Source organism: Apus apus, chromosome 2 (genome assembly GCF_020740795.1).
Source record: "Apus apus isolate bApuApu2 chromosome 2, bApuApu2.pri.cur, whole genome shotgun sequence".
Lineage (NCBI taxonomy): Eukaryota > Metazoa > Chordata > Aves > Apodiformes > Apodidae > Apus > Apus apus.
Window position 1 is genome coordinate 86,918,762 of NC_067283.1, and position 72,089 is coordinate 86,990,850.

The window sequence follows — 72,089 nt, forward strand, 5'->3', positions numbered from 1 at the left end:
CAAAGCACAGTAGAGAATCAGGCCCTTTCTTGTTCCTCGCATTTCTGCAGTTGGGTAAGTGGGGGAACTCCTGTGTTGCAGACTGGAGAAAGTAGTTTGATGTGTGGGCTTTAGCACATGGTGAGTAGTTTTGCAAGGAAGTATTTTACTGTAATTAAACTTTTATTGTAAGGCATGACACATCCTTTTGAACTAATTGCTCTATTTCAGCTTTTAAAATGAACAGATCTTTGTCTTGTGTTTCAGCTCATATACAGTAATGATATTATTGTTACTGTAAAAGGTGACTTGAAATTTATTTTAAATTATTTGCTTCTTGCTTCCCCATTCATTTACAATGAATAAAATATGCCTAAGAGATTCTAGACTATTTGTAAAGCATATTTCCCCCTTTTCCACTCCCCTTTCTATTTTTACTTTATACATGTTATCTCTTACACTCTGGCTTTACCACAGTTTGGACTGCACATGGTATAGTCTTAACAGCCATTTTTAGTTGAAGAAGTAATAACAATTTTTGGAAGAAGTGTCAGCTCTATTCCAGGATCGGCTAGATAAAATCTCACGAGTGTTGTGCTACTCTGGGGAGCTATCTGGCCTCCATCTCATCTGTGTTAGGTCTAAACCCCTACAGACATTCTACTCACTTATTAGACTTTTTCATTTGGTGATGAATGATGTTTGGTGTGGATTTGCCTTAGGGGAAAAACAAGAGGCAAAAGATATTGTCAGAAGACCACTAAGCCTCTGCTGAAGATGCAAGTGGAGGACTCATTTACAAATATATCAACATGTAAAGTGAAAAAAACCCCTAAACCCCCAAACCCAATTTACACCACAAGATAATGCCTGTAAGCCTTATTGAGATTGTTTCTTTTTCTTTTAAAAATATTTTGTATGCATTTTAAAAAATAAGCGGTAGATTGTAATGTTGCAGGTAAAAACAAAACAACACAAAAAACATCCAGAATACACAGTTTAAAAAACACTCCTACATAAAGATGTTCTCTTGCCCAAAGCCAGGTCAGAGAAGCAGCTGCTTCACCAGGGAATGGTGAATACTCCTTAATCTTTAGTTTTATGTGCAGAACAAAACAATCAAACCAACTTCTAAAACACCTGAGCAACAGTGTTGTTCTGCAAAGAACAGAGTTCTCTTTTCCATATCTGTTAAACTGAAGCATTTACAAGATGTAAAGTCCCTACTGGGAGTGTAATGTGAAAATCCACTCAGTGGTGCATGCTTCCTTAGGAAGTAAAAGTGCTAGCAACTTGATTAATTCAACTTCACTTTTCCCATCAACACTAAAAGATGAGAACATTCAGAAACGTACAGTGAAAAATCTTTATACAAAAAGGTTGTGCAAAATCAAATTAGAAGACTTGTTTTGGGGTAGAGACCTATGTATGCTTTATGCGTGGTATATCACAAGAGCCTTAGTCTGCAGCACTCAGAAGCTATTTGAATATTCACAAGTGGGCAAACATCAAAATGTACCTTCAGTTGCACAAAGGTGTTGCAGAGGTGAGTGGACAAATGGGTTAAAACAGCAGAGTCCTGAGGCAATTGTTTTATTCAATGTGGCCACCAGAATAAAACCATGTAACGGTAGCAAAAACCAGAAAGAAAGGCTTGTCTTAGAAAAATTGCCATGTCCTAGTCCCAAGAGTTGGACTTGTAGCATTTTAAAAAGCTGTATCTTCCTTTCAAAATAACTATTCAGAGTGGCACAGCACTCAAACAAGCAAAATCTTGAGCAGCTATATTCCTTATGTGAGTCAAGATGGAAAAAATGTAGGTGCTTGGCTCAAGAACAGCATCATTTCTAACAGGTTTATACTGCCATGACAGTTTAAATTGTACACCCTCTGCAACATGCCTCCTGGCATTTTCTGGAGGGAAAGTAAGCCTTTAGTAAGGTTTTCAACACCACATCCTATAACAACATCATGGACTGACTGATGAAGCACGGCGTATATAAGTGAGATGGATTGAAACCAGCTGAACAGCCAGGATCAAAGCACTGTGATCAGCTACACCACATTCAGTTGGAGGCCAGTCACCAGCTGTGTGTCTCAGAGTTCAATGAGTCCATTCCTGTTTAAGATTTCATTAATGACATTGATGATGGGAGAGAGCATACCCCTAGCACGTTTGTACCACAAATGATACAAAACTAGGAAGAGTGGTTGGTACACCACACGGGTGTGCTGCCACCCAGAGGGACCTCAACATACTGGAGAAATGGACTGAAAGGAGCCTCATGCAACTGTTGAACCTGGAAAGGAACAACCTGTATGCACTAGAACAGGCTGGGAGCCAACTGGTTGTAAAACAGCTTTGAAGAAAAGGACCTAAAGATCCTGTTGGACAAGATGAACATGAGCCAGCAATGGACCCTCATGGCATGGAATCAGTCCCTGCCCAAGCAGCACTACAGCAGGGCTGGTCTACAGCTTCCAACAGCCATGCCTGCCATGAGTCCCACAGAGCTAGGCCCCTGCTCCGCCATCCCAGGGCTGTCAGTGACCCAATTTCTCTTCACTGGGCCTGATCCTGATATCCACTAAAGGCTGATGTCCCAGCCCAGTCTCATCTGTCCCCACAGAGGTGTCAGCCTCCCTGTGCCCTGACAAAGTACCAGAAAAACAGAGGTTTCTGTTTTAGCCCAGCTTCATGTACCCATATACAGAGTTACCACCTAGGACATGACCGCCTAGACAAAATGTGACTTTCCTTTATCCTTAGTAGGATTTTGTGAAGGTCAACTTAAGAATATTTTCCTACAATTTACATCAGGCAAGATAGCAAAAAGCAGAAACCCCTTTACCTACTGATTCTAATAAAGAGGTTCTAAATGTATTTGCAGGATGCAAATTATCCTGCAGTTTTTACCCTGGAAATTAATATACTGGGAGAAGTCAATAAAACAGTGGGTATGGATGCAGAACAAATTAGACTTTGATTTAGAACACATAGAATGGAAGATGGAGGAGAAGAGTGACATCCTTTCAAGGCATGCGAGTTCTTTTTCTCCAAAATCAGCTCCTGCACTTACGTTTCACCATATTTTTTTCTTTTAAGGGTAAGGTAGGACATACATTTTAATAGTAACTTAAGGTGCATTTAGAACTGTGTTACACTACTGGAGATCTCACATAAGCTTGATGAATTTTGTCCCCAAACTATTACAGAAAAGGAAAAAAATTACTGAAGTGTCTTAAGTCATGCCATACTCAACACTTAGAAAGAAGATGTGCACTCAATCTAAAGCACAATGCTGTTTTTTGAGGAAATTCAGTCGCCGAGTACTCTCTGAGTACACTCTCACTGTTTGACAATCCACTAACATGCAGAAGCCAAGTATCTCAGACCTCTAATGCAAGGAGCTGCTACAGATCTTCAAGTCCCTGAACAACCCCAAAAAAGTCTGCTTTGAGGACATTCTTTAAATTCGAAAGAAAAAAGGCACCCATGATTTTTTACGAGACTCTTAAAAACCATGCACCTGATTTAAATGAAGCTGAGGTTTAGTTCAAGGAGAGAAAACTGAAAGTGTACAAGGGAAAACAATAAAGTTTGATGTTTATTATGTATTTGAATGTTTAATACAACTAAATTTCTAATTGAAAAAATCTGATAAGCTTTATTTCTGTAGTTTAGTATTTTAAATGTGATGCCTTGTATCTGTACAAAACATTTCCCAATCAAATCAGGTGTCTTCTAAAGTAGTTGTAAATTAGAAATAATGGTGATTCAGTACTTCTTAACTGGTTAAATAATTAGAAGCAGAACACACACTCGTGCTTATCCGTAACTGCTACACCCATTAACTGCCACTAAGCAAATTTCCTCTTATCCTTACAAAAATTAATAATTTTTTCTATTTCTTTTTACATAACTACTAATAAATATGATTTCTTGTAAAAACAGTAAATAGCAGGAAAATCCTCCTATGATACATACTGATAGGATTTATTAGAGATGATGAATTTTGTTAATGATAATTTCTAACCCAATATGGACCATTTTACTTCAGAGACCCAGGAAAGAAGGATGGATTAATGATAAAGACAAAAAAAACCTGAGCAAGCATTTATTACACCCTTTGAGATAAGTGTTGCCAGTTTCTTGTTTATGTTTAATTAGTTTTCAAAATGCCATATTCAAAATCTCATACAGCCTACCATCACTGTTAAAAATCTATGGTTTCTTTAAAGTATTCATGGGATTATACTGATGGCAGAGATAATTTGTCATAAAAGGGATAAGATTAGATATGAAAATACAATGCTGGCAAAACATATTTCAACAGCAATACACAGGAGCTGCATAACAGAACTTTTAATATGTTTAACTTTTTTTTTTATCTTCCTCTAGTTAGAATGTGCTTTCTTACGGACACTGGTAATATTACTTTTAGACAGATCATCAGTGCATTATACAAGTAGTCATTGGAATGATGGCAAGCATTTGTTTGTTGGAGTGTTTCCACCTGTTTATTTTGACAAGGTCAAAAACTCCTTTAGTTGAACTTTACACTTCGCTAATGATGAAAGCTGCATGCTTTGACATAAAATAACCTACAGACATCAGCATCAAGTAATAAACACATTCCTACTAATAACTGAATTCAGGACAGCAAGTGAGGAGAAACATGTATCTCTGTCAAACACTGCCTCTGAACTATTATGTTAATCATTTGCAAGCACTGAGCAACTCACAGAAGTCTAATTCTGTTGTTTGCATTCCAGATGACCAGTAATTCAAACAAACTAAAAGATAATTTAGAGGGTGTTGCAGAACAAATCTTTAAAACTCTCCCTTCTAAAAAGAAAAAAACAATCAACCCACCCAACCAGAAACCAATCATGAAAATAAAACCACAAAAATTAGTTCCTTTTCTTCCTTCCCTACTGTCTGTTAAGAAAAGTTGCAAAAGCACTATAAGACAAGAGTTAAAACGTTCAGATCCTTCCAAATCAGTAATTGCAGATGAGAAATTTCTCTAATACAACTAAACTTAGCCTTCAGTTTTTACCCTTGTCAACAGAAATTCTCTCCTCATTGCATAAGTGCAGAATTTTTTAAGATGTGCCCTTCTGATTTCTTTAGACCCTTACCTGGGCACATCCACTGATGGAAAACATTTCTAAGAGCATGCAATGCATAAAGTCCCTGACAAGGTGATGATAGATAGTCAGCTAACATGCTCATCACTAAATACTAGTACTATTTTTTTTTTTCATTCAGCAACTCTGAGAGCAACCAATGTTATTCTACAAATGCACAGCAAGAATAATTTGTCATAGCTCTTAAAGAGAATACGCCCTTGAATATTGTTCTGTTTCTTTCCTATTATTCTGATTTAGCAAAGACTTCGGCAAGAGTGCTTTTTTAAAAATTAGAATTCAATAATAAATTATGCAACTGACATCTGAAAACCCAGCAACAGTCATTTACATGACAGAACACTTAGACTGGCAGCACTTATTTTTCCACAAGGTCAAAAAATCTCTATCAGTTTTACACCAAATCTAGCTGTTGATGAATGGGGACTCTATATTTTCATGGTAGAAATCCTTCATTAACAAAAAATAAGCATTACATTGAACCTGCAGAAAATATGCAAAATAAGCACTGAGTATGACATCTGAGGAAAAACAACAGCAGCAAACTCTTTTTCCTCCACTGCTTCCAAAAGACTGAATTGTTCTATGTCCTCTAAAGCACTGTAATTTGCTTTATATTACAGTTCAACTGGAAAAAAATCCATTAAATATTATCTTTATTCTACCTTTTATTATTACTTTCATGACCTTTAAAACAACAGATTATTCTTAATAAATCTAGATCCAGGTCTTGCAATCTCAATTTACTTTTCAGTACCCAGAGTCTTCTCATCTGAGTGTATACCATTTGCTAAGCATGTTCTTTGATGTGTATTATACTTTAGCTGTATTATGATCTAGATCATTAGTTTATTTTTATTTTTCCTGTTAATTTTTACAAAAATTGATAATACCAAAGATTTCAATCTTAGCCCATAAACCAATACCAGATGGAGAAAGCACCTAGTTAGTTGTTTTCTTTACCTAAGTAACAGGGCGAGAATAGTCTTTCAGAATTATAATGTGTGGAAAAGCATTCATGAGTTATAAAGAAATGCAGTTTTCCAGTACCTTGTTTGTTAGCTCCTACACTTTGATAAGTAGAGAACTTTTCAAATAATGAAAGTAATGCACGGCTCAAAATAAGTTCAACAACTGCAATTAAAGTAGTCCTTAGTTTGGTATCAAAAACTTAAACTTTATTAAGAGAGTATACACTTTTTACAGATCTACATTCTTCACATCAAAGGAAATCCAAAAGCCTATTCTGTCTGCAGATAAACTTTCACTAAATGGGAAATCAATAGCCAGATCCATGCATCACCTGATAAGAGCAATAGACTTGCTCACCAGAGAGAGGCATCTGAGAAGCAAAGCAGCATGTTTCAGTCTGAGCATATGGAAGGGTTCAGATACATACACAGCTCTCACATCCAACAACTGGACTTGTAGAGCTACCAGTGCCAAAAAACATTTTCAATATTGGGTCTACCAACTCCTGGGAATCTTCATCATTCCTCTGTTGGAAACGACCATGAACAGTAATTTCATAAATGCTACAGAAACCTATGTCACATTCCTTCAATGGGTGCACACTGTCTTAGGAGGAAAAAAAGTGCGTATCATAAAAGCACAAAAAAGAGTTAAAAGCCAAACCAGCTGACACTCATTAGAGCTGATTAAAAAATGAGAAGGATTTGAAATAGTTTCACACATTTTCAGACTGTTTTTCTGAAAGACCTCTTCCACTTTTATAACATTTTGCTCCACTAACCCTTCTTTCCCTTCCACTTCAATTTTGCTACTAAGAGATCAGTTTGACATGGGAAAGACACAGAAGGGAGAATAATAGGCCAAATTAATTTTTTAAAAATCCTATCAGTTACTTTAGAAACTATCTTTATCTAAATCTGAAGTAGTAAAACAAGAAGTGAAGTAGAATTTGACACTAGCCTGTATGCCATGCATTCCAGCTTTTGTATGAGGGTTCTTCCTTTCAACTGTATTACAAAGAAAAGTTTTCTGTTGTTGGTCCCTTCTCCTAAATAACAAGTAGTAGAACAAGAGAAAACGGCCTCAGTTTTTGCTAGGGGAGGTTTAGATTGGATATTAGGGAAATCTTTTTCACTGAATGGGTTTTCAGGCACTGGAACATGTTGCCCAGGGAAGCAGCTGAGTCACCACTCCTGAAGGTGTTTAAAATACATGTAGAAGGGGTGCTTAGGGACGTGGCATGGCAGTGCTAGGTCAACAGTTGGGCTTAGTGATCTTAAAAGATTTTTTCCAAACAAAACTATTTTATGCTTGATGCACTCTTCTCCATACAACAACTGCACAAGTTTTAGACTTGCTTTTCATTTCCAGTGTATAACAATCACACAAAAAGCAAATAACATAAAAGCAAAAATGCACAACTTCTTTAACTTCTCTCCTACAAGAGCATAGATAGATCACTCTTGCTTAGATTCACAAATTCATTGGTATTAACTGTTTACTAATGTTCTCCCTTTCCTAGGAAAATGATAATATAAACAATTATTTTCTCCACAGAGAATTTTTTTTTTTTTTCAACTCCTTAAAAGGGCACTCAGAAGTGGCACCTTAACTCTAGCACACAGTGAATCATGATGAAAGCTATGATTCCCTAAAATAGGAGACGTTCTCTATTTACATTCCACTCACTGTACAGCAACTCTACAGCACAGCCCACAGAAGCCTGCATCTAAGTTAGCCCACCAGGTATTTTCAAGTCCCAAGTATTACAGGTATTTAGGTGCATGTAGAGTGAGATCTTTAAAAGGTTCTACATTATTCATCACATTAGTAACTTTTAATCGAGGAACTCAACAAGGAAGTAGGGCAAGGCCAGTCTGGTCAACCTAATGTTGATTAGCCCGCGGATGTGTTATTATGCACTTCCTCAAGAGGTTTCATTTGGAATTGAGAGCAAAATTATTCCTATCATCAAGCCACATGTGTATTTTTTTTCCTGTTCAAAGCTCAAGCTAGCAGCTGTGATTAGAAAATGAAATGCAAATACTTTTGAAGAAACAACATGAGTGGAACAATTTTCATGATTTCTCACTGACATCAGCAGGCCTACACGGAGCAGTGCAATTACTGTAGATGAGGTGAACAAGGATAGGTACAAATGGGGGATCTTTGCCACACAAAATAGTATAGATAATTTCATTCCACATAAGCATAGACACCCTTCAGACAGAAATAATTTCTTTCACCTCAAGAAGGAAAAGGTTCTAATATGCTGTACAACTGCAGAAAAAAATAGATAAAATAAGATTGTGTTCTCAGATTTCCTTAGCTTTTAGGCACCTTGCATATATTGGCTACATAAAAATATATTTGAAATTTTAATATAATTTTATTTATTGGAATAACCTCTTCAAATAACATGATTATAGAAAAGAAAATTAACACAATAATATTATTAAATGATCTCATTACAGTTCTGCAAAAGAAATCCTTTCAGCAATATTTAGGAGAATACAAAAGGAAATCAGAAAAGTAATAATCCCTAGCTGAAGTAAGGCTACAGTGTTGTTTTGGCTGTAGTTTAGCAGGGTTCAGACAGTACCATTTCTACTTATCTACTTGCCTCTGTTTCCCTTTCAAGATAAAACTCTACACTAATAACCTAGCATAAATAAACCTACAGTTGCTCTCTGGCCTGTCCAGCAGCTGAGCTGACAAGACACAGTAAGATGGTCACTGGGCTGACAGGAGGGAAGTATGCACCCAGGTTATCTTGAGATACGGAGGTAGAGAGGGGGTAGTAACCTACCTGTACTCAGCTACAACCACTACAGGACACCTGATCCCAGTCTTGCAGAAAATACTGCAACTCTTTTCCCGATCACTCTGGTCTCTGTGATCCAACACCTAGTTTCAATGCAGCTGTGTAACTTGTGGATACACAGTGTAGGTAAGGTAAAGCTGTCACGGTTTGGGCCCAACATGACAACAAAGGAACAGCCCCATGGCTGCTCAATCAGCTCTGCTCCGTCTCCCCCCTCACACACACACACACACTGGGATGAGGGGGACAAAGCTCATGGGTTGAGACAAAACACAAGGAGGGTTCTTCACCAATTAATGTCCTGGGCAAAACAGACTCAATTTGGGGAAAAAAAGAATTCAATTTCACACTCATCAAACACCCCCAGGACACAGACAACACACAGAGCAGGGCTTGCATATGTTACCCCCACCCCTCCCTTCTTCCAGGGCCCAAATCACTTTGTTCCTGGTTTCTCTCCCTCCTTCCCCCCAGCGGCACAGGGGGACAGGGGATGGGGTTTAGAGTCACTTCACAGGCTGGTGGTTCCTGCTGCTCCTTCCTCCTCAGGAAGAAGGATTCCTTACAGTCCTTCCCTGCTTCCCCACGGGGTCCCTTCCTCCCATGGGAGAGAGTTCTCCATGAACCTCTCCTGCATGAGTCCTTCCCACGAGGTCCAGAGCTGCTCCAGCCTGGGCTTCCCACAGAGTCACAGGCTGCTTCGGGAACAGCCACCTCCCCTGGTGCCAGGGTCTCCCACAGCTGTGCAATCAGAGTCCTCTGGCAGCAAATCCTCTGGCCACAAAATCCAAGTCCAGTGGCCAAGTTCACCCCTCCTGGCGCCTTCAGGGAATGTTCCACCACGTTCCCCCATGAGTGCAGGGGGACAGCTGCCATCTTGCCATGGGTTGCAGGGAAACTTCTGCTCAGGCACCTTCTTCCCCTTCTTCCTCACCAACCACCAGCACTGCTCTGCTTCCCCAGCACAGCTCTTCTCCCTCAAGTCCTTCTCTGCTCAGGTCTTACCTCAGTTCTTTCATATGTTAATCGCCGAGGCGCTTCTGTTGTACCTCTAATGGCTCCTTGGCTGGGTTTGGAGCAGGGGGAGCTTCTCATCTTCTTACCAGAGCCACTACTGGGGCCCTTCCCCCACTGCCAAAAAACACACCAAACCAAACCACAGGTAAGGAAAGTAAAATTAGAAAAGATGCGGAAGTGCTGAGACAAAGGTGGTCAGTAGCGCAAAGATTCCAGATGAAAAACTAACAAAAATGGTACAAAAACCTAAGGAAAAAAGCAGGTAATGGGAAAATTGCTCCACAGCAGCCATGATGTTTGGCCTGTCTCACGGATCAATGGAGACCAATCTCCACCTCTTATGACTGCCAGGCTAACCAGACTCATCAGGTGATTTATTGGAGAATGGCAAGCATATTAATCATTATCCACTATCTCATAAGTACCTATTAGGTAATAAAAAAATACTTATTGTATTGGGTGAAATTCTTACTTTGTGTTCTTAAACTCTGAAGATCTTCTTTGAACACAGTAAAAAATTTTAAAGAAAGCAGACAGAAAGGGTGACAATAAGTAAGTTTAAGTTATTTGTACCTATCCACCTCTGAAGCTGCCTAATGTAAAAGGGGTTAAATAAGACAGTATCAATAGCACTTCATGGTTTGAACAATGAGGTTGAAATCTCTGTTTCGATCACATAAAAATTAGTATCTGTAAGCACAGTAATAGCTTTACTTGAGGGTTTTTTTTTTTCTCATTTGGACTGCTGGGAATACATTCAATTTTTCAATTACAATATACATGAGCATTCATTATAAGTCAAGAGGCTATATATTTAGATAATTATAAGAGAAGTCTTTAACTGAAAAGGTTCTTTTCACATCTGCAAGTTGATGCATCAATTAGACATACTGCAAGAAATAAAATAAATAAATAAATATATATATATTTTTTTTTTTAAAAAACAAAACAACCAAAAAAACAACCTAACAAAACAACCCCCACATATTTGGCCACCTCCCCTAAAATTATTTATATTCCAGAGACATATTCCACCAAACAAAAGCTTATTCAAATGTCACAAATTTAGGAGGTTCTGAGAACAGTGATGCTTGATCCAAAAGCCATTGTCAGTCATTCAAAACAAGACAAATCAATTTCAATAACGAGAAAATCAAGGGAAAACACAGATTTGTAGAGTTCCTGCTAGGCCTATTAATTAGGATTTCTCAAGACAGAAAGCTGCACCATATATACACAATGCAAAATGAGCACTTAGCTCCATTCCCCCCAGTACTTTAGCCTTTGCTGTTAAGAGCTTTCAGCATATACAGAAGTCAGTCTCCCGTACTTTCAGGGTGATAGTTCTCCTGGTATCCTCTTTTCCTCCCTAACACAAAGAACTGTGTGTATTCCTGCTGCAGGTCATCACATCCGTTTTCCTCCTCTCTTTCCTGCTTCTCACTCTATTCACCTTCTCCCTAATGCCCCTTTCGTATATGAAACTGCAAGATAATGTGAAAAGACCTTTGTTAGTGCTTTCATTCCTCCTTCCCTCCCTGCCCCTTGAATATTCAAATAGTTTTATGTTCTGCTTAATTCTTTGTTGCCTGTGATAATCTCTGTCTCTCACTGTCAATGACCTTCATGCCAGGAAAGAAAATCAGCTTACAGATATGAAAGACTGATAAAATACATAGAGTATTTTTATTTCCTTTAGTTCTACAATATTTTTCCTCTTTAGAGACACAAAACCTGCCTGCTCCAAATGTAAAACTTACAAGATATCAACATGTCATTATTTTACCTTTCAGATAAAGTTCATTAAGTATTCTAAAAATGAGGCCTGTATTCCTCCCCTCTTTTATTTCAACACTTCAAGAGTTTCTCAAGACAGAGCAATAAAGTTTTGTTCTGTTTACAATTTTTTTGGTCTGCTGAAGGAAAATAAAATGTTTGCAATATTTATCCTAACTTAGCTGTAATAACATCATCTATATAAAGGCTGTTTCACAGCAGTCTATTACAAATAATTATTTACAGCATTTTATATGCTACATTGTTAGTCTCAATTTTTCCTTTTTTACAGAACCCAAGCTAACAATCTGCATAGCTTTCTAACTTATGAAACCCTATCTGAAGGAGCACAGAGCTAATTTTGTAACAGTACCTCACCTTAAAGGACCAAATTAGCCTAAGTAGCTCATTGGATCCACAAAATAGCATGCAAGAAACTCCTAAGCTAGAATGAACTTCAGCTGACCCAAATTGGAAGATCACACATTTACAGCTAGTCTGACAAAGAAATAGTCCGTGGCAAAGATTTGGAGCACTGCTTCAAACTCATCTTTCCAAATGATCAAAGCTACAGAGTGTTTTCATAACAAAAGTGGTTTATAGATGGTTTTCGTTTGAGTTGTCAAACATGAAAGCATTACAATTTCTCAACTCCTGAAAGAGTGTGGGACACTAACATAGTTGTTAAGGATAGAACAGTAGATAAAAAGATATGTGGAAGAAGACAGGGATGCCTCCACATCCTTCCCTATGCACAGACATCAAAACAGTCATGACATGTTTACGTGTCTGGCATGTTACATATTAGGTATGCTAAACCATTTAAAATCACTGTTCCCTCTCACTTCCCAAAACCTTTTTTTCTAATGACTTATCCCTCCCTTTTGCTCATTCTGACCTCCCATTTTGTACATATGCACACAATTTCTGAATTACAGGGTTTTTTTATCAACCTTCAGCTTCTTCCCTGGATCTCTCCAATGTAAAAATCCATGCTCTCCATTACAAGCCTCAGAGTCATCACACAGTTCTTGCCTGCCTGTATCCATCCATCTATTCTAAACCAGCCCAAGGTTTTTACTCCTCATTGCCTAGCAAGCTTCTTAGATCAAGGCAGAAATGCTGTCTTGTGCACCAAATACTCCCCTGGTCTTTGTTTTCACATCTTCTATCGTAGACAAAAAAGTGTCCTGGTTTGAGCCAGGATGAAGCCAATTTTCCTTTTTACTGATTTTTTTTTTTCCTTCAGTAAACTTTCTTTTAACTAGCAACGTTCTGTTCTAGCTAGGCTGATAAGACATTGGAATGTTTTTCTAACTACTGGGGCTTCAAGGTCGCACCTTCACTCTGCCGACTCAGACACTGCGGGGAGATCTGTGACCTCCCCCAGGAGGCTGAGTTAGACAGACAGCAAAACTGGCCAGAGATATTCCATTCCATATATCTACGTAAGCTCAGAGGAAGGTCAGAGATCACAGAAGACAACTTCCTTCCTTCTTCTTCTTCCCTTCTCTTCCATCCATGGCCGGCATCCCGGGAGGACTCCGTCCATCCAGCACCGTCGACCCCCAGGCTCGAGCTCTCCTGACCCTCATCACTCTCCGCTTTCTCCAGCAGCAGCTCTGGGATTTCTTGGAACTGCTCCAGCTCAGGGGAGTGTGGTGGGAGTTGCTGGGGGTGGGGGGAGGTGAGAGGCTCTTGCACATACCTGAACACATCTGTATATAATTGTATATATTTTTCTTATATCATTAGTGTTTAATTAAATCTGTGTAGTTTAATTTTCAATCCAGCCAAGTCTCTCTCTTTTTCTCTCTCTCCTTCCCTACCTGGGTGGGAGGGGGAGGGGATCGAGAGCATTGTTGTCAGACCTGAGTCAAACACTGACAGAAGAGACTGAGATTCCCCTGGACAAGCTTATCTTCCAAAACCCAGCTACCCAGAGCTGCCTTGCATAACTGGCACACCTAGCCCTCTCCAAAGAAGAGACAGAGCATTTATCTGCCAAAGATGCTGGTGTCACTGTCGAGACGAATACATTGTTTGGCTCCTACTGAATAGCTGGAAGACATCGTTTCCCAGGCAAACATCAATCCAGCCGACATCCCCAACAAGTCACAGCTTTTTGTGATATTCCTTTGGTACCAGGCTGGCAAAATATATATGTCAAAAGATAATTGTTTGCAAGAGACATGTTTTGTTTGTTTGTTTGTTTTCTGAGAAGTCTGAGTTAAAGCAACAAAAACAGAAATAGAAGAACACTGGTTGAACAGTGGAAGAAACAGAAAGACCAAAACCAGATTTGTTCTGGAGTTTCTCATGTCTCTTTAAGTTATAGTCCATGTTTCCTTCCCCCAGGATATCTACAGTTGTTCTTGTTCTCTTCTACTCTGTTGAATATTCTGCAAGACAGCAAGGGGTATGTGCTTGTGTGCACATATACACTAACAAGGAGTATTTCAGAATAAAAAGTGAAACATGAACTCTTCTTCTTAACATGGCAGTTATCCTCACAGACTGATGGATTGCTGAGCAATGTAGATACTCTGAGCAAACCTAACTCATGTAAAAATCAAAGTGCTATGCAGAACCCAAAGGGATGTGTCATAACATCACCCATAATCAACAGTCAGAAGCATAATGCATTAGTTTCAATGTTTCATTAAAAAGTGACTGGGAAGATACTCAAGGAGCACTATGTATGGTAATGTAAAAATAAGTATTTAAGTGCAATGCTCAGTGTATGAAAAAAAAAAAAAATACAGGCTCTAAGTGAAAACATACAGGGCACTCTTGCATCCTTCTCATTTCAGGATAATTTAGGTTTTAAACAATGTTCTGGGTTGAATTCCATGTAGGTGAACATACAGGAATATTTTGCCTAAAAGATTTCAAAAAAGACATAGATATAGAGGCTCTGGCTGCTATTCTTATAATTTGTATTGCACAGGACTCCAATGTCTCTAAACTGTTTTTTTTTTAAACTAAAACTTAAGCCATTTTGTAAAACCTTAATTTATGTAGTCACTGAATTATCCTCCTGAGTTAAGTAACATTTCCTCTAGAGTCAGACTTATTTCCTGCAGATGTCTCTGGGAGCCATCTGTATGCTTTAGTAAATAACATTGGGGGTTACCTTATATCTCAAGAGACGAAAGCAGCAGAGTGCTAAATCTGTACAAATGGAGACAGTTGCTCTAGCACAGAAGCAAAGGCCAAGTTCAACAGTGACAATCTAGTCAGCCACATTGTGTTCTATTCTACTACCCCACAGCCTTGCTACCCCTTCTCCCAAGCATGTAAGACCACTGAAAAGCAGAACAGACATGTCATGCATATCACTTTTTCAAGCATAACTTACAGATGCTGCTGTCATCTTTCTGACTTTGGAAAAAACTAGGAGAAATAAACACTCACAAACCAGTTCATGATAGAGATACATATTTATGACATCTCATAAAATAACTGTTGTTTTCTAACTTGAAACTTAGATGCCAATTTGACCTGAACTAAGCTGAGTTAAAGGTAATGCCATAAACCCACTAGTTCAGAGTCAGCAGAGGTCAAAGAGAAATATTGAAACAACAACAAAAATACAAACAAACAAAACCCCCAAACAAACAAAAACCCAAACCACAAAACCATCGAGTTTCAGAGGTAGGTTTTTTTTTTTCTTTTTTTTTCTTTCCCCCTCCCCCCTGGGAGCACCTCTCATGAGTGGTTCATGTTACATCACAGGTCTTATCACATATAAAACTGAGCTTGGGGTCCATGAATCAGTGAAATACTCTTGCTGAATCTTGAAAAGTAATGATACGTAGACAAAAGCCTTAGTCACCACCACATGGTAATTGCTCTCAACACTCCAGTAAGAAACAAATATTACATGTAAGGACTTATAGTTTAAGAAACATTAATTAAAAATTCTTAGACACCAAAGTGTGTGAATGTCAAAACATCCATGTCTCATATGTGCATTTTATTTTATCTCCTAACAAAAGAGACAAAAAATGGATGGCTGATTCCTCCTAGTAGAGAAGCATTGTTGTTTTTTCCCCCCTAATTTACTTGCGAACTCTTGATCTTTGTTTTTATTCACATGCAGATTTTGTATATTTCTTGAAATATGAGCCACCTAATTTTGTTGAAATATGAATAGCTCATGTAACCATCCCAGTAATATATGAAATGAGTAATCTATATTGCAAACAAGGAGAACTATGGAGAACGGGGTATTTTTTCACCTTGATTAACAGTCCCATGGAATAATTTTACAGTGTGACATTGAATAAATAGATCTACTTTGGAAATGATAAATGCTCTTTTATTAAGAGAGTACTGAGCTATCCTTTTGAAAAGTACTACCTTCAGATGAGAGAGGACTTGAATACTTACAGTGAAAGATTTTGTGAAGAGATCAAAAGGAAATTCTGGATTTTTTAAAGCAGTCCTTGAAGTGCAATTAAGTTACTAGAGATTATTTGGGGAGTAGTTCTAAGGATTTTTTTTTCAAGTCATTCCAGCATAAACATGGCATTAGGCGTGGATTAGGTGAGTGTTCTTTTGCAGATAATTAAATAAGCGTAACAATCTCCAGTTGCCATTAGGAGAAAAAACTTGTTCTGTAATGAGAGGCAGTTCAGCAAGTATGTGATTAACTAGAGCCATAGCATGAGGGATATCACCCTTCTAAGTAACATGCTGAAAATCTAAAGGATATTGCACATTGAAAGAAAGTACAGCACATTGAATAAAGATATTTTTATTGCATTCATTTTTAATTAGAAACTACTGAGACTTCTAAGAACCTAGACCCTTTCAGAATGACAACAAAGGCAAATCTCCTGTAATAGTCAATGAAAAAAAGACAAAATGCAGTTACGTTATTTGTAGCTGGTATGATAGGCCACTGGCTAATAACAGTTATCAACAGTTTTCTAGGCAAAATATTACTTTGATTTAATGAGATTTAAGCTTCAGATAACAAGCTTAAACTATCAAATTCTATACCTCACCTATTACTACTACAATTATTATAGACTATGAATAAAATCTTATGTGCCCACATAATGCTTACACAACAAATGAAGGGCTACTTCCAGGGACACCTGGAAATAAGTTTCCTTTTGCAGTTGAAGGACAAACTGTTCAGAGCAGATATTGTGCCTATGAGCATTGACAAGTGAAATAAAGTAAAAAAACCAACAAACACATGCATTATTTTCAACATTTGTGGCATAACACTAACACAAATATAACTTATCTTTCATAGATGACACTTTCCAAAGATTTAAACTACAGCCTCTGACAGATTCAGAATAATGGTTCAGAATAATATGTTGCCTGAGAAATAACTCCAACTACTTTATAAACCACTTGGGATTCAAAGAAAGCTGATGAGATTTGACACATCTCAAATAAAGGGTGGTGGTGTTGGTGGATCAGACCATATAAATATATAACTTCATTAATTCAATCCACTTTAAATAGCATGTAGTATGATCAATGTTTGTTTGTTTTTTTTCCCCTGTAACTACATTAATTACAAATTTTTGACAAATAGTGTACGATTCCTGCTCAGGCATAACAATTGCATTTAGTTTCGTCTCTCTGTTTATCAAATGTATCTTTTGATGACCTAATTGTTTTGATGGATTTGAGCCAAGCAGTTAAGTTTAAAATTTGGGTGATGTCCCAAAATGGTCTTCTTTGGTATTGTCTGTGTCCTTTGTCAGAACGGATGCACATACTTTTTTATCTTTCTTGTGTACTTTCATGCTAACTTTTAATAATGATTTATCCTTAGCGAATCCACTGAGGTAACCTGATAGAGCTAATCTTTGTTCCACCACTTTAAAATTAACAGGAATTTAAAGGAGGTGGGGAAACAAACCCCAAACCCATCATAAAAGTTATCACTACCACTTCCCACCCACATCTGGCTTCAGTCTTGTACTGAAAGTGCTTCCTGCAGGCAGCTAAGGATGACCAAGTTAAGCCTTTTTGTGCGCTCTTTTACAGGTAAGTTCTAACTTTTCCTGGGTAACATACTGGAAACCATTCTGGAATACTTGTATACTCTGGAAACACAAACTCTGAAGACACACAGCTAAGAGGACAACTGAAGAAATTGCATCTTCTCAGTAGGCAAGCCATAGTCACCTCATTGTTATTTGTCTTCTTTTGAATCCTTCAATCTCAGTGTAGATCAGTCAGTGCTGCTGAAATCTGGAGTTACTTCTGCACAGAACAAATTTAAATACAACTATTTTCTGGATTAATTAAAATTTTATTCACATAATTAACTTTTGAGATAAACTTAAAACCCAGGCTACATCTTAATTAAGAAATTCCAAACACCTGGGTCAACTGAGTTTAGGGACTTATATACTTTATTGCTTAGTGTGGATTTCAAACCCTTATCAGTTTAATAGGATAAATTTACTTGTCCCGCAAAATATGAATATATTTCTTAAAATGAAGAACAGACCTCAAGGCATTATCCTATTTTAGATGTCTGATAATCATGAATAACAGTGCCCCTTGCAATAATACCAAGTTTTCCAATAAAATACTATATTAGTGAAAGATACTACAGACAGCTATTCTTCAGGATTAAAGGAGTCCTGGTGTAAGAAATGCATCCCCATATTCAATTATTAACAAGCACAGGGGAGTTAAAACTGCCCATAATTTTACCAGGCACTGAAGTGAGACTAACTGGCCTGTAGTTTCCAGGGTCTTCCTTCTTGCCCTTCTTGAATATTGGAACAACAGGAGCCAGTTTCTAGTCAACTGGGATCCCTCCAGATTCCCAAGACCTCCCAAGAATCAACAAGTGAGGCGATGACATCAGCCAGTTTCTTGAGGATTCTGATTGATCCCATCAGGCCTCATGGACTTGTAGGGATCTAACTGTAACAGCAGATCCCACACAAGTTATGAGTTAGCTAAGAGTTGGTCCTTTTTGCAGTCATGGTCCTCCAGTTCTGGGCATCCAGACACCCCTGGTACATCATCAGTGTTGAACTCAGAGGCAAAGAATGCATTAAATACCTCTGCTTTGTCTGTATCCCTGTAATGAGGTGACCATCCTTATCCTGTAAAGGACCCATGTTGCTTCTACACTGCCTTTTTGAAATAACTCTTTTTATTATCCCCCGCAGTTCTGGCCAGTTTCAGCTCCAGCTGAGCTTTGGCCTCTCAAATTTTCTACCTACAGTAGTTAGCAGCATCTCTGTATTCTTCCCAAGTCACTTGACCTAGGTTCCACTGGGCATACACCTTCCTTTTTTGCCTAATCTCCAAGAGGAGATCCCTTTTCAGCCAAGCCGGTCTTCTGCCTCATGTGCTTAACTTCCAACATTTTGGGCTTGCCTGCTCCAAATCAAATTGTGATTTTAGACAGAAATTAGAACCATGCCTAAAAAAGTTTTCTTTTGGTTCATACATTTATGTAATTGGATCATATAACTGATTGCTGTAGGGAGGCACTGGTAGTCCACCTCAGGCTAAATAAGGTATCTATATCCTCTTACGCATGACTGATTTGGAAAGGTATTTCTTTCTTCTCTTTTCCCAAAGTAGAGACCATCCCCATCCCCCTGTGTTCATTTATAGGTGTCCATTGTTTCCATGACTCTCTACTTTTTAAGACTTTTTGGAACATTTCTATCTTTTGTTTCTCTCAATTACATACAGCATATATATATGATATATATATATAATATTAATTACTATAAATTATATAAATATAAATTACAAAAATTAATCATAGAAGTGTTTATAAGTCTGAATGTGCAACCACACGTTAATTTTACTGGTTTTCAAACAAGACTCATTTCTTTACCTAGAAAGGCATAGTTCCTGAATATTTTTAGTGAGGCTGTAGTAACTAATCAAACATTTTAGACAGTGTTACAATACGGGGCAAAAGCAGAAGTTAAACTCCCAACAGGATTAAAACAGGATAAAGATGAAAAGCTCACTAAAAAATAGGGAACAGAGAATAAAGACAAAAAAGCTTGATGGTATTACATTAGATCTTCAGAAGACACAAGTAATGTTTTTTTAGCAGGGTCATAGTAAGAATTATTTAATTATTTTTTTTAAAATAGTTAACTTAGGAAATTTTATAATATTCTATCCTGAAATGCTGAAGAGAATTCCCACTCACACAGACCTCAAGGATATTAAAATAAAACACGTAACAGAACAGGTCAGTCGATTCCTATTTAGTCACAATGGATTCCTATTTAGTCATAGCAGATTCCTAGTTAGTCTCCAGAATATGTAGAGACCTACAAACTATCGATAACTGTAAAAACTGGCTTTTAGAATAAACACTTAGAGGCAAAGTGTGAGAGACGTTTTTTATCAGAGGTGGGTTCTTGCAAAAACTAAGGATTTTCTTAGAAAAATATGCTATTGTAATTACTTATATTTTCTCTTACACACTGCATATTAGTATAAATCTCCATATCTATATAAACATTCTTATTTTTAAATTAGCAGATCTTAAATTAAACTAATTTGGCAAGATACTATGAACTCTTCAGATCAAATTGCCCACACAACAGCTTTAAGACTGTAATTGCAGCTGCGGGGCACTACCAACTGTCCATTTCCAAAGCAGATAAACATTAACATTTGCAAAGCAAAACTAGGTTCATGGAAGTACTCAAGATAATGTACTTTAATCTCAACTCAATCACAATTAATCTCATCAGGCCTGCTGATGGGCTGTGTAGGGCTTTGCTTCACTGCTGTAAGACTACAGTGGAGACAGGTAAATTTCTATTTTCTTAATAAGTAAGAAAAACAGAGGATACAGGATATTCTGTATGTGCTTCACTCCCCATTTAGATTTCCAAAAGGTAACTGTATCTTTGGCTTATTTTGAAATGAGAATAAAAACAAACATCAAATGTTTGTACTAGAAAAGTGTATTCAAAAAAAATTAGATTTGCAATACAAATGATACCCTGGCAAAGTTGTATTTTAATGACAGTAAGTTATATTTAAGTTGCAGTATATTAAGTTACAATATTATTTAAATAAAGCTAATGTATTTTTCATTGGAAATAATGCATGCATATTTTTAATAGCTGTAAGAAACATGAGGAGCTATTCAGCAGATCAGAAAGTTTCATCTACATCCAACTTTATATAATGTACCTACATGCATACTGAAAGGAACTATATCACAAATTATTAGTTCTTTCAAGGCACAGTTTTTTCTGTAAATTATCGAAACTTTCTAAAAGTGCCCACTAGTTTCCATTGTTTGGGTAAATTACTTAGTAGAAAATTAAGTATTTTAGAACACAAGCCTGAAAATAGATGTAAAATATAAAATTTTAAATAATGCAATGTCTGCATCACATATGGACTTCAACAGCATGAACAGAAGATTTGCAACTAATCTCTTTGAAGTTTTAAAGGAATTTGCATCAATAAATATGAAAGCGAGGAAGCAATTAAGCAGTTAAGTAGTAGATTCTGTCAGAAAGAAAAATACCGAAAGAATAATCCCTTCAACAATATGTTTAAATATTAAAAATAACTGCCACCCTAATGACTTTATTTTTCCGCATTAGTGTAGAATAAAGGTGTCTTCTGAATTCCCAAAGTAGTAGTTTCACATGGGTTTTGTCAGGAGAAGCTTGACAGAGAGAATGCCAAGAGGTACACTTTTGATGCTAATCATGAAACATTTACTTTCAAATTTTTCCATTAATGGCCACTTAAAATATCTAGAAATTTGAAAGTAACATTACCAAAGGTCTACAAGATAAAGAGGATTAATTTGCTATTATAACATACTAAACAAAGTTAAAGGACTCTCATTTAATAAGACAGAAAAGAACCCCACAATAAACACTACTAATACAGAAGAAAAAAAGATCTTCAAAGGTTTAAATAATTTTTAGGTTTTGAGATTCCAAATACTGGGGGAAGTGGAGAGCAGAGTATTTTACTTATCAGAAAAACCATCTGATATAATAAAAAAATAATCTTAAGTCAAAGAACATGCTCCAAAGCCAATTCATGTCACTGGAAGCTTTCACCTACTATTTCAGTGGTCTTTGGAGCAGCTCAGAATGAGGCCAAATCCCAACTCAACTAGCAGAATTTATGGAGACCACCACAATATGAAGCTAAATGGATATAGGACACAATATGCGAGTGCAAGTGATGAATGTACTACAGTTTAAAAAATTAAATATTTTTCAGCTTAAAAAAAAGTGTGCAACAATGTCCCTAGAACAGCTCCAAGCAGTTTTGCTTTAGGAAAAGAAGGTAACAGTACGTGCTGTAAAAATAGGAAGGACCAAAATAAAAAATACAGTGGCACATGCAAATGTAGCTGCCTGAGAGAGGTGGCACTGAACAGTATGTATTTGTAAGTTAGGTCATTAGAAGCATATGAAATATTTAGAAGCAATTAAATTAGAAGCTATTTCTGTATTAGGGCAAATTAAATGTAGAATTTTTGAGAGAATTTAATGAATTTGTATCTAGTTCTTCATCATGATCATTTTTCAGAATGCTTTTTCCTGATCTCCTCATAGTCTTAGATTTTATGCTGAATGAGCACTGTCCTGACCAAAGATATTAGCTATAAAATTCAGTTATGATTCACAGGTATCAATTATCCCTGGGCTCAAACCCAGCAACAAACTCCATTTCATCATACTGCACAAAGCCCCTACAGTGCCAAGAAATCGTATCTTTATTATATTAACAATTAACCATTAAGAAGTATATTCACACTACCTAATATTTTATGCAAGGTGTCTGACTTGGCCAAGATACCTATGTAACCTCCCAGGATTCATTAACTTATTATTGCATAACTAATCTAATTGAGATGCCCTGGACAGCTGACCTCCACTACCAAGAGGGAGACGCAAGACAGTAGATTTAGTGGTCTTGTGTTGGGTAGAGCAAATGACTCCCTGTCACTAGTCTGGATCTGATGCTGTGTTTATATCCCGAAACACAGAAGTGTGAATGAGGCCTGCATATAGGAACAAAAAAGGGAAATCCACCCCATTCAGTCAAAACAAAGCCTTTAAAACTCAATTCCTATTCTGAACAAGTGTTTCATTCACAAGTAAGTGATTTTGACATTGTGTTTGTCTTCTGCATATGAAGCCATCTTCTTCCTGTTGTGTCAATAAGGATTTTAAACTCATTGTAGAAAACTTTGCAATTCAGCAAAATCAATTTCTTATTATTAAGTATTACCTTTTGCAAGCTTTCTGATGAATGTAGTTAATACCCTTTTACTCTAGGGAGGGATGCTAAATTACTTTTCAGCCAGGAGTTGTTACTTATCTCCTTATATCAATGTCAGGTGAGAGCTCAGAAATGTTATGCCAAATATCTTCCACTCACTTTGCTTGCTAAATACATCTCAACTCTTGATAGAAATAGCTGGGTGAACAGTCCTCCCATTCTAGTGAGAACTATTGTAGGACATCTTGACGGTGCTATTGCTCCCTTGCTTATTAAAGACTCACCCTGAATAGCCCAGGACAGCCTCCATGGCATTGGTTGTCAACAGAAACCAGCACAGATTAATATTGAAGCAGCACGTTATAGAAATGAGCCTCAAATACGGTCCAAGGTTGGTATTGCATTTGAAAGCATGAATGACTTTAACCAGTGAAGAAGCTTCATAAGATTATTGCAGAGTCATGGGATTAAGTACTTGGAGCAGATAATTTATAGTTAACATGACACTAGTTTACTAAATCACTCATCCTTTCATTTTTCAAGCACAAAAAATCGTATGTGCTGAAGAAACTTCTTGAACGGGTTTCCAGAAAAGACTTTTCTCAATTTCATCACTTATGCTAGAAAAGTCTATAACATACATACCCCCACTTTTATGCTATGCATATGAGTTTTCCAGAAGGGATGGAAGTCTAGTACATTGCATAAAATTGAAGTAACTGTAAAAAAAATATAAATCAGACATGTTCTACTTTCAGAAAGCAAGCTGTTTACAAAATTTTTTAATAAGTATGTATTGTCTCCAAGGACAAGGTGTTTGAAATTGTATCAAAATGTTTTTTCTTTTAAGATGTTCTTTAAAAAAAACAAAACAATGCAAAAAAAAAAAACCAAAACAAAACACAAACAAACACAACAAAAAAACCCAAGAACAAACCAAAACCAAACAAAAAAACCAACCCAAACAAACAGAAGAAAAATGAAACAACCCCCCCAAAAAACCAACCCAACCAAAAAAACCACACCAAAAAAAAACCCTAAAAAACCCCAAACAAATGAACAAAACAGAAGGAGAAAGGGGGCCTGTACACTTTACAACCGTAAGCAATCCTACATCTTGGTGTTTTTGAACTTCGTGTTTTCCCCTTCTTGCATATGACTTTCTTGTGTTTGGTTTTGAGAACCCAAAGTTGCAGCCCCAGACTGGACTTAAACCTTTCCAGTGACAAGAGAGACAGGACTGCTCTCTGGTTTCAGCTGCATGCAAAAAATGAACAAAAGATACTAAAAAATTTATCTTGATTTCTCAAAACAAAGAAAAAACCCAAAACCAACTAAGAAGTATGAAAGCAAGATAAATTTGGACCCATAAGTGAAGTGGTCTCAGATCTTCAAAAGCTTACTCAAGTTTACTAAGACCTCAGATTCAGAGATGAGTAATGTCAAGTTTTAAAATAAACTATCAAATACAGCAGTTTTGTCAATGAACATTCACCTCTTATTCATTTACAAAATTACAGCATGGATTTTCTGGGTGCTCTTGCTTTCCCTGTAGTCAAAGAACAGCAGAATTTAGCTAAAACATTTCTTTTAAATGTGGTTTGACATTTTCACAGATGCATGTAAATTTAAATTCTTTATTCAAAACAAAGAGTGAATCCACTGCAAATGCAGGATTGCTTTTTAAAATGACAAACTGCTGGTTAAGCTTGCTTTACCACTAGAGAATAGAAGTATTTTTAAAATTATAAGGATTAACATCTTTCCAGACACCTGGAGAATGTTTCTGAAAGTAACGAAGGCTCTTTGAATGTATCCAAGTGTAAAATTAGGACTCCTATCTAGAAAGCTGAGCACTTTTTGGCCTGTTGTGAAATAAGTTAGAGGGAAACATTTTGTTCAAAGAAACCAAGCAGAACACATAAATAAAACAACCACCTCAGATACTTCCAATGTAGTTTTCTAACTCATTGTACTTAATTTAACATCAGACTAATATCACAGAATCAGAGAATGGTTTGAGTTGGAAGGCACCTTAAAGACCATCCAGATCCAATGCCCCTGCAATGGACAGGAATATCACATGCACTAGACCAGGTTGCTAAAAGCTCCATCCAACCTGGCCTCACACACTTCCAGGGAGGGAGCAGCCACAATTACCCCGGGGCAATCTGTTACAGTGTCTCACCACCTGCATAGGAAAGATTTTTTTCCTGATATCTAACTTAAATCTACCCTCTTTCAGTTTAAAACGATTACCCCTTGAACTATAGATACATGCCCTTGCAAAAAATCCTTCTCCACCTTTCCTGTAGGCCTGTTTGGGTTCTGGAAGACTGCTACAAGGTGTCCTGGTAGCCTTCTCTTCTCTGAACAACCCCAACTCTCTCAGCCTGTCTTCATAGGAGAAGCCCTCTGAGCATCTTTGTGGCCCTCCTCTGGACTCACTTCAACAGGTCTATGGCCTTCCTGTGTTGAGGGCTCCAGAATGGGACACAGTACTCCAGATGGGGTCCAGTTGGAACCACATGGAAGCTGACTTACTGGCTACAATTACATTAACCTGCATTTCAGGTGTTCTCCTGCTGGCCTGTGATCCTTCCTCAGGCCCAGGGCATCTATTACTAGCAATGACCTCAAAGTGGTGGCAGCAGGGTAGATTGAGAATCCCCTCCTGTGGATGGCTAGGGTCCGGCGGCCGGAAGATGTCGCACTGTACAGAAAGACAGAGCCCCTCCCCGGACAACCAATAGTGTTTTGTTCATGATGTAAGCAGACGGAAGTGACGTCGCAAACCCAAAGCTATATAATGCTGTGTCATGTGCCAATAAACGCCATTTGCCCTCCACTACATTGGTGTCTGTGAGCTGATGGCCCGAGCGGCCTGGGGTTGGTTGCCGTGCCGTTCCTGAACCAGGTCGCCACGCCTTCAGAAAGGCAACACCCTCCCCCAGCATCTCTAGTTTAAAACCCTCTTTAATAAGTTGGCAAACCTGTGGCCAAAGGTGTTCTCCCCTTTCTCTGGGAGATGATCCCCATCATCTATTTGTAGATAACTTTCTACAAAGTACCAGAAAAAAAAAAGACACCAGTCTTTCATATGTTTTTCTTCTAGCAGATGTAAAGGGAGAAATAATAGGAACAATATTTCACCCATTTACAGTCACAATGACACATACTCATGTGACAACATTATTATTTTTTAATATAATACAAGGAGAAGTGCAAGTGGGGATGCAAAATTTAGAGGGTAATAAAGACATTTTTGTTCTTGTTTTATCTTGTTATGGCCTTTCTATTTCTGTTATTGCTTGTGTAATTTTTAAATAGATTATAATGCAAGCATCTGTGACAAGGATCTTTTACCACTTTTAACCAACATTAAGGTAGGGAGCACTTAGTTTACTTCTCCAGCAGACTTTCCATACAATATCAAATATACTCATTAGCACTGAAGTTCTAGGAGCAAAGTTAGTGCTTACAGGCAATGGAAGTCTAAATTCTCAATACTCAACATCAGTCATGAGGCAGAATCAAGGAGAATAGTGAAAAGGTAGGTCTACATTAGCACAATGCAGTCAGAGTCCACAGAAAGAATGAAGTGGTTATAGCTGGGAACCTAGCATCCACATGATACGCATTTTGAGGGTTACAGTTTTAACTAGTGAGTCCAGCCCTGTTGACTGAATCCCCTTCAGCAGTTGAAGGACATCTACTTTAGCTTTGTTAAAAAGTAACCCTATGCTTTCATCCCAGATCTCTGCCTGGATGCAAAACAAGAATGCAGTTTAGCAGGGACAACTGGGAGATGTTCTTCCAAAAGGTCCAAATTTCTCCTAACCACAGTGTTAATGTGCATAAACTCTACACATTTAACAGAAGTTCAATCCAGTTCTGCAGTATAATGCTTTAATTTGTGACACAGGACCCAGAGACAAAAATAAATCTAAATATCCAGGATGCAAGAAGTCTGGGATGAGCTAATACAATGTCATTACTAATGACAAAAAGAAGGAGAAGACACTCTTGAAAATTCAGTTGATGTAGAGCCCTATATAGAAGAAGCAATGGGTGTTCTGTGTATTTTGAATTAGCACACCTAAAAAAAAAATTTCTGAATGTTGCAAAGTGAAGTAGTTTTTAAATGTACTTAAGATGAGTTTATCCACACCAAAAGATCACAAAAATGGATTTTTCTATGATTGTGCCTTAGCTTTCAAGAACATCTTCTGTTTAATGACTGAGCATTACATGCAGTGCAATGGCTGAGAAGAAAGGAGGATGGAGAGGGACAGCTTTCAGTGGTCTGCATCAAGGAGCTGCTTATCAGTCCTTCCATAGACTCCTCTCTTTTGGCCAACAGAAACTTATTTTTGTTCTCTTCTTCCACAGAAAGCAAAACAAAAATACAGTTGTGCCATTTTTAAAACTAAGCCAACCAACCAATCAGAGTATTTAATTTCTCTGACAAGTTGTGCTATACTATTGCAGAAATTTCATGTACTTATCTTCAGAATTCAGACTTGTGGGATGCAAAAGCTGCCATAAGAACTTCATTTTCATCACAACTATGATATAGCAGAACTGTATTACATAATGTAAAGTATACAAGATTGAAGTATGACAAGATTGAAGTATGACAAAATTTACCCTTTTGTATTTACAACTGTTAGAGACATCATAATAAAGGCAAAGATTTCCCACTTAGCCTGTCATCTTTACACTTTTCAAGCCTACACAGCATAAAAATGTGCTTACCACTTGCTGTAATTTTTGCTCAAATTTACCTTTTTTTAATCATACCCATCAAGTTATTTATTTTTAATTATTATTAAACATTGGAATAATCTATCTAATTTATATTAATTTATCCCAGGAATTATCTTGAATGCCCTTTTTATATCTACTGATTTTCAGTTGATTACTATATATAATATTAAGTGTTGATAATTCAGTTTCTGAAATTCAATATACACTTGGGGATCTATGTCCCTAAGTAGAAGTGCAACAAGATAAGTACAGCAGTGAATAGAAAGAAAAGTAAATATTTGTATTATTACAACAGTTACTTGTTTTCTTTCTTTCTCACTTAAGAATAGAAAAAAAAAATCTAATAAAAGCCCCAAACCTTTAAGTAATAACAACAGAAAAAATTGTCAAGAAAAATACAGATCTAGTTTGACTTCAGTCACTGCTCCAGTTTGAGAGGTTGTGTTAAACCCTGACCAGAAGGTGTCTCAGAGTCACCCACTGTGTTTCCTGAACAGCTTGTTCTAGGCACTTCACACCCACACATGGACTCTTGACTTATTGTCAAGCATCTAATTCATCCATCTGCCCCAAAGCACTGAACTCTTCACCACCACCACCTCTCCCCGTACAACAGACCCACCAGTAGCCTCACAGATTTTTCTCATTTCTGTTCTGGGATCCAACCATCTATCTCCATATTTGACACTCAGACATATATAGCATTTACTGGTTATCCAAGTATTTCAACCCCCAGGTAAAAACTGCTCAGCATAGACATGTCTTTCTGGGCTTAATATTAAGGCAGGAGTTTTTGCACATCTGACTGCTTAGACAGCTGCTTTTCTATCATGTCTTAGGTTTGCAAATGCTGACAAACATACACTCAGAATCCTCCCATACCTTCCACATGCAGGTAAGAGGTACAGCTAATAGATAAGAAAGGAAGAAAGATGAGAGGCCAACCCCACAGCTGACAATTATTCAGCTGCTTAATTCTGTCTGGATAAAAGGACACACACAGAGTGAAGTAAGAAAATCAGAAAAAGTGACCATATAGGCAATTATCATGAAAAGTGGTAGGAAGCTATTCAATTATCTATTAGACAGGATCTGTAAGTACTAGCTATTGAAAATAATCCCCCTCTTTGAGCCTCTGTGCAGGAGCTGCTGATTAATAGTAATAATTAATAATAATAATAATATGGTCCCTTTCTGACCTTAAATCTATTAGCCTAAAGCAGGCACTTCACTCTCTGATATCTGAAAGTACCATCTAATACCAAATGCTGAATGAAAAGATACAGCACTCAGAAGATAAAATGGCCACACAACCTTCAGATGTATCAGCCAATCCTCACAGCTTTGCACCATCAGGAAACTTGCTGAGGATACATTCCATCCCCTCATCCAGGTAATTGATGAAGATGCTGAATAAGACTGGGCCCCAGTACTGACCCCTGGGGAACACCAATAGTCACAGGTCTCCAACTGGACTCTGTGCTGTTGATCACAACCTTCTGGGCTCTATTTTTTAGCCAGTTCTCAATCCATCTCACTGTCAGGTCTTCAAACTCACACTTCCTGAGCTTATCCACAAGGATGCTAGGGCAGACAGTGTCAAAAGCCTCACTAAAGTTGAGGAGGTTCACATCTGTGAATACTTTACAGCTTGATATATTTGTTTAGATGTTTGTATTTTGCATTTTTTGTAGGTAAAACAATGAAATAATTTTCACTAATATCTTAAAAAACAGGCAATCATGAACAATAATCAAAAAATGCAAGAATAACATTTATGTAGATTTTCAAAAGGCATACATTCCTGCTGACTTTTGTCAGTTAATAGAGAAGAAATGACTTTTTTTTCAATTTTTTTTCTCAACAATAACATTTTTCACCCCCCTTCCCATTAATTACAAATTCTGTCAAAATCAGCAGTTTTACACTGGTGTCAATAGATATATGGTGCAAAGAAACATCTCTGCAAGTATCATTGCAATGGGAAGCAGCAGATTTAAAGAAAGGGAATTGACAAAATTAGCATTCAGGGCATCATGGAAAATATGGTTTCCCAAATTCAACTTGAACTTTAGATGTCATTCTGGATATACAGAATGGTTATGTACAGACAGGATACATGACCCACTTATACAAAAGAAAGGGGGCTTTCTGTCTTTAATCTTGCATTTGCTGGAGCTGCTGTAAGGCAGTTTCCACTGAGAAGACTCAGTTCAAAAACAGGGATGGGGCAGGAGGGCAGGAAGAAAGGCACTTTGTGAACTTCTCTCCTGCCAGAACCAATCATCTGTCCTTTATTTTATAGAACATGTCATGCAGTGATGAGAATATTATGTCCTGTGTCAAATCAGTGAAGGAAGCACTTTGTCCTGTACTTCAGTAACCATGATGAAAGATTAATCTGCACAGTGTGTAACTGCACATCAGTCCATTTATATTCCCAGGAAGCAGATTCTTGATTTTGTATCAACTCCAGGCAACACAGGCAGGAAGCACCTCCAAGCAAGCTGGGGACACCTGGGATGATGTAGACCCAGAGAGAATTCAAACCAAGGCTTTTGGGCTATCCCATCTTCACAGAGAATGCTACAGTGACTTCAGGTTTATTCTCTGAGAATTTGTCCCATTAGTTAGGGCTTCAAAACAGTGAAAATAGCTAATATTTCAATAATTTTTGTTTGCCTACAAAGTATTCACCAGTGAGAGGCTGAAGGAACAACACAAGTATCAACATACAATTTTGTAATCTTCAGTCACTTATTGTGATTGTAGATTTTTTTTTTTTAACAACATTGATTTACTAGTCAATCACACATTACCCTTTCCACTGAGTGTGTCACATGGGAATTCAGAGATTGCTAGCACATAAAATCAGTATTTCATTGTTTTTGAAGGGGACAAGAGACAGAGGTTGCTAGTCTGGACATAGCATCAGTGTTTGAAAAAACAGAAAGGACCTTTGGACACTTCTACTTACCTTCTGAGTTTCTCTATGTAGTAGTTTCCACAGTCCAAAGACAACTGTCTTGAAAATGATATATTTCTAATTTTACTTAACAGTGAAATCTGTTAAGTTACTTTGTTCCTGTTGCTGCACTAAGCAGTGGGAATTAAAGGGCAGAAAGTTTTAAAAGCTTAATTTAGGTGTCTAAAATAGTCCTGGGAAGAAAAACGACAATTCACAGAAGCAACCTGGAAAGAACATTGCAAAATAAAATGCTATCTTTTCATTTATTTGCGTGTCACTGTTTATAAGATGTCGTTCTGCTTGTCTATATATTCATCATATCCTCTTTTAATGAGCTGTTCATCTCTGGCAGCTAATGACTGCTATTAAGCAGTAAAATATCATTGTACAAACTCTATTCCTGGATTTCAGCTATGAGACACTTGCTGAGAATCTTAATTTATGGCAGTCTGTAGTTCTAGTCTCATAATCTCCTCACCTACGGTGAACTTGATCCTCCTTCATGAGTCATCTGCCTCTGATTTCCCCATCTGCTCTGCTACTGTCAATTCTTGATTCCTTTTCTAGTATTGTAGGGAAGGATACTATGTCAATGCTTTTACAAAAACAGTTCAAAGTGTTCTGGAGGAAGAAATAAAAAATATGTACAATGGTGTGTTAAAAATTTATTTTCTATTCTGAAAATAATTTAGTCTGAGGTAAGCATGAGATTGCCTCTGCTTATTAAATCTTACAGAAGATTTTATTATCTCTCTCTTTTTTTTTTTTTTTTTTAGAAACATGTTAGTTGACAATGTTTAACTACTTTCTCTCTTTATTTGAATTTTCCCCTCATTTTTCTTGCCATTTGTTTTAGAGACTTCTCTAAAATGTGGCTCCTTGCCACACTATAATCCTTGGTGAAGTCTCTTTGAACACTTGCTAACGTACCTAGTAAAGAGACCCTTCAGATAAGTCACCAGGTTGTCTGTGTTTTAAGTATGAGTAGTGGGAAATTACCATTTCTGACTTCCTGGGAGCAAGGCAGTAATCCTGCACTTCAGTGTTTGAGTTACCTGATGAAAATTAGATATGTCATTGTTGCTGCTCCTGCTACTGCTTTATTGACCTGCCAAAAATAAACACTGACAAAACCTAGCTGAGAATAATTCAGTTTTGTGACTTCAAAGCCACCAAAATCCACTATTTTAGTAAAATCTGTTTCATCTATTATTATTACATGCCAGTGGTAATTCTTTTGATGTGCCATTTCAGGAGCAATAGGGAGAAAGGAAAGGGACAATATTTTTTTTCATTGATTGTACATGAGATGTGCAGAATGGGAGAACCATTTAACACAAAATAATTGGAGTAGAATTTCTTGTAGACTTACTACTTTCATTAGAGGTGAGATCCAAAAATGTACCAATGTAAAAATTTAATATGCAAATTTTAACTAATGAAGACAACAATTACCTTATCTTATCCTGTCACTTCCTATGTCAGTTTTCATCAGCATTCACTATATCTCAGAAAAATAGCAACAACAACAACAAAAAAACCTAGTCTTCACAATTTCCTGAGAAGGCATAAGAAGTTTATGCACCACTTATAAAGGAGGAAGAAATTTAAGAGTTAGAAGTAAAGCAGACATTTTCTCAAGCTTTTCATATTCACACTAGCACAGCAATTGCCAGATATAGAAACATAACTCAGTAGATTTCTGTCATGGATATGCTGGAAATGACCCATTACCTCTGATATTCAGTAATTATATTAAACCAGACATGAATCAGGTTAGAGTAGGACTTAATTATTATTTTCACCAACAAAGAATGCCTGGTACTGTCTGCATACAAACCCATATGCACCACTCTCACTCCTTCCAGGAATAAGGCCCTCTCTCCTAGCTGTGGTCCCACAAAAGGGCATCATCAAACCAGCTGCTTTCCAGAAAGAGGTACAACACTGCCTGTGCGTGTTACCGTCACCCTATGTCATCAGCATTTTTACACTATATACCCATTATTTCTCTTTCCACTTCAAAGCACATGCCAGTTCTGTTGACTGGGACATACAAAGCAAAGATATTGTTGCTCAGTACTACAGTACCACGAACACCAGATGGTTGTTATTAAAAGGCTTATGCCTGGTTCATAAGTGATGACAAAAATTTAGGCCACATCATGCCTTGAGTAATTTGATGTTCTGAAAATTTCCCAGACCTTGTAACAGCTCCTTCGTTATATACAAGTAAGAACTTCTATGTCTGGAATATCTTCCTTAAGCATTAGGTCTGCACTGTAACACCTGCCATCCCACTGTTTTCTCCCTCATCACCATCCCTGCCTCCGTAGTTACCACTCCATAAAAGCAGTCAACACAGAACATAGGCACCCTGTTCTGCCAGGAACCTGCCATCACATAACCCTATTGATAGCCTCTCAAGTTATTCACACAAGTGCAACCCTGATTGTCTTCTGATCAGTCTCTAGAAATGTTCTCCTACTAATGGCTGTCAGTTAACTCAGGTTGCACAATCACATGTTTTTCTGAGACAGGTTTGAGTCACACAGTCACAACCAACTCAAGCCACCAGCTAAGCACCTACACCACATACAAAGTTGTTCCGAGGTTGAAGAGATGACTTACAGCTAGCCAAGCATGTTGTAGCAAGTTGCCTCAGACACATCCCACCTACCAAGATCGATATGACAAAAACATCAAAATATTCTAGAAATTACAGAAAGCCATCACCACCTAAAATGAGACTTCAACTACTGCTAACAGTTCAAGTTCAAAGGAAACTAAGACTCCCTCACACAACTACTAATTAGGTCTGGAGGCACTTGCACACTGCAAGTGCTTTATATCTCCCTTATTAGCTACAGCTGTGCCTCAGAATACACAAAGGTTTGAGTACCACATGCCTACTAGTAAGCTGTTCAAGGCTCAGCTTATGTTTAAGCCTAACTTGAACTAACAAAAAAAAAAAAGGCCTTTCCCCATCTAAGCAGGAGAAGGACTTTTTGCAAGGACTTGTAGTGATAGGATGAGGGGTAACATTTTCAAACTGATAGATATAGATTAGATATTGGGAAGAAATTCTTTACTGTGAGGGTGGTAAGACACTGAAATATGTTGTTCAGGGAAATGGTGGATGTGCCTGTCTTAGAAGGTAAGCATGAGATTGCCTATGCTTATTAAATTTTACAGATAATTTAATTTTTTTTTTCTTTTTTTTTCCAAACATGTTAGTTGACGTGTTCAGCTGCTTTTTCTCTTTGTTTGAATTTTCCCCTCATGTTTCTTCCTATTCTTTTTGGAGTCTTCTCTAAAATGTGGCTCTAAAATGTGAGTGTGAGGTTGGATGGGGCTTTGAGCAACCTGGTCTAGTGGGAGGTGCCCTGCCATTCAGGGGTATTGGAACTAGATAATCTTTTATGTTCCTTCCAATTCAAACCATTCTATGATTCTATAATTCTAATTCCTCAAGGGAGTCAAAATAATAATTCTTACCAACAAAGGAAAGGCAGAACCAATGACTACAGCCACAGAAAACAGAAGGAAAGGTAACGTAGGTTCACTGCATACCTCTAATTCTCTTCCTGAAAAGACTCAAATTAAAATCAGACAAAACAAGAAAAAGCATTTTCAGACAATTTTCTGCAAGTGGTCATCTGCAAAAGAGGCTTCTAAATTCTAACTTTCAAGAACAACAAAACCAGGTATTACCTACGAGCTCTGAGTAAAACGTGCAGAAGAGAAATGAAGATTTGCCCCTTGCTGCAGCCCTTGTAATTAGCTGTCTGATACAGCTGGATCCTCCTCTGGCCCCACCACTTCCCAGTCCTTTTTTTCACTTCTTCACCTTGCTGATTTGAGCAGTTCATCCTTTAATTTCTGTTAACCCTTTCGTCAAAAGGAGCCCTTTTTTATTTAGTGCTGTAGCATGACCGCAAACTTAATCTTTCTGGAAGAAGCAACTATTCTCCTCCTTCAGTGGCTACTGAATACATGTTTCTATACCTCCTGACATTGCTTTCTGGCAGCAATTGCTGACTCCAGCACTGTGGTCTGAAGCCAGAAGTGGGGTTGAAAAAGAACAAAAATCTAATGTCTCCAATTGTAATGCTAATTAGAAACCAGAAAGAATTGTCTTTCTTTGAAGGCTATGCCATATTTTAGACATGAATATAACAAACTGATGGATGTAAGCAGATTCCTCTGTGAATTTCCAGCGCTATAGGAAGGAAAGGGAAGTGACTGTGCAGAACAGTTTGAGCAATTAAGGGCCTTAATTAGAAAGTAGAAGTGTTCTTCCATCATCCATATAATGTTGTCTGGTTTCCATTAGGGAATGTGTTTTCTCATTTTCTTCAGGTTCTCTTCAAACAAAGCTTGTGCTTTTGAATGTGATTATCAAATTTCATTACTATGTATTTAAGACTTAAATCTTAATTCAACACATTATTTAAGTATGTGTTAATTCTAATCACATGGCTTGTCTCATTTAATAATGCATTAATGGGATAGTTCACCTGGTCACACCTAAATTATCTTAAACTTCTTACCTTAAGCCTTTAACTCAAGTATGAGAATCAATCAATTTATTTCTCCTCATATTTATAATATTTCATTTTTTTCTCTTTACTTATGAAGAAAGTGCAGTAGCAATATTTTGTTGGTTGTCTAGAAACTCCCATTTCCCTTCCCTCTTGGATCCTATTGATTTCTGTTTCCCACTGCTTGCCACTTATGTGTTAATTCCTTAATTTTCTCTTCAAAAGATAACGAGTTATAAATACACATTTTAAAATACTTTCCTGGGTCAGTAGGGTATTTTTAAGCTCTTGTGGAATAACATACCACTTTAATGTCAAAATAAGACATTTACTGAGGGAAATTGATTTGTGCTAAGATATTGCTGTGCATACGCCAAGTTGGGATTTTTTACTGTCTGAGAAACTGAAGAAAATAAAATAAGTACTCTGAGACAATCTCATGATATAGTGGATCTGATGTGTAATGGCTGTGCTACTCCAATTGTTGGAATGTCGAGAGTCTATTCATTAATTGAGATACCTGTAAAAATATTTGGTTTGTTTCCTTATTGAATTAGAACAGTGACATCTATCATGCTGGTGGTACGTACGGAAGATAACTTAAAGTTAAGCTATTAAGAATTTTATACTGTATTCTCTTTGAGTGCTTTTGAATTCTCAGACAAGCACAAAATCAAAGTAAAAACCTATCCAAATGGGAGCAAAATATGTTTTTAAGCATTGCTCATACTTTGAGAAAGAACATTGCTTAAGGCTGTTTTTGAATCTATGAATACACACACACACATTTCTACCATGGGTCATGCAAGAACTACAGCTGCAAGGAGTTAAAGCAGCTTAAAGTAATCCAGCTGTGAATTTATTTCTGTGAATAACCAGTGACTTTAATGATGTTTTCTTTTAAGTATAAACACTGCCAATATGTCTGTAGGATAAGAAGAAAAAAGAAAAATCCTTAATACTTTTTTTCTACTTCAGAAAACTATTAATGTGAAAACTTTCACTAAAATCAGAGCAATGATAATACTTATGTAATTAGTGTTGACTAAAAGGATTGTCACCTAAAGCTACCACTTTAAAAGAGCTAGATGAAATTAAAACAGAATAAGATATGGGTGCCTATAGTCCAAAGTCTCATTTGAAAATTACAGAGTATTTAATTTGCAAATTGTGTTAAAGCTCAAATCCTACTGTTCTGTCTCTCATGCTGAGAAGGAAAGATGAAAAGTAGATAAAATACAGGACTTTCAGAAAAGACTCAAAAGTTCCAGAATCTGAAGTGCCCTATTTTTAACTAATGCTGTTCATGGAAAAGGAAAAATAAAATAATTAAATAAAAATAACTATCTATAGAACTATAGATGGCAATCACCATTAATTAAATAGAGTGAATTATATCTTCAAAAGCTTTTCTAGTTATAAGAGTTTGGCAATTTACTGTACACTGGTAGTTAGCATCACAACCCAGAAATCTTTTTTCATCTCAAGATGAAAATTGGCCTCTCAAAAAAACCTGTTTCTCAAAACTGATAAGTGAAGGAAAAAAAATAGATCATAACGAAAGGCAGCCTACAATATATACATAGGCAGTTTATGTATTGCATCAGAGTAGTCATTATCTTTCCTCCTATTTGAATATGCCCACTAAATTTACAAGTATTTTCACCCTAGTGTATGATTGACACACCAGTACTGGTAGTTAATGACAGGCTTTGTGCTGAAAATAAGACAAATAAGAAACCCCTAATGTAGTATCAAACTGGGATGCAGAGTCTGAGAAATGAATACTTAATACTAGTTTTATTGCAGTGGGAACTGAAGAATTTGAGACTGCTGTTTGCTTGCAATAGTTCTCTATCTCCTTCTAGCATGTTGAGAAGTAAAAGCAACTTGTTGCATTTTGTCACCACATCACCACTAAGGCTTAGTCCATAGTCAGTGTGTGACTTGGGCCATCCAAAAAGACCACAGTCCTTGCACTCTTGGAAGAGTGCAAATTACCCTGCAGCTGCTAGAAAGAGCAACCAGTGTGTATTTTTGCACCCCTGGAAACAAGCAGATCTCCCTAGCTGTGATCAGGAACCTTTATTCTGCCTGAAGTCTTCATTTTTCACTGCAGTTCTGTCTTGATTACTAAAATAGGGAAGAGGCCGAGCCTGAAAAGTAATATGTAATTATGCTATTAAGCCATATATCATAACATATGCAGGGGTGCACGGGAAGCAAAATCTTGGCATTTTCTTTCAAGTGCATGTTAATGAAAAATAATGATTTAAGTACAGCTTGAAACTTCTACCAATTAAAAGTTATGATGTCGCCTAAGCCAGAGAGTCTTTTGTTCTTCCACTATGCCAAATGCATGGTAATGTGACTTAGCTCAACTGTCTTTTGTCACAGGCCACGTTAAGTACCATTACCCTCTATTTCCCTTGAGCTAAGAATGCAGCTACTGTGGCTCAGCTGATGCATGGTAACTGACTGCAAGCAGCAGTTTGAATGTGAACTTGACCTATCACAACTTTCTTTTAATGCCATTCTTCACAGTTACTGCCGTGGGGTTATTTTAATTTTCTGTAGGGGAGAAGAAGAGTTCTGCTATTTTCTAGTTTTTATTTTCATAGTAATACAAATGCACAGCTATTATATACAGCTGCAGTGACATGTGTGTCATGCTATTTTAACTAGCTGCAGAAGGACTGTTATTTTAGAGGGGAGAATATGTTCACACTGGATTCAGAGGAAAGGCATCATGGGACTCGATTTTGCTTAGAGAGGATATGGCCCAGATCTGCTTGGCCAGTCACAAGACACCAGACAGTGCTGGTGAAGTGCCTTACGCAGGGCTGTGGCGAGGCAGACCCTCAGGCTATCCTTCCTCCTGCTTTTCTCCATCCTCAGTCCCATGTTGATTCTTCATCGTGAAGAAGAGATGGATCAGCTTACAGACCTCAGATACCCATTCTGTCTGCCCTGTGAATGCCACAGAACTAATCAGCCATGAAAACTGCACTGGGAAAGTTCATGGCTGTCTGTAGAGCCTCACCATTCAGTACATCTGTGCCTGCAGTTCACGTGATGTTCTTTTCCCAGTAACGTATGTAACAGGGGACAGCTTCACAGCTTGGATGGAAAGGAATTTCATATGACAAAGCAAAAATACCCCAAAGGCTTGTGGTCATCACTGGAAAAGCTAAAGGAAGTCAGAAATCAAAGAAGGAATCTGTTATAATGGCAAATGTTGCACAGCTTCAGTATGTGGTCACCGTCCATTATTTCTACCGTTTATGTAACAGTTTTCATTAGGTGTCAGGTGTTTCAGCTTCAAAAGTGAACATCTCACCTTAGAAACTAGACATTATATGTAATTTTCTCCATTGTCACAATCATTTTTTTTGTCTTCAGTATTATCCTTCAGGCATTGTTGTCTTTCCTTATCATATTCAATTTTCATTTAAAAAAAAAAAAAGGTATGTTGGATGGTTGATATGGTTAGAAGTTATTATTTTCTGAAAATTAAAGATAATTTCATTTTAAAACTCATCATGGTATTTACCTCAAAGCTATTAAAATGTGTGGAAGGAGGATGGGGCAAAAATTATTTTTGTAGCTTCATAGTTTCACTCCTATAAGTTTAAAGAAAAGTAAATAAACTTTAACAGCTTTTTATTATGGAAACAGGACATTCAGTCTCAGTGGGTATCCTGAGTGCTGCATGCTAAATTTGATATTTTTCTTTTTTTCAAAGAGCCTGCAGGAGAAAATTATTAGGATGAAAGGATAGGTCTGGAAAATCAGAATAATTTTAACATTGGTTGCCAAAATTTTGAAGCCTCTATGAAGCACAGCCTGTTGGGGAGTACTCTAGTGTCGCTGGCTAATATGAAAAGAATTATAGATAAACCATGAAGATAACTGTAACCCTGAAGAAAATGCTATAATATTAACTATAATCTATATATAAATAGCAAGGAGAAAATAAAAACAACAACTAGGTCCTATGAAATACAGTTTACACTTTCCTAAAATCTATAATTCATTAAGAGGCTTTAGATAAAGCTTCTTTGTGCTTGAAAGAAAAATGCTAGGCATATCCTAAGGCTTTTGAGCTAAGAGAAAAGTAGAAGATGCTACAGCAAGGGAAAAGCTCAAAAAGTTGAAAAAAAGCTCAATGTAACTGAAAGCCCATGATGCAGGAGGCAGCATGAAGCCAGCACTCCAATGAGGCAAGGGCCGTCTAGGGCATTATTTATAGCTTCCCTTTCTGGTAAACTTTATCCTGCTTGGAAGAAATCACTAAGCTAGAGCCTTATCTATCACAGTTTTCAAGCGAAACTTGAGTTTCTTCTTCAATCCAAAGTAACCGGGAGCTGGGTCTTTAAGAAAAAAAATCTCAAAACCTGCAAACCTGCAACAAAAAAAGATAAACACAGGAAGTATCAGAAGCACATTGACAATGGATTGAAACTGAGTGACTCCAACTGGTCTTCTACTGTTGCTAAATAATCCAGTTGAAACTATATTGTTTGAACTCTGCCTGTAAGAAGTCTCACTATACCTGCTGAAACATGTGTAAGTATTTTTCATTTTTTCACTTTTGTTTTTCTCTACTTAGAAATATTAGAAAATAATCAGAGAATCATAGAATGATAGTGCAGCCCAGTTTGGAAGGTACCCTCAAAGATTTTCTGGTCCAAACTTTCATGGGAAAGAAAGCCTACCTGAGGTTATCTGGCACCCTGTCCAATTGCATCTTGAAAAGCTCTTGTGATGGAGACTCCATCATGTTCCTGGGGAAGTTGTTCCAGTAGATGATTGTTCTCATTGTAAAAAAATTTTCTTCTATCTCCCAGTGCAACTTGTACCTGCAGCCATTTGTCTTCTCCATGTGGCTCCTTGTGAAGACAGAGTCCCCATCTTCTTTGTAGCAGCCCTTTAAGTACAGAAATACTGTGATGAGTTCCCCCATAAACATTCTCTTCTGCTGGGAGAAAAGACTGCAATGCACAGTATGCACATGTTACTTTAATATACAATTTGCGCATCACTTTAATGTGCAGTATTTAAGAAAAAGAAAAGAAAACATTTTCTGGAACAGTTGTCTCCAGATAGAGACTAAATAGTACATATGAAGAAAAAAGTTCCTACCTGATGTTTCAGGCAATCCTTCTCTGCCTCACCTTCTCCCATCCAGCCAGGCTGACTCCACAGAAGTCTACATCAGTCTAACTACTGGCTGCTGGACCCTTGCTCTCCCCTTTGCAGCACAAACCCATCCTATCCTTTGCACCAGCTCTGCCACTAGTTTTGTCAGTGTAGCCTCTTCCAGTATCCAGCAAGCCATCTCAAAATTTTGTTTTGTGTGGTAGGGTTGATGGATTAGTGCACTGATTCAGCTTCAAGTGAGGAGGGAGACCCGCAGAGTCAATGTAAAGCAGGAATCATTACCAACCGGTGGCCTGGTGGGTTTGTGCTGCTATTAAGTTCCAATCTAATGTTCAGAACTGAGGTGTTCTTGTGGTTACTTACACCCAAAATAATTAGTAGTAAAAGAAGAGAATATGTAATGTCTGTAATTTATGCCATTTTGAATTCATTCAAAGTTTGTGTATTTATTTCTTCACATTCTTATTTCTTTGTCCCCTGTGTTCACGTATGCAGGTAATTTGGTAACATAAGCCGTGCTGAAGAATCAATGCAAAAGACTAACCAGGAACAGTTTGGTCTCCAAATGTGTTGATGATAACAAATTTAATTGCTTCAGAGTGTCAGCTGTGTGTCAACAGTTTCCCTAGGCCATTATTTATGCACACAGTGTTTCAAATTATGATTTTACAGATAAGGAGAAGGAGTATTTGTATTGTGGTTTCTGAAATGAAAAATGGAAGTATCCTTTCGAGAACAAAAATTCTGCAACTGCTGAATAGTGTTATACTGTCTAGAATTCAACAGGAAGAACACTAGGGCTTTGTATCTGACATTTCTTTTGAAAAATAGACTGTGCTTGAGTAGAACAAGAAAGAGGAAGGCTGTGTTTAAAAGTGTAAGTAATGAGTCACACACTTCTTGCAATACCTTTTCATGAAATACAAGATCGTCAAGATAGACTTTTTTTCCCCTGTTGTGATTAGGTGTCTTTATAAAAGCTGAAACACAAGAAGTTTTAAAGTGACATAAAGAATCCAGTTGTCCCTTTCTATTCAACATTTATATGATCCACATTAAAGTAACAGCTTATAGAATACAATAGAGGTGTCTGAGCTAGACCAAATACCAAATGAAAGGTTACTCACATCAATACAGAGCTCAGGGTGAGCTACACTACCTTGTTTCTGAGGTGAAAACCAGTGATTATCACATGCCTGAGTAAAGGAGTCCTACCTTTAAGTTGGTCCATGTCACAAAGGCTGAGAGCAGCTGCTATGGGAACTGAGCTACTGCTTTACTTACAGTGCTTAGTTGGTTTAAGAGCGATTTCACTGTCTCTTGTTCAGCTCCTTAAGGATGGACCTGAGCTTTCCACATCTAATGGAAACATCATCACCTTCAATAGTGCTTGCACTCAACAGCCATACAATGAAAATGGCATGCTAAGAACATGATAGCTTCATTCAAAGTCAGTGTAATCTTAAGAGCTTATATGAACTGTTCATTACTCTTCATGGTTCTTTTTGTACCAATGTTGCCCCATCTGAAGTACTTTCTTCACAACTAATAAATGGTATGTGAATTATTAGTTCCATATCAAGGACAAGGCTCTTTATTTCTCCTCTTTGTCACCCTTTCCTTTACTTCCTAGCTCCAGGGAAAAACAAAACAAAACAAAAACCAAGCAGCATTTTAATAATGGAATGCAGTTCTCAAGGGAGGAAAAATAAAGAAAAGCACAATTCACAGACTGAAGAATACGTATTGATCGACAGAATGAGAAAGATTGCTACTCCAGAAATTGTTTAGTTCTTCTTCTGGAGTCCTAATTGAGAAAAGATTGAATAAGACCATATTTCCACTGCAACTTCTTTAAGGCACAACACTTGCCATTGGGTAAGAAAACTGATTTTTCTGTTTCTCTGCAGAAAGCATTACTATCCTTGTCCAGCCTTCCTATCCATCTAAGGGCCAAACAGAGGTCATTTTTCTACAGGGCACTTTGTTCAAACAACTCTGTGTAGCAAATTGTGTTAAAAGACTGGCATTTGGGCTTCACTGGTAAACTTGCTGGTTCAGTTCAGAAAAACAGCTTATAAACTTGCACAGTAATAATAGTTCTGCTTCTGACTCCAACTAACGCAAAAACATCCAGGAAAAAGAATAATGAAAAATGTTTTTCTCTCAGTTATCTAGAGTATTTTGGTTCAAGTTGGGTTTTAATTTTAGTTTTAAAGTTCAGGCCATTTCTTCTTACATCAGCACTGTTCTTCTAGCTGTAACCCCTTTGATTCCTTTGTGTCAAGGATGCACAGACAAATCCCAGAAAATTCACTGAGACACATTGGCCAAGGGAAAATTGTTTAGCCGTCTCTCCTCATAAAAACAGCTTTGTTTTCCTTGTCCTTGCACTTTACAACATTTTTTAATACAATAGTCACACACTGTCTTGCTCTGCTATTGTCATCCAATATTCATGCAGCTGTATTGTATCTTCCGACTATGTGCATTGTACAATGAAAATCGCATTTCAATAAATCAATACCATATTTTAGGTAATCTTCAACTCCTTGGACGAGCCAAAACATCCCACTTAGTGTAAGAGCAGATGGACTGCTAGCAATGGATTAGGAATTATGAGTGAAATCAGTTTTAAGATTACATGAATTAGCAAAACTATTGTGTTCCCAATGCACAAGCCTTTCATAGCACTACTTTCTAAAGCCCCTAATACAAACAAACACAAAATATATTTGATAAATTAGACATTTAGGAATACAAATATGTTGGAAGACATCAGGAAAGCTATTAGACCTATTTTTCTCCTAAACAATACAGCAGGATTTTTTTCTGCATTCCTGTGATATAAACACTTCTCTTGTCCTCATTTTTTTTATTCAGAGAAAATATCAGAAACCTAGGTGCTTAGGCATGAAGCTAGAATTAATCTTAACAGAAAAGTATTTCCAAATTCAGTAATTAGCAAATTAAAAAAGGAACTTTACATAACAGTTTATTTAATGGTTTAGGAATACTCTTGTGTAGTTTTATATGGAGATGACACATATGCTACAGGAAACTGATTAATCAGTCGCATGCATATTCTACTAATGCACTTCTGTTTATGCAAGTATTGGCCTAGTACATCTGTGACTGTTCTTTAGACTAATGCTGCAATGATTCATTATATGAATAAAATCAAAGGTATCTGATATTTAAATCCTGTGCAGATAAATTTTAAAATTGGTCAGGCAAGAGAGAATGTGTATTTATTCATGTTCTTAAATACAGCTGTATTAAATTTAACTCAAACAGTTTAAAAGGGACTAAGACACTAAGTAATTTCTCAGTGGGTTTTATTGTAATATGTAGTATTTCAATTTCAGTAAATTTTCCAAGTAAAACTATAGCATATAACTCTGTGGGAAAAATATAATCACTTTTCTGACAGACTATATACATCTGTTCATTTGTCTACTGCTGATCCAATAATCAATAATTTTTGTGAAAGTTGAAGTTGATGGAGAAAAAGGTTTTCCCTTTGATCCTCCAACGGTTGCTGACCCATTATCACATGGGTGAAAAAATACACAACTTTTCTTCCATCTCCTTTGGAAAAAACAAACGTCTTTATGTTTATGGGGACTGCTGAAAGAAGAAGAAATACTGAAACTGGGGCTGGTCACTCCCACAGAAAACCAGTCTGACTGTCATTCTCCCTTCCTTTGGCATATATCACTTAATACACATTATTTGCTCTATTATGGCACATCAATTGAAAACACATTTCTTGGTTAGGGATGCCAGTTTGTTAATGATTGCTGGGACACAACTACACAGAGTGGAAAAGTGCTTAAAAGACTGGACAGGTGAGCTTTGCTCAGTCTGGACTCCTCTATCTCAATGTGATGGTAAAGACCTGCTGAGAAGATGACATTGCTTTTGGGGAAAACTCCAGATGCAAAAGCAGCAGCTGAGTCCTGAATAGTCATACCAATGGAAATGTTTATCCCTGTGTTGAAACAGTCCTTTGTGCTGCAGTTTCAGAATACAGATATTGACATCCCAGTTTGAAAATATTGCTTTACATACACCAGTAGAAAAGAGCAATGGTTATTGCATGCAATTATGGGCAGTAACTGTGAATAGGCTTCTTTCCACTTATTTCAACAAATATGAAAAGCCATGCTGTAGTTACATGGTTACAGTGGTATTTCTGTTTCAGATGGAGCAGAGCCAGCACATCAAACACTACCAGAAGTCTTCACTGATCAAATTGCTGTACGTATATTGTTCAAAAACCTTGATAAACAACAGCAGAAGTAGGTCTGCACAAAACTGCAGGCACTGCCTGTCTGGGGAATGTTTACAATGTTTTCTGCTGTTCTCTAGCTCCTGAATTTTGTGGTGAGTCTCTAGGCTGGTTGTTACTTCTAATTATGAGACAGTGCGTTGATGAAAATATAGGCCAGCCTCAAGGAAACCCATACATAGAAGAATGAACCACATGTCTAGAAACCTATTTGATATCTTTGTTTCTTGTGAGGTTAATCATCCTTTTTTTTTTTTTTTTTTCCTTTTTATCGCAGGAGCTACTCATCAAATTTAGTGATGTAGTTATAGAGCAACATTAACACTGATGTATTATTTTGCAAAATCAAGGAAAAATTAATAACTGCTTATAAACAGATGCATAACATTTGGATGGAGTGATTCAAGGAAGGTAAGGTTTTCTTGGTGTCATAGAACAATTAATCATGTCTAAACTTCTGTTGTTAGTTTCTTACCTGTTTTTTTACCTTCTTATCTTGAGTTTTTTACCTTAGACAAGATCAGTCGTCTTATGTAACACTGGAAAACACCAAGTGAAGGATTTTTAGAAAGCCTCATTAAAATTATTTGTCCTGTAAATTATGTTTGCCTATCTCTGGCATAATTAAAAAGTTAAAGGAAGCCAAAAGCATGTGGGCCTACCTAGTACAGTTGTCATCAATGCAGCCATAACAAATTAGCACCAGGATCCTGACGCTAGAAAGCAATTTTGTCCTTTCTGAATAGGGTTACAATATTACCTTTTACTTCTGTTACTCATCAGTAAGTCTGTCGCAGAAATCTGTCTCTTACCTGTGCCTATTCCTATTGGAGTAGATAGTAGTTACCTGCCTCAATTTTTCTCCAGCTCACTCTTTTCCTGTTCCTCCTGTGTATGAAGTGTATTTTGCTCTGTGCCCTGCCGTTCACTCTTTTCTTCCCAGAGGTGTTTTTTCCTACAATATTTTATTTTGTTTCAAGACACTGTACCCCTAGCTTGCTGCCTCTGTTCACAATCTCCTTTTTTTTTTTGTCGTCTCCTCTAGAAGAATGTTCAGATGGTGGAGGCTCTGTTAAACTGCATTCAGGGCCAGTAAGAGAAATATTTTCACGGTTGAGAAACTTTCTCCAAGCCGTCCTGCACACATGTGAGGATAGCACCTTATGTAGGTGTGAGTGGTGCAGAAAGTGGAGGCAGAAGGAGGCTTGCTACTTTTCCCCAACTTTTCCTCTTTTTCTCAGCTCTGACATTACCACAGCAATTCTGCAACACCAGCAGGGGACTCAGCTGGCTGAGATCAATCCATGGGAACACCAACTATGGCTCAAGAGACTCACAGAGCCAGGTTTGAACAACATTTGGACAACTTATCTGCAAAGTTTGATATTGTGCTCTGGGGACAGACTGAAAGTACTAGGCCCTGCAACACAGTGCTGTTAGGCACCTGAGTTCTTTTTGGAGCTTTTCTACAGCTGTTTCCAGAAATATAAATGATGGGCAGAATAGTCAAGACATTCAGCCATCAGGGACGTATGTCAGTGATTTTGATGTCTTTCATTTTCCCAAATGAAAATAAGAAATGTTTTTTATTGCTTATTTTTATAGACCTTGACTTTCACTTTCCAAAAGCATTAATGGTTCATTTTCTGTGCACTAATCACTGCTATTCATGTAGCTGAACTCAGGATGGATAACCAAACTGAATCCATATTTAAGAACTAGAAAGGTTGTTTCTAAGCACACTACTTTAAGAAATTTACATTTTTACAAATAAGAGGCAAATTTATCAAGGTCATTAAATAAGTAAAATTGCTTTCCCTCTGCCTCAAAAAAATGTAAACATCTACCAACAATTAATTAGGTACCACTGAATTTAATTTTAGCTTTTATCTCTAAATGAAATTCACAGTCTAACAAATGCCATTCAGCAGTCACTTATATTACACTGTTACTCACTTTTAAGAAACTACATTTTGGTAGTGTATCATGAACTCTTGCTTCATTACTGAGAGCCATTTTCTGGAATTTATTCTGCCACTAGTACAGAGAGAAACTCCACTAGCAAAGAAAACCACACTTCATCCTAACACAAAACACAGTATAAAAGTTTTCCTCTTCACAAATGTTCTTTGTTAGATCACACTTGAAGTCAGAGTTATTTTTAAAGTTACACAGGAACCTGATTCTGAGGTCTGCTCTCACAAAATCACTAAACAGAATTTTAACACTGATAAATGTATCTAATTTAACCAACTTGGGGTTTAAATTGTAAATGTAAAGTAATTAAAGCAATACCCCTAGAAAACAATTTCTCACTAACCTATAGGTTGAAATATATTCACATAAAGTAATTGTTGAATAATTCCATTGAATGAAAATATTCCATGAAGAAGTAATAATTTGCTTACAATTAATGAATAGTAGAAAGCTCTACATTTATGAACAGATTTGTTTGCTGCAAATAGTTCTTCTGGATCTAATCAGAAGATACTTATCTATTTTCAGAGTATTTCAAGTGACAGTATATAAAGACAGGCTGCTCTGTATACCGACACTTTTAAAAAAATATATAGAGGGTTTCAATTCAAAATAATAAGGTATTACACTGATTTCAGGGTAATCACAATTCAAATCTAACGTGATAGGAACTCCTGCTTTCTTATGCAGCAGGGAAGAATTTATCTATTAGAAATTATTCAGTGTGTGTTTTAAATCCTTGAACTTCTAACAGAACAAAACAAAGTGCTGTCATTCCATTTTCCTGGCCTATTTTATTCCCTTTGAGGTCTGTTTAGGGCCCTATGATCTTCATTCTCTTACGTAGTGGCATTCAAGTTTATCAATAAACATCTGTAGCTGTCATTCCATTTCTTGGTCCAAATCTAGCTTCTCAGTTAGACCCAGTGTTTGCTGACTCGTTTTATTTCATTTGCAGTATTTGCTGGGACTTTCATATTCAAAGATCAGGCAGAAAGTCATGTCTTTGATGTTTTCAAAGGCTGGAAAGATATTTCTCCCCCCAGTGTTCTGAGTTTCATTTGAACACATGGAAAGAAGTCTGAATTTTATAGGAGAGTTACCTAGAGAGGGATCCGCTTCAACCAAGTAAGTCCTACATTTTTTTAGCAAATATAACTTTTTATGTTTTCCCACATACATGTTTGTTATGAAATTACTAACCTCTTTTTACTGTAAAGAGACCTTAGAAATTAAAAACCCTGCAACCATCATAAATGTAATCCACCTGTAAATGCATTCTGGTCTCTGCTCCCAACCTACAGAGCATGTATATTATTATCTCCCCAACAGGGTAGCTCAGGGAAAGGCAGGAATTCAGTGGGCTTCTTGGTAGGTTACAGTGGCTGGAAAGGTCATTTACAATAACAGAACACATCATAGCCACTGTTTGCATTAACTTCCCAAGGGTATGTTAGGCTCCTTTCCAATGTATCTTTCATGAACCTAATCTTCCTCTGACCTTACTGGGATTTAGCACTGCAACAAATTTTCTGTGCATAAAAATACACTTCCTGTGTGTTATGATGGCATAGGTTACCAGAAGTGGTCATTATACATATTACTATGCCTCCTTTTCCATGACCCCCACCGCCAACTTTTACTGACCCAGTACAACATGGACAATGCCTACAGCTACAGTGCCTGCACAAACTTCACATAAAATTCTAAAACAGATCACACTTTCCTTACCAAAAAGTGTACTAGTTTCAGAAAAATAACAACTTCAGTGTAAATTCCTATTTAACTTTTTCACTTTCTGTGTGTTCATGCAGTTTCCAGTTAACCTAAGTCCTGTAATCACTATTACCAGTTCTATCCAGTACAAGTGCTGGACAAACATGATCTGAAGCAGAAGTGAGCACAATGGTCTCATTTTTATCAAATTAGCCAATGAACACAATGCAGAGGTGTACCTTTTTACAGCATTAACACATGTAGTGGGTTGACCCCAGCCAGCATCCTACCATCCACACAGCCACAGAAAAGATCCTACATGCCCTTACAGATTTGCTCTGCACAAAGAACCGCTGGGGGGTCTTGCTTATGCCTCCAGGCATATAATCTTCTTAACCAATAGTACTCCAAACTGTGTACAACTTAGCTTACTTTACCTTACTTTACCTTTACTTTACTGTACTTTACATTATTTCACTTCACCTTACCTTACCTTACCTTACCTTGCCTTGCCTTGCCTTGCCTTGTCTTTCCTTGCCTTACCTGGTGATCTTGTCTGATCTTGTCTGATGTTGTCCCTCATCTGCTGGGGTAAATCTGGTAAAACTGATTGCATTGTATGGATTCTCTGCAGTCCAGTGTCTTCCTTGATATCCTAACAAACTGTGGATCATGAGTTGTAGATAAGATAGGTCCTTTAAAGCACAAAAATAGCTTGAAATTTAATTACTGCATAAGGCTAATTCTTGAAACAGTCACAGAATAAGCAGTCATAAAGCATATCTTGTAGGATGGCTGTTCTGGATCTGTATTACCTTTAAGTGCTAATTTCAAATCCAGAAAGATCAGTTGCTTTGGAGGCATATTTACATGCATGGATCCATGATGATCTTCTCTGAACTTTTGCATCACTGCATGAGTTTGGGAATCTCAGAGCAGAGAGACTTGGATCAAAATTCCTTGGTGAAAGTTTATGTTCCTGTACACTTGAACAAAGCCTATGTCGAAGCTAGATGCCTAAGCAAACTCTGCCTTTCATATGCCTTCAGCCTAATTTCTGCAGTTTTCATCAGTTTATCATGAAAACTGAATGCATTGATAGAAAATCCTAAAAGTGAGGCTACTTCCATTTTTGGGTGAAAGGAAAAGGTCCATTCATATTTATAATAGTGAGTTTGATGGAATGTGTCAATGCTAGTAGGAAACTGAGAAATTCTTAATATGCAAATACATATTTTCAAAAAATACTTATGTTATGCAGAGGGTAGATAGCTTTGAAAAATTAACTGTAGCATAAGAAATACTGATTAAGGTTTGAAGAAGCTGAAGTCTGTGAACATGTTTTGTGACAGGTCAGTAAAATTAATTACAACTGCCTAAAAACCTGACTAGCTCTAAAGTAATTATCAGCTTTCTATTAAAATCCTTATTCCAGCTATTGTAGTGCAGAAATGTCAATATATGGACTTCTGGCTAAGGACTCAGGGTCAGGACCTGACTTTGATCTGTTCTGGTGGTATTCTTGGGGCTACACCTCAGTAACAAATCTTGGGCTCTTGCTTGCCACAGGGTAGTGTTGGGTGCCTTCTGGTAGTTGACTATACAAGCCCAGGACAGCTTCTCTTTCTGGCTTCTTACTAAATCTCACTCACCCCATCAACTGTTGCTATTCAAATTCCACACAAGCTTTGCTCTTGATATCACTGTGCCAATCCCAATCCTTATCAGAATGGACTTCTGTGACAATCTACTACTACTTTCATCCTAACACAGTAGTAGTAAGTTTTCCCTGTGCTTTCTGTCAAAGTCAAACTGGGATCTCTTAGAAAAGTCCCATGAATTAATACAGGTTTTTTCTTCAGATTCTTTGAATGTGTCCTGAGCAACCCAGAGCAAATCTAAATAACAACCTACTTGGCAAATTCTGCCCAACTATTTCTGCCTTGGATTGGTTCAAACCCAGTTACTTATTGCATGTAATGCCTTTTCAGAATGTGTAAAAACCAGATAAGACTGGATCGTGCTTGGTGCAAATGGATTTTTTTTATTATTATTTGACAAATATTTAACAGGCATATTGAATTTTTTGAAGACTCAGCACTTGGACAGGAGCAATAAAATGTAAAACCCTAATGCATCATCAAATTTTCAGTTCTTCCTTCAAAAAAAAAAAAACACAAAAACGACAAGAGAGTTTTTAGTGGAAGCTCCTATAAGCTCTTACCACAGTCAAAGTAACATTTTTTCCTGATTCCATTCTGAGAACTACCTGAATAATTGCCCAGTACTTGCCCAAAAATAATTGTGTCACAGACACCCCACACAGAATATTTCAACCCAAATATCTGAAGTCTGGCATTCATAAGCAACTGAGACCTCAATCTTACAAACACCCTTAGTTCAGTTTCAAAAGGATTACTATAGGAATTCTTTTCATATTTCCCACTCACACGTTAGTTGTGTGATACTGAGATTCAAGTAAATTTTAAAATAATTTAATTTAAATAGCTGCCTTTTACTGTTTCAGTCTTGAAAGCAACATTGAGCTTTATCAGGAGAAGCTACTGGATTAATTTACAGTTCAACAACATTTAAATCAAATTATGTCGGAAGTTTGGATTCAATCACTTGTATTCAATAGCATGATTTAGAATAAAAACCAAAGAGCATGTTTGGGGTGAAATGAATAATCCATAATCAATCTAAAATCAATTTGATTAAGCTTAAACTATTTAGGATTACTGGTTGGTATTTACATAGGAACATTAGGTATAATAATTACATTTACCACATTTATATTTAAATTCTGTTAGTGGATTTTTTAATCAACGAGCTATTACTGAAAATACTAAATTATAAAATAAATTCATATAATTAGCTTTGTCATTTTCATATTCATTTGGCACTGGATTTCTTATTATAGGTTCAAACATTTTAAGAAATATTAACTTCTGGAAAACACAAAGATAACTTAATACTGCAGCATATATCAAACACAAAACTGAAAAGATAACGTTATTTACATGTTAGTTCACTTTCCACACAAACACAGAAATACATAAACTATATATGTACACACACACAAACAATTTATATACAATTATAGAAAAGTGAATTACATTAGATCAGTATCATGCCTTATTCAGAACCAGAAGCACTATAGGTATTTCAGTACAGCTTGGCACCTCAGCAAGTAACTTACACTGAAGCAGAGATCCAGGCAGATACACTGCTACAGGGACCAAAATACTACTCTCTGCACTGTAGCGTGGATGTACTAGCTCCAGTTGGTTTTTTTGCTGTGTTATTTCTACATGGTTCTCTATTTTGCAGTGTAAGCAGGTCTGAGAACACCCCTGGTGAACAAGAGACCAGTGGAGCATCCCAACCTCTTTATCAGTATAAAATGTAGGCTCCCTGCCATCAACAGGAGATGGAAGTTTTCACAGGTGCTGTTCTCAGCAATTGCAGAATTGAACTGTATAATAAATCACCTTGTACAGAAGAATTGTCTTGATGTATGTTTTGGAGAGCAGTAAAGAAGCCTAAAAATCACACAACCTCATTTCTACCCAGCAGTGAATCAAATGTTTCAACTAAGCATAGGTGAGGGCAGGGCTGTGAGGAAATAGCTCAGACTGCATACAGTTCAAATTCAGTGTGATTAATTTACCTGCTTTTTCCGTTTCAATATGGTAAACAGAGTGACATATCTAGATAATATATGCAGCCACAAGCTGGGTTACGGCCAGAAAAAATTAAACAAGAATATATTTTGTGTTTTGCTTTCACAAAAAAATTGCCCTAGTGTTTTTCCTGAGATATGACATTTTATACAGAACATATAGCTATGATTAAGGAACAAATGGTTTCTGCTTAATTTAGTTTTAAGGCTGATCATTTTTTTTTCTTATTACATACATTTTCCTCAGCTGAAATTTGCAAGAATAATTGATGAGCACTGTACGAAAACAATGTTTATCTTTCTGTGAGTTTATACTACTATTCAGAATCCTACATATAAAAGACAAGTAAAATTTTAACATCAGAAACATTAGAAAATCTCCATCTCCCTTTTGCTTTAGAAAGCTGCCTGCTCTCTGCACAAAAGTGCACAGACATCCCTGAATTCCAAAGGACAAATCTGTAAGTTTATTCAGTGTGATTTTAACTGAGAACTGGCCTTGAGCTTAGCACTGCAACCCAGACCCTGAGCAGAACTTCCCACCATTTCAGTTCCACTTAGACTGAAGGCTTGACTTGGGCCTTGAGTTGAGACATCAGCTCCAGACATCAAGTCTGTGCTGTCTTCTCAATAGTGAAGATACCCGATTTTAACATTTTTTGAGTGTTTGTCCTCCTGATCATCTTTCCCCCTGTCCTTTCACATTATCACGCTATACTGCTGTGAGTTTTTTGCACCAGACAGTGGATTGAAGCCAAATCACATTCCTAGAAATATTAGATCAATTACCATCAGTGCCTAGCTACTACAACAGGTTATATTTATTTTTAGTGACTTCCAGGCTCACAACCCATGCTAGTAGGACAAAGCTGCTTTTATATTTAACATGGAAATCTATTTTTTCCTGATACTACCTGAAAATTTCTAGAGATCAACCTTCAAGACATAATCATATGATACTGATTCATATGTAATTCAGTCATCTTAAGTTATGTAAACCACTTAAATATTTCAGTTATGTAGAGTGAAAGAAAACAATGCCAGTATTTTCTTCTCTTGGTTTGCAAGTTCTTTTAAAAGGACCAGTAATTAATATAGCTGCAATACAGTTTAGTGTAGGTAAAAGCTTTCATTAAGCAATTTTTGCTTCTTGTAAGTAAATATTCTGGAAATACAATTCAAATGCAGAATACAATGCTATAAACTCACCTGATGAATAGCAATAAAGGAAAAGGATTAAATCTTAAGAGTCCTACAACAACCAATTGGAAGGAGCAAGCTACATTAGCCAGGCAACCACCCTGAAGTGATGAATTTTAGCGGTTATCCAATTAAAAGAAAGAATCACCAGAAAGATATTTTGGGAGAAAAAGCTTCTATAGAAAGTGAACTTACATCTAGAAAGTAGGACTCACGTTAAAAAATGCCCCCAAAACCCACCTTATTTTTTCCAATGTATCAATCTCATTTACTCATTATAAATCACAATAAGTGACTATGAAAAATCATTGTAATTTTGTTCCGTGGAGATTTTCTAATGCTTCAGAACAAAATCTAGCTAAATTCTTACCTCTTTTGTGATATTAGTGCTCATTTTTTTTGCATTATCTGATCAGAAACATCAGGTCTTTATGAGGATATTTTCCATGTCGAACTTCAAGTGTGTCACTGAAGCACATGTATTAAACAAGCTAAGAGAATTATCTAGTACTAGAGATAGCAGAAAACCTTAGTTCAAAGTAAATTCAAAGTGATAGGTCCTTCTGCTTTAAGGTCTCCCTGTAACATTATAGAATACTCTGCTATTTCTCTCTTCCCCTTGGAAGAGTCTAATCATCAGCCCTGTAAATCAGCGTAGTGCCAATGGAGACAATAGGACTCTTGATTTATACTGAGGCAGGGTCAGATCCAAAGTTTCTATCATGTTCTGTTCTGGATCAATAGCCAGAAAAATGTCAAGGAGCAGAAAAACACTTTGTAATGTAATTTAACATAAAGGAGAGGAAAATATTTTGAAAACTCTTGTGCATACTCATTGACATTGATAGCTTTCTTAATATTGGAGACAGTATTTAGGTGTGATACTTATCTGGGGAAAAAGAGAATTTAAAATACCAAGCTCCCATCTAGCACATAATTCACAAACTTGAGTCACAGATCTATTTTTTGTTAGTCATAGTACATAAGCCTAAAACATTTGAGTAACTTAAGTAATCTGCTAGTTTTACAGGACTCAGCTCAATTTCCATCCCACGTACAGACCCTTATCATCGGTTCTCATCACTCAACCATCATCAAAACCGCTGTCAGAACCGACACTGCAATCTGCAGCAACAGGTGAGTGCCTGAGACAGAGCTATCTGTAGTGTAAAGGTCTACATATTCACCTTTAAAAATGTCAAAACTGGCATACTCTTAGTATTTAGTTTTGCTTGACAGCTCCTGTAGCATCAGAGGATTTTAACACTTCTGAAAAAGACTGATCATTGACACGCATTCTTTGAGCTAAAAATTGAGCTATATCTAATTGTGTGTAATTAAAATGTCTTACCTGGAATGCATATTCCTGCATTTTCAATAATCTCTTATCTTCCAAATTATCTTCTACCAGGGAAGATGCTCAGAAGACTGCAATTTTGAACTAACAGTTCTGTTTCCAAACTTTTTCATCTGAATTCCTCAGATGGGGAAAGAGAATAAAAGAAACAAAAGGATAAGGTATCTTCTTTAGAATTCATTTTAAGGAACTATATTCTCCATTGTTTTCTCATTGCATGCTTGTAAATCAAAACCACCCTAAATTCACTAATGTCAGTAAAAATACTCTAGGAAAGAAATGTGAGAGAAGAACCAGCCCCTGTGGAAAGTTCTATTTTTGGCCTGGTTGTTACCACTTACAGTTCAGTAGAGAAGAATCAGACAGTGTTATGTGCAAACAATTAATCCCTCAACACAGACAGAAAAGCAGTTAGACTGATATATAGTGCTAATTATGGGAAAAAAGGTTAACATTGGAAGACATATTCAATCCAACTTCGCAAATGTGTTGTTAAATTGTAGCTTTGTTAATGCACATACTTTCTGTCTTGCCTGGGATGCTATTGTTTCTAACACAGAAGAGGAAAACACCTTTTTTTTTTTTTTTTTTTTTTTTTTGATGGGCCAACTGTTGATCTCATTTACTTCAGCAAAAATCCTGATCAATTCACCAACATCAGGACATTTTTGAAATGCAATCTGGGTAATTTTCCATTCTTTCATAACTTGGGATGAGAACAGCTCATTCAGAGCTCTTGCTTGCTATTCTTTTGTCATTGTCTCTCACTTTCAGAAAATTCTCATCTTTATTTCTCTTTTTCACACTGAATCTCCCTGATAAGAATAGTTCGTTCTTTCTGTAATGGTATGATAATATTTCATTTTCTGATACTCTCTCACTTGCTGTTTTTTGACCACCAGTTTCATGTGTTATTTTTGCTAGCAAAATTTTTCATTAGCTGTTGGTGAATTCTTATTTTTGAGACACAATGTTCATACTGCAGTGAAGCCTGTTAGTTGGTAATTGTCTCTTTTAAGAGACTGAATATCCTTTGAAAATTTTTAAAAATTTTACTGTTGCTATTTTGAACAACTACTTAAGGACTATTTCTGCCATCTTTTTCTATCTCCAGCTCTGCTTAAAAATAATGGAACTGATGAAGCTTTACCAAAATTTGTTATTACATTTTTTTTCATGTAGGCCAAGATGTAAATATTCAGTACTATTTAGAACAGTATTCTTTTGTTCATTTAAAACAACTGTTTTCATGTATTAACTTATAGATAACATTATGTGTGTATTCATCTTGAGAGGAATGTAATTTAAGTATCTGCATTATATTATTACTGAGTTTTCAGTTAAATGTGTCTGTAACACTGGCAGTCTAGCATAACGCAGTAATGAAGTACAGTTTATACTCACCAGCTTCATTTTGATGGCTCATGATCCATGTAAACATTCTCAAACACATAAACAGAACTAGTGCTGTAGTGGAACTGCTTATGTACAAAGTGTATTTAAAATGGGAATTTTGTCTGGTTTTAGTACTAGCTGGACATATAATATATGTGTGATATATTACCATAGTTATCAGGCTTATTCTCAATATATGTAGCTCTTTCTTATGCTGAATTAATAATTTTAATGCTTAATATTTTAAATTACTAAACAGGAAAAGCCTTATCCTTTAATGAACCTCAAATTCCCATTCATGTCTCCCCCACAACTAAACTAAGCATCAGAGATATATTCTGCATATTCCCCATGATTAATTGAGATATTCAATTACTCCAGCTTGACTGCTTAATTTGTGTGATTTAATTACTTGGTATGTTTTTTTCTTTCCTTTTTTTTATTAGACACAGTGACAGACATGACTGTGTCAAGGCAAAGACCATTACCACTCCTGAGGTATTAATATATTTCTAGTGAAAAATACAGTTAGAAGTTGTCAGCAAGAAGGTAAGGTAGGCCAAAATATCTTTGGATTGTCTCTGTACAACTCCATCACACTAAGTAGCAACTGATAATTTTAGGGGTAATTTTTTTTTTTAAATGCACTTTCTTGAAATTACACTTCCAATTCCTTGGTAAGCAGGGCAGTCTTGTGTCCTCATTTTTAAGAAAACTTGCCCTTTCATAACAATAAGAGCAATTTTGGGGTTTGATCTATTGAAAATCCTCGTTTCCAGTACCATTATTTTTTTGTAGCAGCATGAGAAGGAAGAGTTTCTCCGTTTTGGTCTTGCATTGAATTATTAAAAAAATACATATTTCTGTAAGTCTGCTGGCTGTCTTACAGACAGAGCAAACCAAGCTTCACTGGTAGGACAAAATAACTTATTTTCTTCATTTTGACTTTTGGAGGATTTGAATAAGGAGGTTTATAAAGAGTCACACACTTTAGCTTTTAGATAATAATTTCTAAAGATAAGGTGTTTTGAAATAAAGAGAATTATAGTGAAAATATGGCATACTGACTGCATTCTTTCCTTATTCTCTGTCCTCTACCTTACCTCCAAGAAAAACATGTTAAAAAAGAAAGAATAAAAAGACATTAAAAGACATTTTTCTTTAATTGTGTTGCATCATTTAAATTTACATATATACTTCATTATTCTTCATATTTATTTTGCAGAAAACTAAAATAATTTCAAACAAATACCAGTTTCACCCCAAATGAGATATACTTCCTATTGATTTTCTTAAGAACAACCTAAGTGATCACTGACCAGGAGAGTATCTTGTACATTCCTACCAAATTTGAGCTCCTTCTGGGTCTGATATTTGGTCTGTGGATTTTGGCATAATCTTAATTCAAGTGGTCTCCAAAGTTTTTATGGTATTTATGTTGCTGAAGCTACTCTGGAAGGCCATGATCAAAACTGAATGCAGCTCTCCATACATCACACTCTCCTATCTCTTCATGACTCAAAATATGGATGAGAGATCAAGATTATAAATGAGCATTGTGGAACAGATCATATCTTTTTTAAAGGTAGGATTCTATCTATAATCTTTAGGAGAAAAATATATCTTGAATAAGTATGAACTCTTTTTCCATTTGAATAAAGCAGAATGCTTCAGCTCATGTATAATTCACAGTTTATGGTTTGTTTGTTACCCTTCAATGGAAAATTCAATAAAAACTTGATTAAAAATAAAATATACAGTACCATAAAGTTGAAACAGAAGTGTATTCTCAGAGACACTTATATTTTGTAAACTTATATTTCTGTGATTTATAATTAAGGTAAGTAGTAGAAATTTTAAAACTGTGGAGTTTGTTTCTAATGAAAGGTTATCTGAAGAAAAGATACCTCATTAGCTCAAAAAATAACAGTGGCAAATATAAGGAGAAGCAAGATAATAATAAAGATTTTGAAAAAGTAAAAGTGGAGCTATCTGGGAAAGGGAGGAAAAAGAGAATTATTAGATAAAAAGAGCAATTGAATAAATTATTCCAGTAGTGTTCCTATAAAAACCATGAGAGTAGTATCAGTAATATGCACATTTTATGAAGCAGGTGCTACTGAAATTATACTATAAATTGAACAGAAAAGAGTCAAATAATCTGCCAAGTGATTAAAGTATTGCAATTTATTATATTTTAAATGTAATATTTTTGTGGGGTATGAATATGTTTTACAACATATAATATAGCAATTTCACTCCTTGCGATCAATAATACCAACTTAACTGTAATAGCCTGTTCTAGGATTTATTATCTTATTTTGCATCTCATACATGGATAAAGGTAGTTATGAGAAGAAAAACTGGATCAGCTTGTTTTAAAAAATTTTATGGGATTCTACTGGAGAAAGTATGGTGTTCCAATGTGCTTCACATTTTCGGATAAGGCCGACCTTTAGTGTTTCCTCTCTTGTTCCACTGAAGTTAATGGTAAAATTAAAACAAAATTCAATTGAATACTTCATTAATTTATACCCTCGGGTCTTATTTGTAACAATTTGTGTCTTGAATACTGCAAATATATATAGCTAGATAACTAGAGATTAGATAGACATTTAAAAAATAAAAAAATCACATGGTCATGTTACATTAACTTTCATTCTAGATCCAAAATTTTTCTGGTGTTCTGTATTTTAATTCTATCTTATATCTTGAATTCATCATAAACACTGAAAAAGCACCACTTGAAACAAAAGTACAGTCTTGTAAAGAGCTGAACACTTTTTTCTAAGTTTAACATGCTTTATTATCATTAGTGTCATTTGAAGATGTTGAATGTCTCACAGAATTCTATAACGTAGAATTGAATTGCCACATTTACTTCTTGTAATTAATATCATACTCTACAGGGAGTTTTGTTGATTGATATCAGCCAATTTAATTAGAAAATTATGGTGACATTCATAGTAATCAATCCCAGAAAAAAAACTTGAAGAAGGATGGCTGGGAGAAGAAGATCATGGTGCAATGCTTTGTTCCATCTTTTTTTGTGTGTGTGTAACATCAGGTTTTAAAATCCACCTGTGTTTTTGTTAAAGAAACTGGCTGTCATGCACACTATACTAAAGTTTGGTACAATCTGAGCACCTTTTTTTATTTCACAGAAAAAAAATCCTGAGCAATGATTCTGACTCTTACATGATGACAGTTTTTTTCAGTGAAGCTCAAAAAGGAGCTGTTTTCAATATGATCAACCAGATCTATTTTATAATAATCTTCCTTTTCCCTCTCTAATGAACACATTGTATCTCTGCAAGTGTACAAGGCACAGAAAAAATTATTGTCACCAAAACTCTTCAGGTGTGCTGCCTGTTCTCCAAGACACCTAATACAGCTGCTGCTAGAATTTTTTGCTTAGGTACCAGCAAATATATTGAAAAAGGTAGTGTCTGAGAGTCCCAGCTTCTAGAAATATGCTACAGTTGAGTCACTTTGCATATATATCTTATCCCCTGCTACTAGAAAATATACTCAGAAGTAAATTTGTCTTCAGATTATGAAAGGCATTAACACCACCAACACATCAACAATTTATTTAAGAGGCTAGTCTGTTTCCACTCCCAGTATAGACAGTGGAGACAGATAGGTCCTTCAAGGGTGATTCAGAATGCATGATGAAAGAAGTATTCACTATATTCAAATGTGGTACCTGTATTAGCCAGCTAATTGCCTAGACTCCCTTTGTAGTCACTGAAAAGCATTAAGCACATCAACAGGTTATGTCAAGCAGCCCCACATTAAGTTGCTGCTCTGAATCACTCTCTCTCTCTTCCTCTGTCATATTATGAAGAATGGTGTCCTATAATGAGTCATAAACTTTTGTAGAAAAATAATCTTTCCCCACTTTGTTAACTTCTTAGTCAACCTGAGAAGACCTAAAGATATTCTACCTATCTGTCACAATGTCACCATACTACCCTTTTATAGTGGAAATATATGTCTTTTGGAAAAGTAATTTTGTTTTTGAAAATAAACAGAGCTGTCAGATTCTAGCATGCTTAAGTACACATCTGAACATCCCTCAATATGAACTTTGGAACTAAACAGTCAGATTTTAGCAATAGGAGATTGAGTAGCTAATAATCTGGAGAAGAGGTGGCTCTGGGGAGATATAGCGGCCTTCAAGGGGGCCTACAAGAAAGCTGGGAGCGGACTTTTTACAGGGGCATGTTGTGATAGAATAAGAAGTAATGGCTTTAAACTGGAAGGTGGTAGATTTAGATTGGATATTAGGAAGAAATTATTTATTGTGAGGGTGGTGAGACACAGGAACAGGTTGCCCAGGGAAGTTGTGGATGCCCCCCCTGGTAAGGTTAAAGGCCAGGCTGGATGGGGCTTGAAGCAACCTAGTCTAGCAGAAGGCCTCATGCAGAGAGGCTGGAACTGGATAATTTTAAGGTCCCTTAGAATCCAAACCATTCTAGGATTCTGTGATAGCACAATGCTCTCCCACTATGCTGTCTTCCTATGCATGGTATTTTATGGATTTCTAAGGCTTTTTCCCTTGCAGAAAATATAAAAAATACTAACTAGCTTAACATTACTAAATCTATAAATAGATTTTTTATATATATATGTATATTTATGTATTTATTTATTTTTAAAGAAATCTTCATTATTTTTAACAAATGGAACTCAGAATATGCAGTAGGCAAAATAAACAGAAAATATCGCTTAGCTGTTATGGTGAACTTTTCAAAACAGAATTCAAAGTACTTTGTAGGAAAGGAAAGTCTTAAGTTACTCATACAGAGAGCAGAAATTGAGCTATACAGAAATAAGTTGACAACTTCCAAGAAAAATAAACATAAATGATGCTGCAAATGCTATCTCAATTCCCTATGCAATGAATTAATGTCTACCTCTTTCCTTGATTTTTATTGCCTTCTTGGTAGCAAAGATATATAAAGCATACATATAAACCTTACACCATATTTCCCCCTTTGCTAGTGCTTTTCTTCTCTGACTTTATTACTTCTTTGTTTCTGTTAATAAGACACAGTTAGTATAGCTGACAGGATAAATCTCCAGAACAACTCAACACTTCCATGAAGTTTTGTAGAATCTAACTCAAAGTCATAGCACCAGAAAATATAGCAAGTAAGGAAGAGAGAGAGGAAAGAAGGGGGGGAGACAGACAGAAAGAGAGAGAGAGAAACAAAGCAAACAAGCCCTCAGATTCCATTTCCAGTTTCCACACCTTGAACCAATGTTTAGACATATACAACCTGATGCTCCTGTTTATCACTACAGGCTATATTTAATGAAATTTTTAAATTTTGTACTTACTTAGAGGTTCCAAGTGATTCAGTCCTTGAGAAAATAATTTGAAAAACCATTATGGAAAATGGACTTTCCTCTGGTTGAATTTCTGGCTTTCTCCTCTATTGTTTACACTTTTTCTCATAACAGTTAACATCAGTTAGACACTGATACCTTTTTAAATTACTAATACAGTGGCATGTCACTAACATATATATGCTACTAGCATTTTTATTCTATATTTAAATTATATTATCATTTTACAGCACTGAGGGGCCTAAGAGGTACACAAAGCAAATGATCAGAATAAGATATTGGCAATATATACAACATAAGCCCTTGCAATAAGGCAATTTCCAATATCATGTCTTTTAGCAACATTAGAAGTTTCATTTATTTGCTGATCTGAGGGTAATACTACCTAATTAACACAAAAATAAAGACTACTGAACAGACATATATCCATAAATACGTATTCCAACTAAGTGCCTATTCTGCATTGTACATTTGCTTGTAAAAACTGTCATTTGGCATCTACAAATTGTACATTGTCTCTCTGTTTAAGTCCCGTGATACTGTTTTATTTAATCAGATGATTCCTGTAACTAAATTGCCCATCAGAAATAGTTACTCTTATTAAGCTCACTTTTCTTCTCAACGAGGACTACAAAGTACATCCCCTTGATCAAACCACCTCAGCTTCATGGAAAGGATGAAAAGCGCTAAGTGAATTCAAAGCTTATGGGACTGGGAAAAGGTTCCCACTATATATCCCTGCTCTCTTTCTGGGAAGAAAGCATTGCCGTGTCGAGGAGGGAGGGTGGGCTAAAGTATTCTGAAGAGTTTGAAGTTGTAGCTACCCATCAAAAAGCACAGAGAAACTTCAAGCTTTTTAATACAATAATGGCAGAGGGGGATTCTCTCAGTCCTCAAGCTAGAAGCTTCACAAGCATACATATTCGGTTGTATTTGCAATACTGCTTGAAAGAAAACTGGCCTTTTGACTTGTGGACTCAAAGGTTCAGTGAGGCCAGTCATAAAAATGGAAACTTCTTCCAAGGGAATATTTACAGGGAGAAATCTCATGCAGAACATTCTCCTTGGGAAAGCTTGGTTGATTTGTTTGGGTTTTTTTCCAGTGAGAAAATGTGAAGTACTAGGAAAGACAGAGTGAAGGCTTTTCTCCCTTCTTGAGATATATTTTTTGCTACTTGCCTAGCTGCAAAACCATTACAATTTTTTTTCCTGCATTTTACTACAAGTTTTCATCTAACAATAAAAAAAAAAAAAAAATCTTTAACTTTAGGAGGTAGCTAATTAAAAATAGGAAAAAGTACTGTTTCCAGAGGACTTATTCCAGAGAACCTAGTCCATTATTTTTCTGTAGTAGAAATAATTTTGGCAGAGAACCTCTACACTTTCACTGCACCCTTCCATATATTTACAATTTTGTGTTTTAAATCCTGAAGTCTAGAAAAACTGATGTGGTTTGTAAGAGAAACTTCCATTTTACACAGGGATGAAAACACCTAATAGAGTACATCTAGATTTTATCTATTTTATAGACTTTGTTTTCTTGTTGGCACATGCAGGATGACAATAATCTGTGTGTTATTTTATTCAGTGCTGTTACATGATTCTGTGTCTAAACTTTCCATTTAGGAGGATGGGCACATGACTGTAGGAGGCTATGAATTGTGAACCCTGTCCTACCAGCCTTATTCTTGTTACTGAAAAAAAGCTTTTTTTTCTCAACATGAATACCTTTAATAGCCTGTATTTAAATGGTCACAAAAGAAGCACACTCATGATCTATGGATTTTACTGTCCAGACAGGATTATTACAATTCTGTATTTATTGGTCTCTCCCAGAATGCTGGCCATAAATTGTGACTTATTTGGAATGCAAAAGCTTAGGCACTTACTCAGAAAAACAAAATGGACTCATATTTTTTCAACCTAGCTGTATTGCATTAGCTTCCCGTTTGACAGCATATTGATTTTTATTTCTTATTAACTGTCTATTATTGTTTATTAGGTAATGTTCCATCTTACCCATCTTGGCTGATAAATACTGGCTCTTCTGTCTGTTCATTATGATCCACTTTAGACTATCAGCTGCTGGCCATAGAATATTAGTATATTATGGATTAAAATGCTAAAATTATTCATGGCAATAACAACTCCCAGTTGTACCAGTTTCAAAAAGCAAAAAGAAAAGCCCATGACTCACTTTGTGGTTGTTCATTAAAACAGTTTATACTAGGTAGCATTCCAGACCACATATTTCTTAAACATTCAAGAGTTTTTGTAGTCCTGTTCCAGTAAATAATAGAAAACTTGGGGAAATATGCTTCTTTTCAAGCATTTCTATTACCTCTTAAATTGTATCTGCTGAGGTTACTGGCGGCCTGTATTGTCCCTTTTTTTTCCCAGCACTACAACATACAAAAGTAGAAATCGCTGTGTGACAGCCCAGCCATAAGAGAAGAGATGATCTTTCTGATAGTAATTATAGTTATAGTGCTATTTACCTGGTATTCTACTTCTAGTTATAATATGACCTGGTATTAACCTTTGATTTAGCAAACTGTTCAGTCAGTGATGTTTTACTGGATGTCTGACATAGTTTACAATGGGAGTACTCAACTTAGGCACTTAGTTGGAAGCTGAAAGGAAAGCACCTGGTTAGGTCTTTAGCCTTAACCTTATATGTGAAGTAATAACACATCATAAAACATTATTTACTAGTGCATGGGTTCCTAAAGATAAATAAGATAGAATTGCTTTCAGTGTCATTAAAGATTTATTTGACTGTCACATCAAAAAAAGGTTTCTAATTTCTTACTAGATAGGTAGTACTTGGAGTTACTACATGTAACTGTAATATATTTACAGGGAATCAGAATTTGTCCAATGAAAATGTTGACAGCACTGCTGAAGTTGGACTGTGCCTCACCTTTCAGTATTTTTGTGGATATCTCTCTCCACTGTCTAAATCTTTACTGAGACTTTTAGGAAGTTTACCTTGTAGCAATTAACTACATTATAATCAATCTACTCTCGTATTTTTCTGGAGAAAAGAAGCCTGCTTCCAGAAAAAAAAATAACAAAAAACAACTAAGGGAGTGCTTCAAGCCTAGGTTTTAGATGAAGTTATATGAGAAAATAAATAAATAAATTATAAGGCTAATTTAATGTCTATCAACATCTTTCATGTACAACTCTCAGAAATTAAGAGAAAAAGAAATATAAATTAACCTCCATTATGGAAAGAGAACATGAAGAAACTAGTGAGGGGAAAGATCCATACACTGCAAAATGCAGCACAGCTTTTCTGAATCACTCAATGATTCACAGTAGCTGTGGAGATAAACTACAGAAATGCAGTGAATTCTTAGCTAGATGGTAAAAACAGAGACAGAAGTTGACTTGTATTGTCGTGTTGTTGATAGTGTAACCACAAAGTTTCCATTTTCCTGCAATGATTCATTTTCCCTGCAGCTCTGCCAATTCCAACTCAAGCATGACCCAAAGTTGTATTCCACTGGCCATCCTATAAATACTGTATGCTAAAATGTCAGCTACATAATTTATCAGCTGCTACTGTGACTACTGACTAGGAGAAACACAGCTAGTACCATCCATGTGCTGATAGCCCTCCAAATTCTTCTTTTATTTTGATACATGCGCTCAGAAAAGACAAATGCAGATTTTCCCAGTAATCACAGAGAAAAAAAATTTTTTGAACTGGCCTATTTAGGCCTAACGAAATCCTAATGTCCACACAGAAATTCCAAACCTAAGGTGGCCTTGGCTGTTGTTCTGCACTCCAGGAATGGCCTCTGGATGAACTGTTCTGGTGCCAGGTGCACTGAGGCAAGACAGTCCAGCCACTCTTGAGCACTGCAGGATCCCAGCCCCAATGATCTTAGATTACCTACATGCTATTTTTGTCAGAGAGAAAGCCATTCTGGTTCCACGTGAAAACAGAAGAACGTGCCACTCTGGGTGAGGTGAATTAGAGCATGTTCATACACCTTCCTACCAGCTATCAGGACCTTTCAGCAGCAGCCAGCCCGAGAAGGACCAGGGGCAGCAACCACTGTGACACCTCAGAAAAACTGGCTTTCTACAATCCAACTTAAAAGCAGCATCTGCAGTGGAGATAAGCAGAATTGCAATGGAAAGAGGCATTTGAGACTGTTAGGCTCTGGCTTACTTCTGTTCTTATGAGAACAAGCAACTTTTTCTTTTTCTTTCTTTTTTTTCCTTTTTTTTTTTTTTTTTTTTTCCTAGAACTATTAATTAAGGTATCGTAGATATTATTTAGGTATTTAAGTGATACAATTACACTCTGCTTTTCTTTCAAAACCAGTGTTACCACACTGGCTTGAACTGCAAAAAGCCAGCCCAGCCCAGCCAAATGGTTCTGTTATTTCATTTCCTTTTGTTACAATGGCAAGGTCATAAACTCTGCTTCTGATATTCTCTAGGTGCTTATCTCCCAAATAGTGATATTTAAATATAAACAGATTAATATCCTTTTGAATTATCATTCTTTACAGTGTGGGAATGACATTCCATATATTTGAACTATTTATTTGCTTCATTGTGACTAATCCAAATGAAATTTTATATATGCTATTTTAAAACTAGCATATGGTTTCTGTGGAACATGGGTACTAATAAAACTCTACTGCTGAAAAATGGTCCAAAACAAAGTAAAAGAAAGGTACATTCATATTCACAATAAATTTATTAAAAATAAGATCAAATGCATACAGAAAGAGCTTTGTATTATTTATCCTATTCTACATCTGTCTCACTAGTGGAAAAAGAGCAAACCCGCATTTTTCTGTGTTTGATTTCCATTGGTTTTATACTTACTTTCTTACATCTTTCAATTGGACTTGAAAAACAAGGAGAGACACTGAAAATCTGTACAGTTGTTGCATGTAAATACCTGATGACATCATGTCTTAGGAAAGGAAAAAAAGGAAATATGGAAATAACACTGGAGCTAGGTGATACAACTTAGGACACTTGAAAATCAGTAGAAAGTCAGGAATTTCATGAAGTAACAGTGGCCACTCTAGATTAACTGCTCCCCCTTTGTTGAAATACAGAAGAAAAAAAATATTTCAAAGTAGCATCAGTTATAATAATCTAATATCTCAGCACCCTTAAAGTGCAAATATACTGACACCTAATATACTTTATAAATTGTACACAACACAGGACAGCTCTTTATCTCTTTACTGTGGCATTCACTCAGCTGCTTGGAAACTGCACTTCCCATGCCATGAGAAACCAAGGCTTTTAAGTATGCATGCTATTCATTAGACAATCCTGGAGAAATGAAAAATACTTTTAGATTATATAAATATTATTATTATGTTTTCTGTAACAAGCTGATTACTCTCCTTTTTCCTCCTTCCTAAAGAGAAAAAAACCCAACAACTAGAAAACTTTAAATTAACTGCAGATCTAAGCTAAAATGTGGATACAAACATGTCTTTTTTTATACAGGAAAGTTTTAGAACTTCTTAGCAAGTTGGTATCCTAGAATTAGTTTCTGTAGGCAAATGACTTCAGGTCTCACCTTTGCTGTATTCTAAGTACAGTGCACAGAAGCTTGGTCAAGGAAGATGGATAATATCCCTCTTAAAGCATTTATCAATAGACATGTATCTAATTATACCTACCTTAACACTTGAAAGGATACGTACTGTTATGTTATTTGCCTACTCAGTATAACTACTTGTGTTGCAGAATTATAATAATTTGACTTCACTGGAGTGATGTTTAAAACTAAATACTTATGAGATTGTAGTATTAAATTCTCCATAAATGCATACACACACATATATATGAAAATAAAATGTTCAAGGACAACACCATCCTGTAAATTATTTTATTCTAATTTTCCTTTAATTTCTAAAATACTCAATGTATCAAAAAACATTTTGTAAGCACTGTCTTTGATTTCTCCAGTAACAGTTTAGAGATACTGAAAAATAGAATACTTAATTTTAATTTTTACTCCATATAACTGAAAGAACACCTCAATAGGTTGAATATTAATACCTTATTTTCATAATACATCATCCTGGAATTTGACAATTCCAGTCAATTTGAGAAGTGTCACAACATTTCTGAAGAACTTACACATTTTGAAAACTCATGTTAAATATGCCTGCATTAGAGGTGATAACTGGGGCCTCTAAACCCATCAACTCAGGCATAAAGATATATACATTTACCTTTTCTCATCACAGAGATTTCATCAAACCCAACTACTTGCAATAACTGAAACACAACATTCTATCAAATCATAGAATCATAGAATCATAGAATCATAGAATCATAGAATCATAGAATCATAGAATCATAGAATCATAGGGGTTGGAAGGGACCTCGAAAGATCATCTAGTCCAACCCCCCCTGCCAGAGCAGGGTCACCTAGAGCACATCACACAGGAATGCAACCAGGCGGGTCTTGAATGTCTCCAGTGAAGGAGACTCCACCTCTCTGGGCAGCCTGTTCCAGTGCTCTGTCACTCTCACAGTAAAAAATTTTTTTCTGATATTCACCTTAAACCTCCTATGCTCCAATTTGTATCCATTACTCCTTGTCCTATCACTGGTCATCACTGAAAAAAGCTTAACTCCATCTTCTTGACACTCACCCTTTATGTATTTGTAAACATTGATGAGGTCACCCTTCAGTCTCCTTTTCTCCAAACTAAAGAGACCCATCTCCCTCAGCCTTTCCTCATAAGGGAGATGTTCCACTCCCTTAATCATCTTTGTGGCTCTGCGCTGGACTCTTTCCAGCAGTTCCCTGTCCTTCCTAAACTGAGGGGCCCAGAACTGGACACAATACTCCAGATGCGGCCTCACCAATGCAGAATAGAGGGGGAGGAGAATCTCTCTTGATCTACTAACCACACCCTTTCTAATGCACCCCAGGATGCCATTGGCCTTCTTAGCCACAAGGGCACACTGCTGGCTCATGGTCATCCTCCTGTCTACTAGACCCCCAGGTCCCTTTCACCTACACTGCTCAGAAGTAGGCCTTTTTTTGTTGTTGTTAAATGTAAAACATCACTTTCTTTTTGATGTAAGTGACTCTTACTGGTGTTTCAAAGACTTACAAGCCGGAAAATACCATCAAGAAATCTGCAGCATCTCTGCCTTTGAAGTACATATGAGACCTGTTTTAAGAAATGAGAAACTGTGATTCAGGGGAAAAAAGTATTTCCAATACTGCTGACTGTCTATTAGGTTTTTAATACTCTTCTGAATCACTTTGCTGATCCTTTTGAGGTTTGCTCATCTCTACTAATTATTTTCATTCTTTATTCTTATGCAGCTAGTTTTTAATTTGTAAATTATGTCAGTTGAAGTACTAATTTTACTTCCCTTGAAAATTAAGAACAGATTAATGTTGTGAGCTAAGGATTGATATGACTGTGAAAGTAGGACCATAAAAGGACTTGGATGAGACAAAAATACCATACCACATTCATTGGTAATTAGCAGGTAATTAACAAGAAAACATTTATTTGACTAATTCATACACGTAGTCTACCTGACAAAGGCTCATGGATAGCTCTTGATTTCCAGTAAAATATTGATTCTGTGAATGCATTCTGGAAGTAACTTCCAGAATGTTTTTTTTCTGGGTTCATTACAAGCACCTGACTTATAAATAAATTAGTGTATTCTGAGATAAAGTGTGTGTTTTTGAGTTCCCAATTAATTGCATCCAGAAATTCCACTTGAAATCCTTCTTTCACCTCACACATACAAGCATACAGTTTAAATGTATTTGTAGAAAAATTATTGAGAGCAAACATGATAGCGGAATAAATGTTTTCTTAACAAAAATATTTTAAAATTCAAGCCACTGTTTCGAGATAATGTTCTCCATTATCCATCAGTTTCTGTTTCAAGTTGCTGTTTTCCACCCTCCCTTTGAGAAAATATTTACTGAAGAGTCATTCCCAATGCTACTAGTGGGAGCAGTTAAGCTGTTGTCTTTTTACTAAGGGGCTTTGGTGAGAATTTGCCTCTGTGATCCTCCATTCCATTTTTATGACCTTATTAGATGGAAGCTTATTTCAGCTTTTTGATATGTCTATATTTTATTCCTACAGTATTGGTTGGCTTTTGGTTCAAGGGCCTTATGTCCTCTTCATATGACTGTTTCTGGCAAACAGCTGCCTCAGTGTCTTAAAATTATTGCCTAGAACTTAGGAACTGATGTAATGGATTAAACCAGTCATTCATCTAAGCGGTCAGATCTGTTGGGCTCATATTAATATTGCTGAAAGAAATATGTGTTCAGAATTCAAGCAGTCAGTCATGACTGATGTTTTGCATAATGGGGAGGAAAAAAAAGAACAAAATAAAGAGGTTAAAACTATTGCCTTTCAGCCTCAAGTCTCTCCTTCCCTATCTGGGTGGGAGGAAGAGGGGATCTAGGGCATTATTGTCGCTGGTTCAAATGCTTATCCTAAGTCAAACCATGACAACCGTTAACATAATTTCTTTTTAATTACTCCTGTAAAGCATCTTGGTTTTATGGAACATGGATTCATTTATTTGAGGGTTACTTCTTCTCTATTTTTTTTTCTGGAAACGAAGCTGTCAGAGAGTCTTTTGGTGATTTGTAAGTGTATAGAGAACTACAACATCCCTTTTTCTGTCCCGAACAACTCAGGATGCAGTCCATGCTAGGCAAGCATGAGCAGTGAGATGCAGGTGGGATGGCAGGCTATTTCCCTTCTCCTCATTCCCCACACACACCTTGGTAAATTTCCAGCAGCTGCTCCGTTCATGTGCCAACCACTAGACCTCACCTTGGACCCTCAGAAGAAGCCCCCTCCAACCCTGTTCCAGAACTCTCTGTAATTCCAGCCTTGTACCCCAGTACCTTCCAGAGCAATGAACTGCGCATGTGCAAAGCCCAACTGCATGTTGTGGCACCAAGGGTGGTCCCTGAGGGACAGAATGTTATAAAGAGGGTGAAAGTGCATCACACCCTTGTCGACCCACCACCTGTGGACCAGGACCTGAGGATAGAGGCTTGCAGAGCAGGACCACACCCGAGAAAAGACCTTGCTGGAATGAAAGGGTGGTGATCCATCTGTCCTGTCTTCTCATCTTTCTTCTTTTCCTTTTCCCCTACCAGTTAGAGTGTTACAAACCCCTAGCCATTTCCCTGGTTTGCTTCATTTGCCCAATTAGAGAAGCTGTTACTGTGGATTAACATCTTCAAGGTTGCCTGCCTAAGTAATAGCTCTCAACAAGGCATGCTCTGTGGTTCCTCTAGGGCACTTGCCATGTTGTTTTTTTTTTTCCAGTACACCCTGCCGCTGAAGCAGGACTTGCGTGCTCTTGGGGTACAACAATTTTCACCTTCCTTGAAAGCCAGTGAGTGGGATGAGACAGAAGCTCAAAGCACAAATGCTGGCACACCCTTTAGGGGCATTGGAGCATCTGGGGAACAGCTAGAGGAGGATGTGCACTGGATTTGTTACATTTAACAAAAGAACCAGAAAATGAGAGGCAAAATGACAAAAAATGACCTTGGAACATTCAGTTGCTTATAAATTTGAGAATAATTTTGTTCTTATTACCCATGTTTCCTTTTTTTTTTTTTTTTTAGTTTAAAAGATGTGGGATGGTGCTTATCTAAGTTAACAGCTGATATGTTTGGCATCAAATCAAACAAAAAAGCTGAAAAATACCCTACACCAAATGTGTTCTCATATTGTAACAAGACACTGCAGTCATGACTTTTAACTTATGACCAAGGCCTTATCACTGGAAACTGTCCAGTGTAACATGATGCAGTGTATTCAAAACACTTCAAATTTTTTAGGGCTTTTTTTTTTTGATCCATGCCAAACGCATTGTTAAATACCAAGAAACTTTTATCACTATGTAACAGATGATGCTGCTAGTTAAATGTGCTACAGTGTTTGCTGCACATTTTATTCTTGTGTTATCAGTGGATATGTTTAGACTACAGGCCTTCACACCCAGTGCATTTCTGCTCTTTGATGAATTATGCACTTTTTTGGGAAATTCTTTTTAAAGTTGTAGTAGTTTATTCCTCCTTTTTTGGAGGAAAAATGTTCACTGGAAGAAAAAAATTATGTCAAGGTTTATTTCACAGTTGGGAAATGTAAACTGTGCCCTGCTGCTGTCAGTCTCCTCATATCTCTCTCTCTCACACATGCCTGATCCATTTACATTCAGAACATGACAAACACACTAGAGAAATTATTCCAAGAAGGAAAAGTTTATATTCTAATAAAGAATATTATTCCCACTGAAGCAGTGAAGAGACTCCAACTCTCATCAACAGGAATTGAGCTGGATCCCCAGGAACCTCCTCTTCCTTTCATCTAGACCTAGCAAACAGTGAAGTGGAGTGTATGCAATTTAGATGCAGAAGAAGAAAAAAATACTGTCCCAGACTCTACCTGCCTGAGATACCAGTATGACACAGTAGGTTTGGGTCAGTGCAACTGTGTGAAATCAACAATTATTGCAACACTGTTCAATATGCATGAAGAATATTTAGATATACCACGGCATTAAAGCAGTAGTCAACATGGAAGATGTATTTTTCCACATAAGGAGAGTACTTCGTGTGCTGGAACTTTGAAAGAAAGACACGTAAAACTTACTAGAGTATCTAAATTATGTCTTT